This window comes from Gopherus evgoodei, chromosome 9 (genome assembly GCF_007399415.2).
Source record: "Gopherus evgoodei ecotype Sinaloan lineage chromosome 9, rGopEvg1_v1.p, whole genome shotgun sequence".
NCBI classification, from domain to species: Eukaryota; Metazoa; Chordata; order Testudines; family Testudinidae; genus Gopherus; species Gopherus evgoodei.
Window position 1 is genome coordinate 44,165,378 of NC_044330.1, and position 71,791 is coordinate 44,237,168.

The 71,791-nt window shown below is 44.3% G+C and overlaps 3 protein-coding genes across 4 annotated transcripts; all 3 read right to left on the bottom strand.

Moving 5' to 3' along the window:
* Nucleotides 1-12,694: 12,694 nt before the first annotated feature.
* Nucleotides 12,695-42,884, bottom strand: LOC115657773 (G-protein coupled receptor 35-like). 2 transcript variants are annotated; one of them, XM_030575984.1, is made up of 2 exons: nucleotides 42,246-42,884; nucleotides 12,695-13,702 (listed from the first exon to the last, which is right to left on the bottom strand). In XM_030575984.1, the coding sequence occupies exon 2, from the start codon at nucleotides 13,673-13,675 to the stop codon at nucleotides 12,761-12,763; it is 915 nt and encodes a 304-aa protein (XP_030431844.1). In that variant the 5' UTR covers nucleotides 13,676-13,702; nucleotides 42,246-42,884; the 3' UTR covers nucleotides 12,695-12,760. The 2 variants fall into 2 exon arrangements, with proteins under 2 accessions (XP_030431844.1, XP_030431845.1); XM_030575985.1 differs by lacking the exon at nucleotides 42,246-42,884 and adding an exon at nucleotides 14,907-15,091.
* On the bottom strand, nucleotides 36,104-42,961 carry LOC115657775 (G-protein coupled receptor 35-like). Its single transcript, XM_030575986.1, has 2 exons — nucleotides 42,878-42,961; nucleotides 36,104-38,402 (listed from the first exon to the last, which is right to left on the bottom strand). Exon 2 carries the CDS (start codon nucleotides 38,385-38,387, stop codon nucleotides 37,476-37,478), a length of 912 nt encoding a protein of 303 aa, XP_030431846.1. The 5' UTR covers nucleotides 38,388-38,402; nucleotides 42,878-42,961; the 3' UTR covers nucleotides 36,104-37,475.
* A 3,874-nt stretch (nucleotides 42,962-46,835) lies between these two features.
* Nucleotides 46,836-52,156, bottom strand: GPR35 (G protein-coupled receptor 35). Its single transcript, XM_030575503.1, has 2 exons — nucleotides 52,004-52,156; nucleotides 46,836-48,053 (listed from the first exon to the last, which is right to left on the bottom strand). The coding sequence occupies exon 2, from the start codon at nucleotides 48,013-48,015 to the stop codon at nucleotides 47,098-47,100; it is 918 nt and encodes a 305-aa protein (XP_030431363.1). The 5' UTR covers nucleotides 48,016-48,053; nucleotides 52,004-52,156; the 3' UTR covers nucleotides 46,836-47,097.
* Between the last annotated feature and the right edge of the window lie 19,635 nt (nucleotides 52,157-71,791).

Sequence of the window (71,791 nt, forward strand, 5' to 3'; positions counted from 1 at the left end):
GGAGTCGGTCTAGGACTTGTTTAACCTGGGACATGTGGTCCTCCCAGGTCTGGCTGAAGACGCAGATGTCGTCAATATACGCCACGGCAAAACTCTCCATCCCCCTCAGTAGCTGATCCACCAGGCGCTGGAAGGTGGCCGGCGCTCCCTTGAGGCCAAAGGGCAGGGTCAGAAACTCATAGAGCCCCAGAGGGGTGATAAAGGCCGATTTCAGCCTGGCATCTGCGTCCAGCGGTACTTGCCAGTAGCCTTTGGTAAGATCCATAGTGGTGAGGTACCGAGCACCTCCCAGCTTGTCTAGGAGCTCGTCAGGCCTGGGCATAGGGTAGGCATCAGATACGGTGATGGCATTGAGCTTTCGATAGTCCACACAGAACCGGATTGACCCATCCTTCTTGGGGACTAGCACCACTGGCGAGGCCCAAGGGCTGGAAGACGGCTGGATCACCCCCAAAGCCAGCATGTCCCTGACCTCTCTTTCAAGATCCTGGGCAGTTTTCCCAGTGACCCGAAAAGGGGAGAATCTTATAGGGGGATGTGACCCGGTCTCCACCCGGTGGACAGTCAAATTAGTGCGTCCAGGCTGGTTGGAAAACAGCTGTCGGTACAGATGCAGCACCCCTCTGATCTCAGCGTGCTGGCCTGGGGTCAGTTGCTCAGAGAGGGGAATCGCCTCCAGGGGGGAACCAGCTTTTGTCTCAGGGAATAGATCCACTAAGGGGTCATCTCCCTGCCCCTCCCAATGTCCACACACGGCCAACACCACATTCCCCCTGTCATAGTATGGTTTCATCATGTTCACATGGTACACCCGACGGTGATGTGCCCGGTTTGACAGCTCCACCACATAGTTTACCTCATTCAGTTGCTTGATAACCTTGAAGGGCCCTTCCCAGGCAGCCTGGAGTTTGTTTCTCCTCACGGGGATAAGAACCATCACCTGATCCCCGGTGGCGAAGGCACGGGCTCGTGCTGTGCGGTCATACCAGACCTTCTGCCTCCTCTGGGCTCGGGCCAGATTCTCCTTGGCCAGGCCCATGAGCTCGGCCAGTCTTTCCCGGAAGGTCAGGACATACTCCACCACTGACTCTCCCTCGGGAGTGGCCTTCCCCTCCCATTCGTCCCTCATCAGGTCTAGGGGCCCCCTCACCCGCCTTCCATACAACAGTTCGAAAGGTGAAAACCCGGTAGATTCCTGGGGTACCTCCCTGTAGGCAAACAGCAGGTGAGGTAAGTACTTGTCCCAATCTTGCGGATGCTGGTTCATAAATGTTTTTAGCATCATCTTCAGTGTCCCGTTGAACCTTTCTACCAGCCCGTTGGACTGGGGGTGATACGCTGAGGCCCAGTTGTGCTGGACCCCACATTTCTGCCATAAGGACCGGAGCAGGGCCGACATGAAGTTGGACCCCTGGTCCGTTAAGACCTCCTTGGGGAACCCCACCCGGCTGAAAATTGTCAGCAGCGCATCTGCCACTGTGTCTGCTTCGATAGAGGACAAGGCCACCGCCTCGGGGTAGCGACTGGCAAAATCCACCACCACCAGGATGTATTTCTTCCCTGACCAGGTCGTCTTGCTGAGGGGTCTCACTATGTCCATGGCCACCTTCTGGAAAGGTTCTTCTATGATGGGTAAAGGCCTCAAAGCCGCTTTCCCCTTGTCCCGGGCCTTCCCCACCCTCTGGCAGGGGTCACAGGATTGGCAGTACTGTCGGACATGGGTAAAGACCCCAGGCCAGTAAAAGTTCTGTAGCAGCCTCTGCCTGGTGCGCCGGATTCCCTGGTGCCCTGCGAGAGGGATGTCATGGGCCAGGTACAACAGCTTGTGACGGAACTTCTGGGGAACCACCAGCTGCCTCTTGATCCCCCATGACTCTACTTCCCCTGGGGGAGCCCATTCTCGGTACAGGAACCCCTTCTCCCACAGGAACCTCTCCTTGCAACCTCTCCTCATGGTCTGTACCGCACTAAGGTCAGCCCGGTCCCTGTGCTTCCGCAAGGAGGGATCTTTCTGCAACTCGGCCTGGAACTCAGCAGCTGGGACAGGAATGGGGACCGGCTCTTTCTTGCTGGCTGGGTCTGAGGCCGCAGCCTCTCTGACCCGTGCCCCTGGGCGTTCCCCGCTCCCTGAGTTAGGGTCCTGCACCTCAGGTCGAGTACCTTCCCCGTTGTCGGGGAGCAGTGCCATTTGCCGACTCTGACTACGAGTCACGACCAGGGCACTCTGGGTGTTACTAGGCCAGTCCTCAAGGTCCCCTCCCATTAACACGTCAGTGGGCAAATATTGGTGTACCCCCACATCCTTGGGGCCCTCCTTGGCCCCCCATTTCAGGTGTACCCTTGCCACGGGTACCTTGAATGGGGTCCTGCCCACGCCCATCAGGGTCAGGTAGGTGTCGGGCACCATCCGATCTGAGGCCACCACCTCGGGCCGGGCCAGCGTCACCTCTGCGCCCGTGTCCCAGTACCTAGTGACCTTCCTCCCATCCACTTCCAGGGAAATAATGCACTCTTTCCGGAGGGGCAGTCCCGCGCCCACCCGGTAAACCAAAAACCCGGAACCTGGAGCATCCACAGGTGGTATGTTGCCAACCCCCCTTTCCTGGGAATGTAGCCCCTCCTCCGATTGGTTTTTTACCCAGTCCACCCTCTGCGGGTTGGGTCTGCTTGGTCTGTCCCTGAGCTTGGGGCACTGGGCCCGTATGTGACCTCGTTGGCCACAGCGATAGCAGCCCATATCTCGTGGGTCCCCTTGAGTGGGTCGGAGGGACCTGCCGCTGGATGTTCCCCTTTTGGGGGGGTTCTCCATAGGGCCCTGCTGGGAGGTCCCATGATGACTCTCTCTCTGCGTTGAGGCAAGCCTGCTCCTTCGAGACTCCTCCCTGCCATCCCCTGCCCGACTGTCCACAAATTGGTCGGCCAGCTGGCCTGCATGCTGCCGGTTCTCCGGCTTCTGGTCCATCAACCACAGCCTCAGGTCGGACGGGCACTGCTCGTACAGGTGCTCCAGTATGAATAGGTCAAGCAGGTCCTCTTTAGTTTGGGCCCCAGCTGTCCACTTGCGGGCATACCCCTGCGCCCGGTTGACCAGTTGTAGGTATGTGACCTCACGGGTTTTACGCTGGCTCCGGAACTTTTTCCGATACATCTCAGGAGTCAGCCCAAACTCGCGGAGCAGGGCCTGTTTGAACAGTTCGTAGTCCCCTGCCTCCGCCCCTTTCAGTCGGCTGTACACCTCCACGGCTGTGGAGTCCAGTAAGTGGGTGAGAACTGCGATCCTGTCTGCAGGGTCAACCCTGTGCAGCTCGCAGGCATTCTCAAAGGCTGTCAGGAAGGTATCTATGTCCTCCCCCTCCTTATGCCGGGGCAGCAAGTGCTTATCAAAGCTCTTTGTAGGCCTGGGTCCCCCCTCACTCACCACAGCCGGAGCCTCACTGCTCCTCAGCCGGGCCAGGTCCAGCTCATGTTTACGCTGTTTCTCCTTCTCCTCCCACTCACGCTGGCGCTGGTTCTCCTCATGTTTACGCTGGTTCTCCTCATGTTTACGCTGGTTCTCCTCATGTTCACGCTGTTTCGCCTTCTCCTCCAGCTCTCGCCTCTTTAACTCGAGCTCTTCCCGTCTCAGCTCCCTTTCATATTCCAGCCGCCTCCGCTCCACAGATGCCGAGCGTTGCCGGGAGGATCCCCTGCTGGGGGGTGAGCTTCGCCGTGAGGCTTCCCTGCTCTCCGGGGGTGTCACGGTGCCCTCAGTATACACTGGGCTCCTCCCCGTCCTTCCCCTACGCCTAGGAAGGGGGGGTCTCGGGAAGCCCTCGTCTGCCGGCTGACCACTCCCAGCGGGGACAGACACTGGTGCCTGCGCTGCATCTGCCCGGCTGCTTCCCTCAGAGACAGGGCTCCGTTCATTCATGCGGTCTCCCTGCTCCAGCTGGGCAATCAGCTGGTCCTTGGTGCGTCTCCCCGGGCGCAACCCCCTCTGCTTGCACAGCTCCAGCAGGTCACACTTGCGCCGCTTGGCATACATCTTCCTGCTGGCCACTCACAGGCCGGGGTGCTCGCCGCTCCCCACGGTTTCCAGGGGGACCCCTAGTGCACCAGCCCTTCGTGAGGTCACCACCTCTCTGCCAGGGTCGAGCTGCAGACTCCTCCGCCCCTGGGACCGCTCGCTGCAATCCCCCGGGGGACCCTGTTACTGCAAAGTCCTTCTCACTGGGCACACACTCCCAGGGGTTAATCACCCCTTCGTTTTACTGCTCCCCAATCACTTACTGCAGGAAGCACCGTCCACGGGGTGCAGTATGTCCCGCCGCTGCCACCAGTTGTCACGGAGCATGGGGGAGTCCGGCCCTGCACCCCTCTTCCTGAGACCCACAGTGACTCTTAGCCAGCCAGTAAAACAGATGGTTTATTGGACAACAGGAACACAGGTTACAGCAGAGCTTGCAGGCACAGTCAGGACCCCTCCACCGAGTCCTTCTGGGCTTTCAGGGTGCTTGGATCCTAGCTAGGATATCCTGAATTCCGCCCACACAGCCCCAAGCCCAAACTCAAACTGCTTCCCTCCTGCCGCTCCCTTCCTTTGTTCCCCTTCCCGGGCAAAGGTGTTGACCTTTCCCCTCCCTTACCTAGCTCAGATTACAGGCCCTGGCATCGTCCATCCCCTAAAGTCCTCCCCTGCTCTCCCACTCCCCACACAGACAGTCCCTACTGCATCACAGGCATGTCTACACTTAGCATTTAAAGTGGAAAAAGTCCCTTTTTTGTGCAAAAACCACGGGAGCATCTACACTTGCCAATGATGAGAGGCATACAACCCTTACCAGTGGTGCTTTTGTGGTGATGTGCAAGTGAAGACGTGTTCTTCCTGTTTACACAGCTTTTAGCCTCCGAAGGATACCCCACAGTGCCTACGGGACCACCGTAGACAGCAGTTCTGCTGCTTTGTTGCCTGGTAAACAGACATTCACCTCTCCCACTATAAAGCCCAAGGAACTTTGAAACTCCCCTTCTTCTTTTCTTGGCAAGTGCTCACTTATCTGGGCAGGTGACAATGCCTGCTCCAACAATCCCCTGCTTGGAGCAATGCTGAGCTACTGGAACCTATCAGTGTTTGGGGAGAGGAGGCTGTGCAGGGACCCAGAATGCCCCATGATCACTTCCTCCCTGCCCACAAGACCCATCCTCAAACTGGAGAGAGCTGCATTGTGGGACAGCTGCCCTAGAGCATTGCTCTCATCAAGGGATGGAAGTGCTGCTAATGTAAACACTCTCTGACACCTTAGGAATTAAGTGTGAACACAAACCAGTGCTTTACTTTCACTGGTTCCCTATCACTGGTGAAACTTACAGTGCAAAACCTCTGAAAGTGTATACATACACTAAGTGCGTACATTGTGGTAGGAGCAGGGTGGGAATGCTACCTATTTACAGGCACTTAGTTAGCACTCTAATTTTCAAAGGGAACTGAGAACCTGCAGCTCCTATTGATTTCATTTTAATCAATGGGAGTTGTGTGTGCTCAGTATTTGAAAATCAAACCATATAAGTAGGTGCTAATATATACATATGTGTACTTAACTTTAGGCACCTACATTTTGTAAAAAATTGGCTTAAGTGACTTGCTTAAGACCATACAGTGAATCAGTTGCAGAGCCAATTTGTATGGATTCTCATCAGTGCCATTTGTGAGGGTGGTGATTCTTTGCAGTGGGGCTACCTTTTCATTTGGAACCGGGTCTCCATTTTAATAAAAGAGAAGATATAATTACCTACAAGTGCTTTACATTACACTATTGATTTTTTTTTATCTGAGCTCTTTTATATTGGTCTCCATTGGGATGTTTTCTCATTTTCAGAATATTTAACTCTTGTTTTTGTCTTCTAAACTTGAAGGCTACTTCATTGGATTGCAGATTGTAGACAGCTGGGGCACATGTCACTCAAAAGGAAGTTGGGTGCTTTGAAAAGGTAGGATGCAGGTCACAGTGCTGGGTTTACCAAGCCCAGTATAAAATGTTTCCTACATGTGGAATGAAAGGTGATAGGAGCAAATGACCCATGCAGACTCATTCTGTGAATATTGTTGACTCAAATTACAGCATTGCAAGATTTCTGGAAATTGGTGGACTTTGACTATAAATTTACTAATTTATGTTCTGGATATTGTTTCTGACTACGCCAAAAAGCTGCCAGTCTCTAGCCTATCCCAACATCTCTCTCTATGCCTGATTATCCTCACTTTGTTTTTATATCTCCATTGACACCAGTAGAGCAGCTACTTATTTATTTTGGAGTAAGAGGAGAATCGGGCTTTGGGTAAGTCGACACTGAAGAAAATAAATCTGTGGCAGTGAGTCTCAGAGAGCAGGTCTACAGATGTGGGCTTGTGCTATGGCGCTAAAAAAAAAATCACTAGATATTTCTGCTTGAGCTCGGAGATCCACCCCCCTTGCTGGGTTTCAGAGCTGAAGACCCAGCCTGAGAGGAAGTGTCTACAGGGCTCTTTTTAGCACCAGAGCAGAGCTGGGCTTTTATACTCATTACTGCAGGTTTGGGCTTTTGCTTTTTTTTGTGGTGCGTCCACAACCATTGACTGTCTAGTCCTTTAAATGAGATTTTAGCTCTTAAGGTTCAGATGAACAAAGCTATTTTAGTCTCAATGGAAGTCAGAAGACTAAATACCTCTGTGGAGCTAGGCATAAATACCTAAATCACTTTTAAAAATAAGATTGAGGCTCGGGTACTTTTGCAAACATTGCCATTAGCCTAATAAAGACGTAGAAGCTTTTCATACCAAGCTGCAGATAAGCACCACTCTGATCTCTCACTGATACTCTTTTGCAGTGTAAACATTTCAAAGTTATCTTAAGCGACTACAAAAATGCTTTCAGGGCAGGCTGTGCCACACATTTTCTCTTTGACATCCCACTGAACTCTTATCTCTAGCCTTCTGTCCTGCATAAGCCTCATTCACAAGCAATGCCTGCACTAAGAGCTAGGGGGTGTGATTCCCCCCACCCTGCTTCACATACACACATGCATGCTGCTTTTCCTCAAGCTAACATGAGTATAAATAGCAATGTAGCCACAGCAGCAACGGTAGCAGCAGCAGAGCCATGGCTCAAGTGTGCTGAGTCCAATATGTAAGCTGAACTGTGTTTCCACTGCTGCTACCCGTCCTATTATGGCTACATTGCAATTTATGCTTGTGGTAGCTTGATGAGAACTAGCACAGGTATGGGTGCATGAGCGGAGAACAATCCCACCGCTAGCTCATAGTGTATGCCTAGCCATACTTGCAACAAAAAAACAGGAAGCCCCCACCTAAGAAAGCTAATAACAGTCACTCTACAGATCTACATCCTTGTGGTATGTAGGTTTTATGACATCAGCCTGAGTATCCTTAGAGAAACCTAATATTGCTGATACCTTTTTCAGTTGTCTATTGTCACTGGAGAATTTTGCATCCCAGCCACTTGCTTTTGTAATTACTCATTTTATAAAAAGGGCGCTTAGTGGCTGTGGGTAGTGAGCTCCTCTATTAGTTCACAGGATGAATGCAGTGCAGGCAGTGACAATGCAAAGTTCTCTCTTCCTCCTACTAATAATATGCCTGAACCTTGCTTTGGAGGGAGCTCCTTTGATGAAAGCGTTGTTCGGCACATTGTCCATTCAAATCCTTGGTCTTTCTGGTGAGACTACCAGAGACTGTTTGTGTGGTGAACACAGGGAGTGGGATAGGAGTTGTTTCAGAAGCAGACAAAGGCTATCAGCTCACTTTACTCAGTGGCTTCCACATGGAGATAGTCACAATTTCAGGATTAACTGCACCTTTGAACCACCTTGTGATTTTCCTTGAGGGCACTCTCTTAAGGTTTCTGGCTCCCAGCCATTACCTCTCCTGGGCTGAGACCTCCACTTTTCTCTCCTTCCAGACTAGTGGTTTAAGCTTTACTCCTCACAGGCATTTCCCCAACACTCTGATGGTGATGCAACACCTATAGTTAACCTTTCTCCAGGGGCTGTAATAGTGCACACCACTCACTAACCTTCTTTCACAATGCATACTGGATTAGTTTTTAAAATAAAAGCACAGATATTACAGGGGATTGCAATAATTGTCACAACTTTCTCTCTCTGTGAAGCTCACCCACATTTGAAGTGGCCACCTACATGTGAAAACATCTGATTAACAAATCCTCAGGTCAGCCAGTTTTCTCCCATGGTCATGCTGCCAAGCACAGTGTAGTGTTGAGTCTTTGTGATAAGATTGTCTTTTGATTTTGTCCAAATGCAATTGGTGAATTTAGCTTGATATGTTGTGAAAGTAAAATGAAGTCAAGATAAGAACTCTCACTCTCCAAGCCCAGATGGTTTCAGGGAAAAAAAAATCCTTCCCAGGGCTACAGATAATGGTGGGAGTCAGGCTATTAACCTCTAGACTTTCTAAGTCATGACTAGGGCCTCATGTACACTGCAATTTCTCAGCACCAGTATGATCAAGTCACTCCACTTATTTACAGTTTCTCCTCTCTTTTCCCCCTTCTTGTGGGGTTGGAACATAATCTACTCTCACCCTTTTCGAGGTGAAACACCCTGTAGCAGGGTGGTCACCCCGCTCCTGCCTGGAGGGGTTAAAAACAGCCCTGGAGAGGGCTGTAGCTGGGGAAAGGCTGATTGGGGAAGCAGCCTCAGCTGGGGCCATGCCTCAGTTAGGGCCCAACTGGCCCTTATAAGAGGGCAGTGGGCCAGGAGGAGAGAGTCTCTCTCTAGCTTGCTGAGAGAGGAGAGCCTGGCTACTGGGAGCTGAGCAGGGCACCTGAGTGGAGCAGTGCTGGGGAAAGGCTAGGGGAGCTGGGAAGCTCTAGCCTGGAAACTTCCCAGGCTGCAGGCCTTGATAAAGGCTGGAAAGGTACTGGGATTGCAGAGGGGCAGCCCAAGGTAGGCAAAGGCAGCAGGTCCCAACCCCCCTTGCCTATGATGAGTGGCTTTTACACTGTAGTCCGCCCCAGTGAGCGGGGTCTAGATGGTGACTTGCAGTAGCCCAAGACTGAGGCAAGGTGAGGATAGAGGGTTGGGGGTTGCCCTGGGAGGGGAGACCCTGAGAGCTGAAGGGGTACTGCCAGGGTGCAGCATCCAAGGGAAAGGGGCACCGGGGTTTGGGAGGGACACGGGGCCAGCGACAGGCGAGACTCAGGCCTATAGAGGGCGCTCCGGAGGCTGGAAGAGCTAATTCCTTGGATGACCAGCAGGAGGCACCACAGGATAAATCATTGACCCATTTCACTGACTTGTTCTGCTGGCTGGTGTGTAGATGTTGAGATGAATCCAAGTTTCCATTTACTCTGTGTCCCTCCTTGGTCACTGTTTTGCAGGGGTGGAGCAGGCCCTCATTCTCTTGTCATGCTTCGAGCTGCAGGGTCCTATGTGGTGCTGCAGGGAGAGGAGGCCATGTAGAATCAGGTAACAAACCTGTAATGAATAGTGTTCAGCAAGCTAGTCATCTAATAAAGAGAATTAGTCATTGTATAAATTATCGGTCAGCATTCTCCTAATATTGTAATCAATGACTAGTATTCATCATAGTAACTTTGGCACATATTCTCCACCTTTACTCATGCTGAGAAGTACTTAACTCTGCAAGCAGTTGCATCAGTTTCACTGGTACTATTGCTATGATAAGATGCTCTTGAAGAAAAGCACTACTCTTGGCGAGGAAGGGTGGGAGATTATAGGTGACTATTTTCAAGAACTTGACTTCTCTAAATTGACTAGAGTCATGATGGATGTTTCTGAAGGATATAAGAATTGATTATGCTGCCTCTAAACTAACTCCTCTTTTGTTCAACACTCGCTCCCATGAGTATTCTTTGATGTCAGAGAGTAGTGGTACAGAACAAGTGGATTCACACTGGGCTAATGCCCACTTCAAACTGCTGTTTGTTAAAGTACAAAAAACAAAAAGTGGGGCAGATTGAAAGGCAAGTTTATTCTTGGGGCAAACACAACAACAGTCTAAGTGAATAGCAACAAGAGGAGTATACACGTTACAGAAGCAAGTACAATCCAGGAAAACTGCTTCAAAATACTCTTTAATAAAAACAGTAGATTACTTGTCCTTATTTAGGCTTGCTCTATGCATTATTTACCAAGAGACTCACAATCCCTCAGTCTCCCATGGAGTAGCCCCTACAAGATATTCACCTACATAGGCAAATCCCCAATGACTGTCCATTTCTTCTCTGATAAAAGGATTCCAGCCTTTTCAAAGGGTGTTCATGGAGTCCAAGGCTCTTTTTCAGCCGCCATCCATTACCCAATGAATTAGGCCCAGATCATGCACTCAGTGAAGCCAGTGGTAAAACTCTGAAGGGGCAGGATGGGATCGTTAGAGCGTGCTTTCTCCTAAACTCGGTTAACTTCTCTCTGATCATTTGAAGTGAGTCTGATGCATTTGGCATAAGAAAACAAGACACCTGCATCTTGTTTCCTCCAGCGATGGTATCAGATCATCTTTCCAGCTCAAATGCACACACACAGAGCCCTATGTGGAGTATGATATATCATTATTTACATAATTTTTTGAATACTATGATTTGGTGCTTCTTGGTGGACACTATATGCCTATGGCAAAAGCTCTCTATCCCACTATTATGGCATGGTACTCGCTGCTGTTGTACTGCCTGCAGTGATTCAGCCAGTTAAGCACAAGTCTATTTGCAGTTTATCATGTAAATAACAAACCCCTCAGGTCAGCTCCGGTTTCCATACAAGAAGATCCAACTCTCATTTTCCACAGATGATGAAAGCAACAACTCACAATATGCTTCATAGCTAAAGATAGTCAAGGGCTGTGAAGAGCCATTTAATGGAGGGGGAAGAGGGTATATATGAATGGTGCTGGGACCCTGTGAGCTATGTTTCAATGCCACTCGCTCATTGCATGGGCTGCATTTTCTGCCCACAAGAAATAGCAAGACCCAGTGGATGGCTGAGCCAAACCTGAGTGGAGCTGTGACCCTAAGCTTAATAGTGGCCAGACCAGGGCTTGCGTGGCCACCACCTATCTCTGTAGCATATGGCTTCAGGGATTTCTCTTTCAACCTTAAGACACCTGTGTTCGGTACAAAAAATATGTGTGCAGTTGTGCAATTATCACACTTGTGAATGTAAATCTCAGTTAGACAAGCATTTAACTAGCTATTTTTGCTTGTAATTTCCAGTCTGAACATGCAGTAATTGTGTATCCTGGGCAGGGGTGAAAGTCACTTACAGGACTTACCGGTACTGCCGGAGTCCTGAGGGGGGCGTGCCCTCAACCGGAAGAGGCGGTGCCTCTCAAGATTTAAAGGCCCTGGGGCCTGGCTCTGGCTCAGAGCCCCAGGGCCTTTAAATCAACCCAGGGCTCCCAGCTGCAGAGGTGGCTGGGAGCCCCCAGGGCTCAGGGGCAAATTAAAGGGCTCAGGGCTCCAGCATCAGTGGGGGGATTTAAAGGGCTCTGGGCTGCCCACTGCGGCGGGGAGCCCAGAGTCCTTTAAATCCCCGCCGCGGAAGCCAGTGCGGTCTGGCACGGTGTACTGGCTCTTGCCGGTACGCCCTACCAGTCCATGCCAGCTTACTTTCACCTCTGATCCTGGGCTTCTTAGAGTTTGAAAATCTAATCTTCAATATGCACCATCAAGAAACTCTCACACATTCATTCAAGATTAGTATGAGCAGATGTGATAGGGAGGACCAACTATCCTGCTTTTTTATATTGCCCTCCCTGGGGAAAGGAAAGCAGTGAGCTAGGTCACATATATATTACCTAAATTTTATATCAGAGGGGTATCCGTGTTAGTCTGGATTTGTAAAAAGCAACAAAGAGTCCTGTGGCAACTTATAGACTGACAGATGTATTGGAGCGTAAGCTTTCGTGGGTGAATACCCACTTCGTCAGACGCATGTAATGGAAATTTCCAGAGGCAGGTATAAATATGCAGGCCAGAATCAGTCTGAAGATAACAAGGTTAGTTCAAAGAGGGAGGATGAGGCCTTCTTCTAGCAGTTGAGGTGTGAACACCAAGTGAGGAGAAACTGCTTTTGTAGTTGGCTAGCCATTCACAGTCTTTGTTTAATCCTGAGCTGATGGTGTCAAATTTGCAGATGAACTGAAGCTCAGCAGTTTCTCTTTGAAGTCTGGTCCTGAAGATTTTTTGCTGCAGGATGGCTACCTTAAAATCTGCTATTGTGTGGCCAGGAAGGTTGAAGTGTTCTCCTACAGGTTTTTGTATATTGCCATTCCTAATATCTAACTTGTGTCCATTTATCCTTTTACGTAGGGACTGTCCAGTTTGGCTGATGTACATAGCAGAGGGGCATTGCTGGCACGTGATGGCGTATATAACATTGGTGGACGTGCAGGTGAATGAACTGGTGATGTTGTAGCTGATCTGGTTAGGTCCTGTGATGATGATGCTGGTGTAGATATGTGAGCAAAGTTGGCATTGAGGTTTATTGCATGGATTGGTTCCTGAGTTAGAGTTGCTATGGTGCGGTGTGTGGTTGCTGGTGAAAATATGCTTAATGCTGGTGAGTTGTCTGTGAGCGAGGACTGAACTGCCTCCCAAGGTCTGTGAAAGTGAGGGATCATTGTCCAGGATGGGTTGTAGATCACTGTTGATGTGTTGGAGAGGTTTAAGCTGAGGATTGTAGGTGATGGCCAGTGGACTTCTGTTTTATATTATTTTATATTATCCAGTGGCATATGGAGAGATGAACCTTAGCTGTGATTAGACATTGACTTCACAGATTTTGTCTTTGGTAACATGGACGATGCTTCCTGAAATTCCCGGTTTACAAAGTAATAACAAATGGCGTCTAAGCAGCAGTTAGTGTTTGCTATGATTGAGGCCATGTGCAAGAATACATTACCATTGTATATTACTGAGCAGCTGGTGCTGGTGGAATCCACTATAAACCGAACAATGTGCCCAATATTAACAGGCAAAAAGCATATTATGAACACAGCCATGTTTGCAGAAACAATGTAGATCGCTTTCTGGATTAGTTTTTCCTCATATGGATTTGTTTTCTTCTTTCTCACAAGCTTCTTAATTATTTGAATTGAACAAAAGCTCAGGATGATTAATGGTATAAAAAATCCCCCAATACTAAAGGCTAATGTCGCTTTGGATGGCTCAATGGAAAACTTTTCAAAGCAAATCCCGCGGTTTCCTTGCTCTTCCAATACTTGAGCTAAGCAAACAAAACTTATCACTAGTAGCCATAGAAATCCACTGGCGACAGCTGCCTTGAACGGGGACCTCAGAGTCATTGATTTTAGGGGGTACATTATTGCAATGTATCGATCGACAGCTGTGATAGTGATAATATAGATGCTTGCGTACCGGTTTATAAAATATGTAGCTTCTAGAGCCAAGCACTTGTTATCTCGGGGCAGCGCATGGTTGTGGGAAAATGCTTTGAAGGGCAAAGTGAAGAGCAAGCAACAATCGGCAATCATTAAGTTGATCATGTACACTCTGGTTTCTGTCCATTTAGACAGTTTATAGCAAAACACCCAGAAAGCCAGAGCATTCAATAGGATTCCAGAAAGGAAAACTGGGATGTACACTATCAGCTGAATGAGATGAAAAGTTTCGGGCACTTTGATGCTGCTGTTGCTGCAGTTCATTTCTGGGTTTGTTCTGATGCACAGTTACTGGAAAAGAAGATTTTAAATTAGAGAGATGAAATAGAGCAAAATCACGATGATTTCTTCATTTATTTCTACAGCACATTGATGGTGCTGGTGCTTCGGAGAGCTAAAATGAAGTTGAAGTTTGACTGGTTTTTAGATTGTAAACTCTTTCTCCTAACATATGAACTTAAATCTTAAATACTCAAGGCGAGATTGTGTGGAAGTTTGCTGCTTCTCCGCCCAGGCTCTCTCTCTCTCATAGTCATCTTCTTAATTAGTAAGTTCCTTGCTTATTTGGTGGAGGCACCGAGAGGTCCCACTCACGGTCCTTTGCTGCTAAGCTCTGTACCTACATGGAATGATAATAAAGGCTTTTTTGCCTTCTATTTCATGCAGTGGGACTTGCCAGGATAATCTAATTTAGTCTCTGCCTCAGAAACGGCACAACAATCTGCCAAATAACAAGCACTTAGAGGATTCTTGTGGGTCTGTCAGTTGATAGTACGTGGAGCTGGACTCCTCTGTGTCACTGGGCACCCACTCCTGAAGAAATACTGCTCTATGGAGCGAAAAGCTATGAGAAGCTCTCAAAGCAGAGGTTTCCTAAGGAATAGAGTTCCCCCTACTGAATGAGCAGTGGCTCTACCCACAACTTCTATGGCTCTCCTAGGATCTCCAGGGGCCAGAACGCTCCTGGCAGTGGACTATTTTAAATCCTCTGTTCCAAATACAGCCCTTAAGCAGCCATTAGAGCCACAGGGCTAGGGAAGCTCAATCTGTCTTTGGTCCCAGAGAACCTCTTTCCAGGGGTGTTCCCAAAAAGGGGAGATGGCATGCAAAACTTATCTAGAGCTTGATTTCCCATAAGATGGGGGTGGGCCCTAGAGAGAGGAGATGTATAATTCCCTACCCAAGTCCCACTTACAGTCCAGAAGAAATAAGCACAGATCAAAATGAAAGGCAGACTAAGAAAAAACTGAACTGACACCCAAACCAACCCACAAAATGAGTGAAAATCGAACAAGCACAGCAGCTAGTCTGAACGTTGCCTAGTCATTGTACAGAATCCAGAAAACTTTCAGAATGAGCAGGCTCAAGTCTGCTTTGAATCTTTTCCCCTCTAGCTATTTCCTGATATCACTGAGGACAGCAAAAGTCATTATAACACAGAGCTAGTGAAATGGGGAAGATCAAGCCAAAACAACGATAAAGAATTAAAAGTTACCTGTTTGTTTGTCATCCACTAAATGATTAATAAATCGCAAGAGAGGCTTGAAGGCTTCAGGATGTACTTGAGTCAGATGTTCTAAGGTCTGTGCCACAGCACACACAACACAGAGACAGTACTGTGGCAACTACTCTGTATGGTTGATGTGAACAAAAACAGCCCGACACTACTCCATTAGTAACACTTCCTCCTCCTCTTTCATGAATTTTCTGTGCGTGTTATACATCAACCGTCCTGCCCAGATACGGTGAGTCTGTTACTGCCCTCTATTGTGTACCCAGCATGACACTTTCCAGCTCTAATTATACTTCAACTCAGAGCTGAAATGTTCTGTTCAGTAATTAAACAAAAGCAGTTTTTATGGTTACATTTGATGCCGTTAACTTATTTTGTAATTTCCCCCCCCTAAAAAAAAAATAAAAATTGTATAGTTCCAAGTTGTTGCTGCTAATGGCTCTTCTGCAATTGGGTGTATGCAACTGTGCCTGGCCCATACACAGGCTGTATAACTTGCAAGGGTACTTTTATGTCCGTGCCATCTACAAACCCATGAAAGAGCAAGGCACAGTCTGGTGCCTTTTTACATCTGTACGTAGCAGAGTTGGTTTAAAAAAAAAGCCAGTTATTTTTCCTTGGATATTTTGAAAATATTTTGTTTTATTGATTTTTGAAAAAAGTGTGGTGTTTTTTTTTTCAATTTTGAAATACTGCTTTTGGTTAAAAAAAATGAAAGTTTCAGTAAAAAAATTTCACTTTTTGTAAGGAAAAAACAAAAACAAAACTAACCTTTTTATCTATACTGAAAAGATTTTTGATTTTCAGGTTCTGATTTTTCATTAAAAAAAAAGCAGCAGCAGAAAACATCCTGGAAAGTGTCAACTGTATTAAAAATTTCTTGTTTAGGTCAACAATCAATCCTTTTTCAGTTGGAAAAAAAAATAGATGGGGGGCAAAAAAAAAAGGCTGTCCAGCGCTAGTGTTTAACTGCATAATAATACTACAGTAGACCTTCAGAGTTATGAACACCAGAATTACAAACTGACCAGTCAGTTACCTCATTTGGAAAAGCAAGTACACAGTCAGGCAGCAGCAGAGCCAAAATACCACACCCCAAACCAAATACAGTACAGTACTGTGTTAAATGTAAACTACTAAACAAATAAAGGTCAAGCAGCATTTTTCTTCTGCATAGTAAAATTTCAAAACTGTAGTAAGTCCATATTCAGGTGTAAACCTTCGAAAGAACAATTATGCTGGTTTGTTCAGTTACGAATATTTAATTTACAAACAACCTCCATGTCCAAGGTGTTTGTAACTCTGAAGTTCTAGTGTATAGGGTAGATCAGCCTCTCTGCTTTTTATTCTAGAGGCAGTGAAAAGCTTGGAAAAGGCTGGATATGGGTGGGTGGCACAGGAAACTCAGCTAGAGGATCTTTCTGCAAACCTGAGTAGCAGTACCCACATAACATAAATCTGAACTTATTTGACTAGACATAGGCTACTGCCATGTACACCAGCACCCTCCCGCCCACGAGGTTGGTGTAGCTGACAGAAGAGGGCACACAGAATCACAGTTCCTGAGGAAACTCTGCTGTTATGGGAGCAACACAGGTTAGGTTTGCTCTGTTTGCTCTGACATGGGTGAAGATGAGAGAGTCACTAGAGACACTGTCAGAGCCAGCCAGGCTGCTGCATCCATGTGCCTTTTTATGAGCTAGCTGCATGTGGGTGTGCAGCCACAATTAGCATGTTGGGAGCCTGTCAGTACATGCTAATTAACTATCATCTATTAATGTGTCAGGGCTACTGCTAAATGGGGTTTGAGGGGAGGTGTATCAGTACCACGTTACCAGGTGCAGGTGCAAAAAGTAGTCACCAGTTTATTGAGTCCTTTGGTGGTCCTAAAACATTATTGCTGTTTGTGAAAAGTTGTAGGTTTTTTTTTTCACATTGAAACATGAAGTTTTGTAATGTCCTGTGGTTTGATGCAAAAATTGCTATTTACAGGACTAACGTGAGAATTTTGAAGCTGAATGAAATACTCCTATTTCTGAATTGAAAACCCATGAAATGTCAGGGTTCTGGTGGCCAATTTGTAGCAGTTGCACACTATGCAAAATTCCAATTTTTGAGTTATTCTTTCCCCCAATTTTATTGTTTCCCAAAGCCCTAGTACTGCCAAATGAACTAAAGTATGTTTGAAGGTTGGTTATTTCTGCTAAAAAGAGCAACAATGAAATATTTCACACTGTTGATATTTAAACTGTAATTGCTCATTATATTTCAAAGATAGCACAGCTGGACTATTTTCCCTGTCACTGTTTGCAGACACCCTGAGATTGTGTGGCAAAACTCTGACTTCAGAGCGAATTTTGCTTTAGTAGGGACTTAATAAACACTACATAGTTATATAATATCCCTGTTCCAACAGCCTAGGAGTCTGTTTCTCAGCTTATTAAAAGAGGATGTGATGGTTTTGCAGGCTCAGAAAACCTAGAATTATTGCATCAACAGCTGAGTCACACAGTTGTGTAACTCAACAGTTTTATGAAGTCTACTCTGATTATGTACTTGTGACCCACTGTTTAGCTCCTTCTCACTCAAGAGACAGTTGGCAGAGATCTGAGAGAATCTTTAGCAGTGGAAAATTGGTGTGGAGGGTGGATTTGTAGTGTGAAAATTGTGGAATTATGTAGCTATCTAGCTCTAAAGTAGTCTGAAAAAACTTGCAACTAGATTCATGGGTTCAAATATTTTGAGCACTGGAAACACACGAGACACTGAAGGATTATTTCACCACCTAATGGCTGGGATTTTACAGAGGAGACTGTAACTAGATATATATGAAAATTTAGTACTGCAATGTATGTAGGAGGACCTGAACCATAACCTCAGAGCTGAACAATCCTGAGTGTTTGAGGGAGTATGTGCTTGTAAGCAAAACCCAGACACAGATCCAAATTTCACAGCTGGACCCTGTTAAAAAATACACTGCACATTTCGTGTGTTTAGACTCTGACTCCCACTTTTGCATTCTGAGCCTCTTTCTAGTGGCTTATAGTGTCACATTAGTACACTGGTACCTTTTGAGGAATTAATCAGCGAAGTGTGTTATCACTAAGGTAAGAAGAAAATACACTCATCAGAGTTTAGGTCAGTACTGACTTATTGGATATACTGCTCTATGTTAAACATAACACTGGGGCACCACTTCTACTCTAAGGCCTGGTCTACACTACATGTTTAAACCGAATTTAGCAGCGTTAAACCGATTTAACCCTGCACCCGTCCACACAACAAGGCCCTTTATATCGATATAAAGGGCTCTTTAAACCGATTTCTGTACTCCTCCCTGACGAGAGGAGTAGTGCTGAAATCGGTATTGCCATGTCGGATTAGGGTTAGTGTGGCCGCAAATCGACAGTATTGGCCTCTGGGCAGTATCCCACAGTGCACCATTGTGACCACTCTGGAAAGCAACCTGAACTCGGATGCACTGGCCAGGTAGGCAGGAAAAGCTCTGCAAACTTTTGAATTACATTTCCTGTTTGCCCAGTGTGGAGCTCTGATCAGCACGAGTGGCCGTGCAGTCCCAAATCCAAAAAGAGCTCCAGCATGGACCATATGGGAGATACTGGATCTGATCGCTGTACGGGGAGACAAATCTGTTCTATCAGAGCTCAATTACAGAAGACGAAATGACAAAGCATTTGAAAAAATCTCCAGGCTATGATACAGTCCATAGCACAGTGATGTGACACAAGCGTAACGGAAAGCCAAAGAATCAAATGGACACTCATGGAGGGAGGGAGGGGGGACGGAGGACTCCAGCTATCCCACAGTCCCCGCAGTCTCCGAAAAGCATTTGCATTCTTGGCTGAGCTCCCAATGCCTGTAGGGTCAAAAACATTGTCTGGGGTGGTTCAGGGTATATCTCGTCAATTTAGCCCCCCCTCACCCCCCAAGAAAGAAAAAGGAAAAAAATCGTTTCTTGCCATTTTTCAATGTCACCGTATGTCTACTGCATGCTGCTGGTAGACACGGTGCTGAGGCACTGAACAGCAGCATCCCCTTCCCTTCCATTCCTGATGGCAGACGGTACAAAATGGTGGAAAACCGTCATCATCCTGTGAGTGCTCCTGGCTGGCCTTGGTGAGGTCAGCCGGGGGCGCCTGGGTAGAAATGGGAATGACTCCCTGTCATTCCTGGCAGATGGTACAAAATGCTTGGTAACCGTCATCATAGCAGCTGGAGCCTGAGCTCCATCAGCCCCCCCCCCCACTTTCATGTCTAAAGAAAAGATTCTGTACTCCCTCGACTATCATAGCAGTGGGAGGCTGCACTCCTCTCCCCACCACCCTTTAATGTCCTGCCTGGACTATCATAGCAGCTGGAGGCTGCCTCCTCCTCATTTTATCTCGCTAAAAAGTCAGTGTTTCTTATTCCTGCATTCTTTATTACTTCATCACACAAATGGGGGGACATTGCAATGGTAGCCCAGGAGGGTTGGGGGAGGAGGGAAGCAACGGGTGGGGTTGTTGCAGGGGCACCCTCTAGAATGGCATGCAGCTCATAATTTCTGCGGGATCTCTGAGGCTCTGACCCGGAGCGGCTGTGCTCTCTGGCTCTCTAGTAGACTTGCCCCATATTCTAGGCAGGACTGACTCTATTTTTAGACAAAACATAAAGAAGGGAGTGACTTGGGGAGTCATTTCCATTTTTGTCCATGTGCCCCCGGCCAACCTCATCGAGGCCAGCCAGGAGCACCCATGACAGCAACAGATGGTACAAAATGATTGATAACCGTCATAGCCAATTTCTAATTGCAAACGGTACAAAATTATTGATAACCGTCATCTCGCCAATTTACAATGGCAGACAGTGCAATAGGGATGGTAACCATCTCTGCTACCTTGCAAAGGCAAATGAATGCTGCTGTGTAATTGCTGAAGATCTGACTTAACCTACCACACAGCCACCCTCAGCTGGGACAAGGGGCCTGTCTCTGAATGAGACTGTCATAATAGCTGAGAAGCAATAACACTGTCTGACTGCATTCCCACCATGGGAATCATGGAAGCAACATTCCTTTTTGATAATCATGTGAAACAACTGTAAGAATCCTCCTCCATTTCTGCATACCCTGTAAGATGTTCAGGGGTTTGGAGAAATCTTCTGTGGTCTCATTCATTCACTCAGTCTCACCCTCTTCACCATTCAGATACACGAATATCCAGATGTATAGGGATGGAGCTTCACAGAAACTCATTCAGTGGCATGGTTTCTGTGTCCTCCAATCCCGATATTATCTGACTACCAACACTTAATTCTGAGCTGGTTATTAACACCCTCACTCACCGGGAGTAGAGCCTTGTAGCTTAGTATTGCTGAGCATGAGTAAACTTGCATACATCTTGATTTGAGAGCAACGTTAACTTGTAAACAAGGATGTGGCAGTTTGTGTGCGGGAGCAGATGTTCTTGGGCTAGCTGAGCTAAATAGGAATGCCCTGAACTGGTAAGCTTGAAATGTGGTTAAAGTGAGATGCAAGCAATTGAGCCTTACATGATCTGCAAAGGGATTGGTCCTTACATGATCCATACGATGTCCAAACCAATTAATTCAAGAAGTAGATATGTTGGTAGGAAAAAATGTATATAAACAGTGTATGGTGGGAGGAAGAAGTCAGGGGGAGGTCTGTGTGTGTTAGATTACTAGCCTAATTTTGCATTCCCTCTGGGGAAGAGGAAAGTGCTTTTGTTTCCAGGATTGGAATTACAGAGGGTGGACTCCTTCTGCTTAGATTCACGGAGGTTGCTTCTGTGTATCTCTCCAGGAGCACCTGGAGGGGGGAAGGGAAAAAGGATTATTTCCCTTTGTTGTGAGACTCAAGGGATTTGGGTCTTGGGGTCCCCAGGGAAGGTTTTTCAGGGGGACCAGAGTGCCCCAAAACACTCTAATTTTTTGGGTGGTGGCAGCAAGTACCAGGTCCAAGCTGGTAACTAAGCTTGGAGGTTTTCATGCTAACCCCCATATTTTGGACGCTAAGGTCCAAATCTGGGACTAAGGTTATATGACAGCATCACGTGATTTGGAATTGCGGTCTCACCCTCTACCTAAAGCCCTGGCTCTGGCCAGGGCCAGTGAGGGCATAGAGCTGTTACATGCCTGAGTGATGAGCTGCTGTCAAACTGAGTTTTTGGAACCCAGGTAAATGGATGAAGTGTTCTTCCTGAACTGGCTGAGGTGCTCTGGATAAGCTAAGTGAAGAAGGTCTCAGAGAGAATCCCAACATACCTCACCTTACAAGTAATTTCATTTCAATATGATCATCACTAAGTAAGGGATCATTCAATGTGGACAAAGGAAGGGCCACAGATGTTGGTGCTGTATTACAGTTTCTCATCTAAAACAACATGTAATTCTCACAAATGCAGTCCATGCACCCTCATTAAGCTCTTTAATTCATGCTAGTTTCTTGCACAACTTTTAATTGCAGTAAAGAAGCCGCACAAACAGCATATCACAGTGTCTGAGACCAATTCTCATACTCCTAATATATGACTAGAGTTTTGCAACTGGCTATATTGACCCTGATATGCAATCACATATTTGTTTGAAGGTATATTTCAGGGCAGACCTAATTTCCTCTCTCCTTTTGTGCATGAAAGAATATTACCCCCCCACACACACACAATTTCTGTAGCGTGCAGCACAAACTATGCAAAATATTTCTCATCAATAGCAGAAATTGTTAAAGATACCACTAATTTTCAGTTCACAAAAACAGCAACATTTAAAAATTGTTTTCATTTCTAACTTGAATTGTGGAAAGATTGTTTTTTGCATCTTAAACTGTTTCTCATTTGACTACCCATAAAGCAACACTTGACAGTGTCACACATCTCTATGCATGGTAAGCTTGGTTACTACTAACAATGTTAGTTGAAAATAATATATTACAGCTACTTTAGATAAGCATTCAGGGTTGGCCTTACCATGAGGTGAACTGAGGTGACCGCCTCAGGTGCCAGACTTGGGAGGGGCGGGCGCCACTAGGACCCAGAGTGTAGAAAATTGTGTCTGCTGCTGGTGCATATGTATTCTCTCTGCTCTAGATGCACAGAGATGGTGGAGTGCTGTGCTGCAGGAAGGGGGGCACAAGAGACATAACAGGCAGGCAGAAGAAAAGGTGAGAGGGAATAATAAAAAGCAGCAGGAGCTGCAGGGAGAGAGAGGAGGAGGAGCCTCTTATGTACTTCTCTTGCACCCCCAAGAGCCTGGAATGATTAACACCAGCTTCTCAGGGAGCTTCCTGTTTCCTGCTGCTTCCCTGAACCCACTTGAGGAGAACAGGCAGTTAACTGAAGTAGGAGGAGCCAGTTAGGCCCTTAAGGTGCTGATATCTTCCCTCACTCAGGCCTTGCTACCAGCCTGCTTATTTGTCCCCTTCAATTGAGTGTTGAGAGCCACTATGGCTGGCATAGAACAGCAGTCATGAGTGAAAGAAGAAAATGTCCCTCTGGGGCAGCATTCAGAAAAAGAAAGAAAGCAAAGGGAGCTTTTCTGTCTAAGCAGGAAGGAGCTCTCCTGAGATACATAGACATAAATGTTCATGGTTGACCTTCCGGCCCCAGTGAGTGATGAGGAGATACCTGATCTTCCAGTCAGAGTGCAGGTGACCTGGCAGTGACTGCAGCATCCAAATCTCCATCTCAAATGGATGTAACCATGCACATTCCTGAAGAAAAGTGTAGATGAGAGAAGAGTGTGGTTGAGGCGCAAGAAACAGCTGCTGCTGAGTTTAGTTCCTTCAGTCTAGATGATCCAGGACTCTGGACCCACTTGGGCAGTAGCCTGAGGGACTTCCATGTACTGCGTGGGCCACAGCAAGTGAAAAAATTCATATTCCCCAAAGACAATGAAAATAGAAGTTTCTATCCAACACATTACTGGCATGAAATCCCCAATGGTGACAAAGTGGAGAAGCCATGGCTTATGTACTCAAAAACCCAGAATGCTGCATAGTGTTTTTGTTGCAAACTCTTCCAGTCCAATGTTCCAGCTATGTTGGGTTCTACAGGAACAAAGGACTGGAAAAATTTGGCTAGAAATCTGGCATGCTATGAGAAGGCAGCAAATCACCGGAGAGCATTCCATAGGTGGAAAGAGCTTGAGATGAGACTAAGATTAAAGGCCACCATAGTTGATCAGCATCAAGAGAAGATTGCCTCAGAGTCTCTTTACTAGCAAAACGTTCTGAAAAGGCTCATTGCCATTCTGAGAATGCTTGCTACCTAAAATCTAGCACTGTGTGGCACTTCCAATCAGCTGTGTGTGCCAAACAATGGAAACTTCCTTAAAATTGTGGAGCTGATGGCTGAGTTTGATGCTGTACTCCAGGAGCATCTAAGAAGAGTCACCACCCAAGAAATGTATACACAGCACTACCTTGGAAAAACAATTCAAAATGAGATCATACGGTTACTGGCAACAAAAGTCAAACAGAAGATTGTGGCAGATCTGAAGTCAGCAAGATACTACTCTGTTATGCTGGATTGCACACCTGACATCAGCCATACGGAACAAATGACTAATGGTGCATTTTGTAACAACAGAATCTAGTGGAAAATATCCCTGCAATGGTGACTGTCAGAGAGCATTTTCTAGAATTTATTGACATTGATGATACTACAGGAGCTGATATGACAAATGTGCTTCTTAAAAGCTGGAAGATATGGGATTTGCGATAGCTGACATGAGAGGTCAGGGCTACGATAATGGTACCAACATGAGAGGAAAGAACAGAGGAGTGCAGACACAGATCTAAGAGTTAAACCCTCGAGCTTTTTTTGTCCCATGCAGTTCTCATTAATTGAACTTGGTGGTCAGTGATACAGCGTCAGCTTCCAGTGAGGCTGCTGAAGTTTTTAACGTAATTGAAAGCATTTATGTATTTTCCTTTGCATCAACTCATCAATGGCAAATTTTGAAGCAACATCTGGGAGCATCCTCACTGACACAGAAACCACTGAGTGCCACATGATGGGAAAGTCAGGTGGACGTGATAAAGCCTATCAAACACCAAATTGGGAAGATAGATGATGCCCATAGTTGCCATTATGGAGGATAATGCTATGACAGGAACTGTTCGTGGGAGAATAGTGGCAGAGGGAAATGGAATCACCAGAAACATACATAGCTTCAAATTTCTGTGCGGCTTAGTGTTGTGGCATGTGTCATAACTTTAGTCCCAGATTTGGACCTTAGCGTCCAAAATATGGGGGTTAGCATGAAAACCTCCAAGCTTAGTTACCAGCTTGGACCTGGTACTTGCTGCCACCACCCAAAAAATTAGAGTGTTTTGGGGCACTCTGGTCCCCCTGAAAAACCTTCCCTGGGGACCCCACGACCCAAATCCCTTGAGTCTCACACAACAAAGGGAAATAATCCTTTTTCCCTTCCCCTCTCCAGGTGCTCCTGGAGAGATACACAGACACAAGCTCTGTGAATCTAAACAGAGGGACTCCCCCTCCCCGTTTTCCAGTCCTGGAGAACAGAATTACAGAGAGTTAATCTCTCTTTCCCCCCTCACCCAGAGGGAATGCAAAATCAGGCAAATAAATCTAACACACACAGATCTCCCTCTGACTTCCTCCCACCAATTCCCTGGTGAGTACAGACTCAATTCCCCCGAAGTTTCCCAGTAAAGAAAACTCCAACAGGTCTTAAAAGAAAGCTTTATATAAAAGAAAGAAAATTACATACAAATGGTCTCTCTGTATTAAGGTGACAAATACAGGGTCGATTTCTTAAAAGAAATATGAATAAACAGCCTTATTCAAAAAGAATACAAATCAAAGCACTCCAGCACTTATATTCATGCAAATACCAAAGAAAAGAAACCATATAACTTACTATCTGATCTCTTTGTCCTTACACTTAGAAACAGAAGATTAGAAAGCAGAAACGACTTCTCCAAAGCTCAGAGAAAACAGGCAGACAGAAAATAAAGACCTCAGACACAAAATTCCCTCCACCCAAAGTTGAAAAAATCCGGTTTCCTGATTGGTCCTCTGGTCAGGTGCTTCAGGTGAAAGAGACATTAACCCTTAGCTATCTGTTTATGACAGCATGACATACTGTTTGAAATAAATGTTGTAAGTAATAGACTCCAAAGTGTTGACCTTGATATATCTGGAGCAATGGAACAACTGGACAAAGCCAAGTCATACCTACAGTCTTACCAGTCAGATAAGGGATTTCAAAACATTCTGAAGAGTGCACAGAAGTTGACAGAGGAACTTCACACTGAAGCTATTTTCCCACCCATTCAAGAATACAAGAGTCACCAAAGAAGAAGACATTTTGATTACGAGGCATGGGATAATCCCATAAGGGACTCTAAACAACAATTCAAAGTTGAATTCTTTAACCAGGTGCTAGATTGTGCAATATAGTCAGTTGAAGACCATTTCATGCAGCTCAGGGAACACAGCAGTATATTTGGGATGTTGTATGATATTCCAAAACTCCTCACTGTACTTGAAGACGACCTACATCAGCAATGCAGGGCACTAGAGACAGTGTTGACACATGACGACGTACGCGATATTGATGAGATTTAGGTGATGAACTGAAAGCCCTTTCAAGATACATTTCAGCAGGATTAACTCCAATGGCCGTTCTGGAATATATGCACACAAACAAGATGACCACCCTCTTTCCAAATGCTTTTGTTGCTCTGCACATACTTCTCACACTTTCTGTAGCATTTGCCAGTGGAGAACAAAGCTTCTCCAAGCTGAAGTTAATAGAAACACATCTAGGCTCCACAATGACACAGGAGAAGTTGGTCGGCCTGGCAACCATCTCAATAGAGCATGAGCTAGCCTAGATTATGGACCTTCAGGAAGCAGTTCAAATCTTTGCAACCAAGGAGGCACATAAAGCACCACTTTGATTATTCAAACAGATAAAAATGCCAGTGTTTACTATGCAGACAAGAAAGGTAACATTTGTTGTTTAGGTGTTTGAAAGTTATGTGTTACTTAAAATTTTTGAGCAAGGCATTTTAGTTAGTTCTCCTTTATTGGGGTAGGTAGCAGAGCAGTACCATGAGAGGAATAGAACAGGAAGAAAGCAGAATTGAGACCTTTTGAAGTTTTGTCCCAAGCGAGGGGACATGGGGGGCATCATTTGAGCTCACCACCGCAGGTGTCAAAATCTTGTGGGCTGGCCCTGCTATAATTTAGTGCATGCATAATAGGATTTCTTGGCCTTGAGCTGTCCTTGCCTTCAAAAACGTGTAACATAAATTAAGTGTCCTGAAATCCTGTGGTTACGAAGTAATAACAAATGGCATCCAAGCAGCAGTTAATGTTTGCTCTGAATGAGGTCAGATGCATAAAAGTTGTAACATTTTCTATTACAGAGCAACCCAAACAAAATGATCTTTATTAACAGGAAGCAAACATACCCTAAACTTGATCATGTTTGCAGAAAAAATGCAAGCAGCTTCTTGGATTAACTTTTTCTCACACACACGGATCTGTTTTTTTCCTTTTTTTAAAAGTGTCTTAATGATCTGTACAGAACAAAAGCTTTATTTTGTTTTTAACCACATCTCTATGCAGGGTCAGCAACTTCTATAGCCTTCTTCCAAAACTCATGACTGTCCGCCTGACTGTTGTGCAATGTGGTCTCTCTCTAAGATCTGTGGATGCATGGTCCCTGTACAGGCAGTCTTCGACTTTACAATGTTCGAGTTATGACGAATGGCACGACACTTCTACATTCACACCCTGATTTGACTTACGACTATAGGTTTAGAGTTTACAATGCTTGGTCTCACAATGGAGTAGATTGCAGTTGCAAGTTCCAGTTTACAATGCAATTGAAAGGAACCAGTTGTGTCATAAGTCCAAGGACTGCCTGTACTGCATCTCCAGTCTCCCTGTTGGTCATCTTCCATCCACGATCATTGGAAGGGCCATCCTATTAATATAACTCTTTAGTGTCTAAAACTAAAGTTTTTATTAGAAAGAAAGAAAGAGAATGAGAAGAGAGATGCTAAATGATAAAGCAATGAAATACATACAGAGCCTTCAAAGTCCATACATCAGGTTCTTAGCAGTATTGGTGAGTTTGCTGGCTTGAAAGTCCCTCTGGAATACATCCAAAGCTTGACTGGGTCAATCAGTCCTTTGTTCAGAGCTTCATTTTGTAGAAAAATCACTCCAGAGGTAAGAAGCAGGAATGAAGACAAAATGGAGATGATGCAGCTGCCTTTTATATTCCTTTTGCCATGTGGCTTGTATATTGTCTGTCCCTGCTGCCTCAGCACATGGCATGGAAATGGCTTAGAGTTCTCTGTCCTCAGGCATACCACATGCTTGCTGACTCATAAGGTGTATCCCCTAATTCCTTTCAATGGGTTCATTTTACAGTTGATGACCCTTGATGGGCCACTGAACAGGCTAGGCACTGCTGATACCAATCTGTCTGTACAAGCACAAGTTTTGAAATACAGATATACCATACATATCGATAATTCAGAATACAAAGGTGATACAAACATAAATATCATACTTGGCAAATTATAACATTTTCGTAGTTGCTTTACATGGCATATCTGGTCAGATTCCTTGCAAATTTAGAATATTGTTATCAACAATACCATAAAGTCTCTCCAATATGCCATACAGCATCATGGACACTATTGGATTTTTTTTTTGGTGACCTGAAGAAGAGTGTTGTGTAAGCTTGAAAGCTTCTCTCTTGCGCTCTCTCGCTCCCTCTCTCTCTCATCAACAGATGTTGGCCCAACCTCACCCACCATATCTAGAATCAACAACACTGCATGGAATATCTAAAAGTGGCACTTTCTCTTCAGTGTGCCTGCTCTCTCTCTGTATATGTAATGTAAATCAGTGATTGGTTCAGCTTGTGTTTAATTTTGGCAAGACTCCATTTAGCATGTGTTGATTTTCCAGTGCTGAACTGCAATCTACTTAGTGGTATTCCTTTATGTTTTAGATTTACTGTAGATAGAAATATGGGATATTTTACATTTTTATGTTTTCCATTGTCCCTTATATTTTAAATCTAAAATATTATCCTATTATTTATTAGAATTATAGTAGTATCTAGGGGCTACAACTGAGAGCAGTGTCTTGTGGTGTTTTAAGCAAGGTACAAACACACAGTCCCTGCCCATAAGAGCTGAGAATTTCTTTCTCTTCCATTTCACCTTTAAATCATTCCAGTCTTGATTCTAGACACCAGATGCCAACTGTTAGCAGAAAAACCACTTCGCTTCTCTCAGTGGCTACATCTGCCATTCTCAAGGTTCTGTTGCAGCACTCCTGGAATGTGGTAGCCTTATGCCTGATGCTTCCTCTGGCCCTGAAGGGCCAATATAGCCCCATTTGAAGGAACCTTAATACACTAAATATGAAAATGAATAATGCAATACGTGCAGTGGCCTCTGCTTTATATGTCAATAAATTCTATTATTTTAGACCATCCCCTCATTTTTGATATGCCTGATATTTTTGCATTGACCACATGGACCTATGTTGTAGAAATTGTCAGAGGGGAAGAGGGAAGCTTGTTCAGCAAGCTAGTGCTTTCCTTTAAACTGAGGGGTGGACAATCATATATGGGTCCAATGGTTCAAACAAATTAGAGTGCTATTGTAACAACTGGGCCTACACATTTACCCTACTTGTAAGCTCATGGTAAGAAGTGAATGAAAGTTCATAGAATGTCACAATAAATAACCTGTAACATATGTTGATGCCAAAAGGTTTGAAAGGGGGACAGACTGAATTAGTCCAAACAAAAAGACCTACTGATATAATTCAAGGACTGGGTTTAAAATCATGTCCTGGGCTGGGGGGGGTGGGGGAGCGTGAGCACAAAAATTAATGAACCAAACTTGAGCTGTTGGAAACTAGCCCTAATTAGAGAAAAAATAACGTGTGGGCTATTCCACTCATCATTCAATTCAACTTTATTAGATTCCACATGATACGTCTTTTATGAATACAAGCAGCAAACATATACAATCCACCAGAAAAAGAAACTTCCATATGATACTTAAAATACTAAAAACTTTCTTCTTCAGCAATGTTCTAAACAACCAAAAATTGCCACTGATTTAATTAATACTGGAGCTTGAGAGACTATTAAAAACATTCACTTTTGAAATGGCGATAAATCTGCCTTTTTAAAAAAAAACAACAACCGCAGTGTGCTCTCAGAAGCTGGAAAATTCTACGATCCAGAAGACAGTGAGGGAGATTTTCCAGTGCTTCAGATGTACATGGGCAAAAAGGAAGATGTGAAGAGACTCTTCCACATCTGCCATGTGAGTACAACAGTTTCCATAGTATAGAATCTTAGCTGAGTAAATGAGGGTTTGCAGACTCAGGCAAGAATGGTTCAAACCCATGAGCTGTCTTCAAAGTAGAAAACCAGAAGGGAAACTTAGAATCATACTCATAGCTAGCTCTTCTTCTTGGATAATGTCTGTCACTCTCTTTTGAGCAGTAGATTAAGACATTGACAATTGGTGAGTAATAGAAAACCCCAATGGGGTTATAATAAATTGAAGGGTATTTTGCCATGGAAATGAGGAACACAGGTTGTTCATCCACCTCCTGAAGATCAGGCACATCTTATCATTTTCTTTAGGCAACCTTAAACGAGAAGACTTTAGGGGGAAAAATTAGCAGGAGAAGAAACTGACAGCCAACCAGCACTGGAGTGAATTTCACCATTCCCTCCTTGCCCACATGCAGTAAGGAACTGCCCACGGTCTCTCCAGGCTTCCCCTGCTCCCCGCCTAAAACTAGGACTGGCTGACAGGCACGAACAGTCTGGGTGCTATCTGTGAGCAGGGCACTAAATGGGATCAGAACTCCCTTGAGCCTAGCAGATCGTACAGGTGTACTGATACATTGGTCAGGGTTATGGTCAGTGCGGGTCGGGGGGTGCTCACACACTACTCTTTACTTGTGGAATCAGCCATTCCTTACGTATGCATTCACCTATTGCAGTGGTCACCAACCAGTCGATCGCGATCAGCTGTTCAATCCTGGGCGATCTCCCAGTCAATCATGATCTCCAGCTGCACAGCAGGGCTGTCCAGGCCCCAGGCCGCTCCTGGGGACGGGGGGCAGGGGTCTCCCTCTGCACACTGCTCCTGCCTGCAAGCACTGCCCCCGTAGATCCCATTGGCCAGGAATAGGGAGCTGTGGCCAATGGGAGCTGCGGGGGGCGGTGCTAGCAGAGAGAGAGGCAGCACTTGGAGCCATGTGCTACCCACACTCTCCTATTGGGCCACAGGGGCATGCTGGCCCCTTCTGGGAGTGGCGTGGGGCCGGGGTAGGCAGGAAGGCTGTCTTCACTTTGCTGCACCACCAACTGGGAGCTGCCAGAGGTAAGTGCTGCCCAATGGGAGGCCACACCCCAACCTTCAGCCCTGAGCCCCGCCTCCCAGAGCCAGCACCCTGTACTACCTCCTGCACCCCAACACTTGCCGCAGCCTGGCGGTCCCTTCTGCACCCAAATGTCCTCCCAGAGCTTGCATCCCTGACCACTTCCTGCACCCCAACTCCCTGCCCCAGGCTCAGCCCAGAGCCCCCTCCCACACTGTGAACCCCTTGGCCCAAGCCCAGAGCCCACACCACCTCCCAAACCCCACTACCCTGTCCCAGCCTATTGAAAGATGGTGGGGGACAGCGAGTGATGGGGGGATGGGAGGGAATGAAATGAGTGGGGTGGGCTTTGGGGAGGGAGCAGGGCCTCTGGGGAGGGGCAGGGCATATCCTGAGTTGCCCTTAAATTCAAAAAGTGATCCTGGGCATTAAAAGGTTGGAGACAACTGACCTATTGTATCTTTTCGGCATTAAATTTTGATAATGTACGTATGAACTGACATTGTTTCCCTTGCTTTATTTCTTCCATCTTTTGCCATTTGGGGTTCCTTCTCTCCTGTCCTTTTATTTCCAGGATGTGGCTGAATCTTTTCCCCTACTTCTTTCAATGTCAGTTTTCTATCTCATTTTTACCCGTCTACCCTTTATTCTCCCCCCACCCTTCCCTGCCCCTTCTTCTGTTCTGTCATCCTCACTGGCCTCTTCCCTCTTCTGTGGAAAGGGAAAAGCAGATGCTGAAAAATGATTGATTGGCGGAGGAGAAGCATAAGAATTGGGAAAAAGAGCAGCTGAGGAGAAACAAACAGATGCAAAATTCCTCGCTTTCTATCCCTACTGCAGACCTGGGCCTCACTGGAGCCCTAGATTTGTAACCAGCTGCTATTTGCTTGTTTTCCTTGGTATCACACAAACTAGTTTTACTTTTCAGTCATTTTTTGTTCTTTGCAGGTCACCTCTGAAAACCAGAACATTTGATATTATGAACCAGGCTTTGTGAAAAATGAAAGGTTCCCACAGTAAAGAGCGGTCTGCTGTTTTGAACGGAGAATACCATTTAGCCACACAAAGTGCTGTAAAGCAGAATGTCAGGGGCTTTTAGTGCTGAAGGTATAAATGTACGCAGACAGGCAACACAACTCGGAATCGTGGCACTAAATCTTTGCTGGCAATATTGCCATATTAGAATTATTTTTCTGTCAATATGAAAGGAAAATGACCAGAAAACAGCGGCGGAAATAAGCATGTAAAAATGGCCTGATTTTCAAAGGTGCTGAGCACCTAGAAAACACAGTGAAATTCAGACCTAAAACTAGATTTACTCTCCTGTAAGGAGGTGCAAATTCTACCTGTTTATATTACCATGGCCTGCTCCACAGAGGGACGAGTCACTCAAGGGACAGTAGAGGGCAAAGGTAATATTACACCAGGTGCGATCAGCTTTTATCTGTGTCAAGGATCCTTAGTGAAACAGGCAATGACTCAGCAACCTCTTCTTTCTCCTGCCCCATTGTAACTTTGCTTCCATCCTGTCCAGTGTGCTTTATTTTTGGTGCAACGTGGGCTGGCTGTGGGCTCTTACACAAAACTGAAGTTACAGGTACGTTGGGCTATCATAACCCATGCCCTGTGGATGTGGAAGGGTGTTTAGATCCAAGCCTGAGTCAGTGAAAACCAGTGCTGTCTAAGGTGTATAAAAAACATGCAACAAACCCAGAAGGTGCCTTTTATATATTGCATCACTCACACAAACTACATCAAATTAATTCTCATGCCCCCTTCATGCCCTTAAAAGAAAGGAAACAAACTGCACTGCAGCGCAGTAGTCAAAAGGTGAAAATAAGACAAGACTCAAGATAAAAAATGTAAAAGTTACCTGCAGTGCACAAAACTACTGCAAGAAAAGCCTCCACACAACAATAAAGGGGCCTTGCTCCAACAGATGTTGCCCAGTGTTCTGTACACAGAATCAATTGCCAGTTACTCTGACGTTAGAAAAAAGAAAAAAACCCACACAATCACTAACTTCACAGCATTTTTACTGTGTGTTAAAGTTACTTCCTGCCCAATGGCACCGCTGTCTCTGAAGCTCTCACCTGACTCCGTTGCACTAATGCCCAGTATTATATTTTTGGCCCAAACTTTTCAATAGGATATTTGTTGCGAATCATCAAGCAAGAGAAAAGTTTACAAAGGCTGACTTGCATCACTCAATTATTTTGTTGATTTTGCAAACATATATAAAGCTTAAATTTACAGTTTACCTATGCATAGAGGGCTAGGGTGTGCTTCTAGCCCTGATTAAGTGATAAACAGCACCTCCGAAGACGAGCCCCCTTCCCCCCCTGAGACATTGTGACTCAGACACATCCTGCACAATGGGCAATAAGGATACTGTGTTGCTTATGTGCCAATGCCTCTCCTGTGTTTCCCTCTTCCTCCTAGAGCAGGTGGGTGGGCAAACTTTTTGGCCTGAGGGCCATATTTGGGTATAGAAATTGTATGGAGAATCATGAATGCTCACACAGCTGGGGTAGGGGTGAAGGAGGAGGTGAGGGATCTGGCTAGGGGGTGTGGGCTCCAGGGTGGGGCAAAAAAATGAGGAGTTCAGGGTGCAGGAGGGGGCTCCAGGCTGGGGTGGGTAGGGTGGAGTGTGCGAGGGAGGAGAGGAAAGGGCTCCACCTGGGGGTGCAGGCTTCGGGATGGGGATGAGGAGTTTGGGGTGTAGGTCGGTGCTCCGGGCTGGGACCAAGGGGTTTGGAGGGCAGGAGGAGGAATCAGGGCTGAGGCAGGGGGTTGGGGCATGAGGGGGGGTCTTGGGGTGCAGGTTCTGGGCAGCGCTTACCTCAAGCAGCTCCCAGAAGCAGTGGCATGTCCCCTTTCCAGCTTCTGTGTGGAGGTGCGGCCAGGCAGCTCTGCTGCATGCTGCTTCATCCGCAGGCACTACTCCTGCAGCTCCAATTGGCTGCGGTTCCTGGCCAATGAGAGCTGTGGTGGTGGTGCTTGGGTAAGGGGCAGCATGCAGAGTGGAGCTCCCTGGCTGCCCCTCCATGTAGGAGCTGGAGTGGGGGCCATGACGCTGCTTCCCAGAGCTGTACAGAGCAGCCCCCCCTGACCTTGCTCCCTGCTGGAGCGCTGGAGTGAGGCAAGCCTGAGATCCCACTCCCCTGCAGGAGCTCAAGGATTGGATTAAAAAGGCTGGTGGGCTGGATCCAGCCTCACGGGCCGTAGTTTGCCCACCCTGCCCTACATTGTGTCTTTCCAGTTTGAGGAATGCACTAACCATTGGCCACTAATCAATGAAAAGGCAGTGAGGCAGATAGCCTCTTGGACTGGGTTGAAAACTTGGCTGATAACTGCCTGCTGCAAGTGACTAAATACCATCTGTTAGCTCTTAGGGGGTGGTGGGGAGGTGCAGGGAATAACTGATTTAAAAAAAATTGATGCGGTTGGCCTCATGTTAAATGTAAGTCACTACCTTGATCACATTCATCCTCTTAGAGACGTAGGTCAAGCTATTTATAACTGTCTATTTTTATGCAATATGTTTATGACTTGGTGTGGCAATAGCTGTCTGTTAAATAATGGGCTGAAGGAAAGGCGCAGACAGATTGGTGAAGAGAGGCTCCAAACAAAAATGGGCTGTAACTCAGCCTTTGGAAGCATTCAGCTCTGTATCTGGACTTTGCCCACCTCTAATGTAGGGTCAGATTATGTCTGGCCTTGCATGGATGCTACAGAGAGAGGAGACGGCGCATGAGACATAGGAAATAGCATACTGGTGAGGCTGGTAGGCCATCTAGTACAGTATCCTATCTATGATAATGGCTCATACCAGATTTTGCAGTGAAAGGGCAAGAAACCCAGTAGCAAACAATGCTAGAATAATCTGCTCATAGGGGACATTTCTCCCAAATTCCAATTGGTCAGTGTGGTGTCTTATTTCCTTAAAGCATGAGAGTTTAGAGCCTTATTTTTTAATCTTATTGAATGGCAATGTGGATGCTGCAATGATATGATTACGGAAAAGGTGCTAGTGTCTTTAACATAGGATGACATGCCTCCTGAGAGGTCATTCAGGGTATTCTGAGAGGTTAAAGGTAAGGGGATTGTGCCAATGAAGGTCTGTGTTCTTTTGTATGCCTCCCAAATGCATTTCTTTGTCAAGCCTTCCCAGGCCCAGTCCAGCAAAGCATTTAAGCACAGGTGCAGTCCCACTGAAGGCAATAGGACGTTTCACAGGCGTAAATGCTTTGCCTCACTCATTGTTATATAGATGAGCTCAGGTATGCACAGGGTTATATCAGCAGCTCCCCCTGTTGGTTCTTATGACTGGTGAGCCACAATGCCTCTTGATCATCTACTGAGGCTGCACCGTAGAAGTAGCTTGCTAGCGCCAGCATTACTGTTTGGAAATAGACTTGGGAGTGTTTCACTGCAATAGGCTGCTGTACTCATTTCAAGCATATGAGCCTGACTTTTATCGTCACTGACTGAGCCCATTCAGCATATCATTTTCCATTCAAATGCTATGTAACATGCATAATGCAATCAATTCTAGGCTCCCACACAGCAAGAGGAGTCAAGTTTTCCTTCACCAAATGATGGAAGCATAGAAGCCCCAATAATAATTTACAATGCCCCATCTACACACGCTCACATCCACTGCGCCATTAATTCTCAAATAGAAATTAGACATCAGTTTGAACCACAACTTCATAGGGGCCCACACTTGACATTTGGTGAAGTTGGAAGCAGCTCCTAACTTTGCAGCTGGGGTAAAATGCACTTTCATTTGCACACCATGCTCAGTCAGCCAACTGCTAATTCATCATCACTTTTCTCCTCCATCAGTGTCTTAGGTCTGAATTCTGTCACCCTCACGTTGACTTAGTGCCTCATTCCAGAGGTAGTGCTAGCATGATTAATGGAACTACTCATGCAGCAAAGTACTATTAGTCAACATAAGGGTGGCAGAATATGACCCTCCTCCAGAGGGTGGCTAGAATTTGCATAGATTATAAAGCCAGAGGGACCATTGTGATCATCTAGGCTAACCTCCTGTATAACACTGCCAATAGGACTTCACTAAATAAATTCCTTCTACAAGTGACCCTTCTATGAGGCACTAACAGCAGCAACAGTAGCTTGGTTTAAATATCTAGGTGCTCCTCTTAAAACTAACATGCACCATTGGCTTCAGCATCCAACCAGAAACCTGGGAAAACGAAATATCTTACCTTGGAACCCCTGAACATCATTCCCACTGGTATAATCCCAGGCACATCATCTTTCACAATGCTATCATCATTTACTGTGGAGGAAGGGCAAATGGCATTTAGAACCCTTGAGCAGAGTCCACACCATCAAGGATTCCTTCCTTCCTACAAAATAGAACCCCTTTCTATTCTCTCCAGCTCAGCCACATTCCGCTTCACAGGGGTACATAACTGAGGTTGTGGTTTTGGTGAGCCCCTAACTCAGGGTGTATTAAGTACAATTTAGCTACCTTTTAATCACACAATACAATAAGAGAAATATTTCATTACCCTAACATCCAAAACTGAAATGAATAACCAAAAATTGTTCAAAGGAACACACTGGCATAGTGAATGCCACTGAAGTACTTTCATATTAGCTCTGCTCCCAGATCATGAGATGATGGCAGCAGACAGCACCTTCCTCTCTCACTGTAAGACTACCCTTGTAAGGCTGTTACTGAACTCTGTAGAAATTAATTCAGTGAGATCATAGCCTCATTTCTTCACATTTTATTGTTGCTATTTCACTTCATATAATTTTCCATGTCACACAACACACAATACTTTGTACATCTCCCTCATCTCATAGAATATTAGACCCTTTAATTATTATTACAAACAGGAGAAAAACCTCCATAATTGTAACAATGCACCAGATTAAAAGAAAACTTCCACAGAAATTGAGCCTTGTTCTTATATCACCAGTGTAGGCCCCTTTACTAGACGGACCTCTGAACTTTGTTGGGACTGTCCCAACTGGGAAGATCCTGTGTGCTGCAATTTAGCCTTAGAGACCACAACTCCCAAGATGCCTTGGGGAAAAAGTGAGACACTTCCTCTTCCAGGGAGTACAGGGAGAGAGGCGGTGGACTCCATTTTGGGGAAAGGGCGAGATTGCTGGTGTGGGGCTCTGTCCATACCAGGAGCTGCTGCTAGGAAGTCAGGAGGTGCTGCTGAGAGCCTGTAGGGGCTTTGACTTAGGCACATGCCACATTATTATTATTATTAGAATAGGTTTATTCCTGGAGGTTCCCAGGGCACACCATTGAGTGTGTACAGGGGCCAGTATGCGGAGGCACTGCCAAATTTAAATTCCTTTAGGAGTAAAGGGACTGCAGCAGAGGGGTGGATAGAGGATTCCCACCTATCCAACATCATCACTGGGCTACTCAGGATCTCCTTTAATGTCAACAACATCAGGCATACAGATGAGTGTTGCCTGCTCCCGAGTCACCCAGGGAGGAAAGGGGGGTTACACCAGTAGTTTACTAGTGTTGGTGATAATTCTGCTAATTGAGATAAGCTAAATTCCAATGGCAGCTTCATTCTTCAAATGTATACTGTTTGGCTGAAAGCAGCAGGAAGGAAAATAACATATTGTAAATTATGCAAACCCAATATAATGTGAAAGATACACATCTCAGTATTTACATTCTGATACTGCATCGGTTTTATTACAAACACATTCACAGCAGTACAAGAAACTAACTGACCCTTGTACTGTTGCGTGAAAGCCGCCTGTAGTTAGCTGGTTAATGCTGTATATGCAAAGGAAAGCATGTCAGTAATAAAATACGCATATGCATAGCTTCAAAGAGAAACATTGATCCTGACTGGAATCTCAGTTACATTGGTATAAATCAGAAGTAACTTGGTTGAAATCACTCGAGTCAGAATGCTGTAAGACGAGTATAAGTGAGATCAGAATCAGGTACACTTTGACGAAGTTTTTGTGACTATTACCCATGATAATAACAGACTTTATGGCAAGTCAGTGGAGCTATGACAATTTATATGTGCTTTGGATCTGCCCTTGTATCACACATTTTTTTGTGATCACTTAGCACATTTGTGGTTGTGATTTAGCTTTCATTTGATCTAGACTTCAGAGATTTAAAAGGGGGTAACAGAGAAGAAGCTTCCTGAAATTCCTTGGCTACAAAGTAATAACAAAGAGTATCCAAGCAGCAGTTAGAATTTGCTACCCATGCAGCCACACGAATGAAAAGGCTTGCATTGTTGCGTAAAGAGCAGGCAGCTCCAGTTGCGTCCATTGCATACCTAACAAGTAGCCCGACGTTAAAAGGTAAAAAACATATGATAAATACACTCAGGTTCATAGAAACAATCCAGAGAGCCTTCTGGATTGATGTTTCCTCAGGTGGACTCATGTTGTTCTTCATCTTCAGACATCGGATGACTTGAATAGAACAAAAACTCAGTATTACTAGTGGTATAAAAAAACCCAAAATACTTGACAACAGTATAGTTTCTGCAGGGTCATCAGAAGTTTTCCGAAAGCAAGTTTTTGCACTTTTCTCAGTAAATCGTGGATTGAAGTATGCATAAATTATTATTATTATCCAAAGAAATCCGCAGCTAACAGCTGCCTTCAATGGGGACCTGAAATTCTTTGCTTTCAGGGGGTACTTTATTGCAATGAATCGGTCGACGGCTATAAGGGTGATGATATAGATGCTTACAGGCATGTTTGTAAAATATATAGTCTGTATGACATAGCACAGTTTATCTATGGGATGTCCAGTCCTGTGAAAATGCGCAATGAAAGGCAAGGTGAAGACAAGAAAACAGTCTGCAATGACCAAGTTGATCATGTACACTCTGGTTTCTGTCCATTTTTTCAGCTTGCAGCAGAATACCCAGAAGGCAATGATATTAAATATAACTCCAAAAAAGACAAGTGGGATGTAAATAATCAGTTGTAAAAGGTTAAGATTTTCTTGCACTGTGCCGCTGGTGGTGTTGCAGTTCATCCTGATAAGCAGTTACTGCAATGGAAGAATTAAGAGCTATGAAATACAACAGAACACACTGGTGATTAATTTACAACTTATTTATTCTTCTAATATTCACATTTAGTGGTCCAGAGGTTTCCTCTGGTGTTCCCAGCCCTCTGACACTACAGTGCAGTGATTCCACCTTCTACTGTTTCATACAAAATCATATTGCAAAGGTTTTTTTCATTTCCCAAGGACCAAAAATGCCAGAAGCTTATTTAAACAGTACCTGAACTTCCAAAGGTACTGGGTACTCAACTCCAAGTGGCATAGATATACAACCCTCTCACCCTGCTCTCTTTGAGAATTTCATACAACGCTTTCTTCTGAACTCCTGAAACTCTCAATAGACCCACACAGCCCCCTTTTTTTCCTGTCTTCACCAATATGCCTCTTCACACCCAATCTCTTGGTGACATCCAGTCAGCCCATATCCTATCCCTAAGCAGCAATTTGTGAATGACCAACCCACTTATTCCCTTCCTCACTTCAGAATAGGGCCCCATCTCTCTACTCTTAGGCCCAGATCCTCACTGGTATTTAGTTTCCTAAGGCCACCATTTAGGCGCCATTGACATTTTCAAAACCACGTTCAATTACCATCTAACCTTGTAGGGGCCTAAATCCCTTAGGCATCTAAGTTTCTGCCACTAAGGTGCCTCAGCCCCGACACCACTGCACAGCTAACACGCTGCTTGAAGGCCTTGAAGCAGGATGTTCAAACTAGGCAGGGGAACATGCCTGTCTTGTCTGCAGGGCCCAATCCTGTAGGTGTGCTTTGCATGCTTGAGCCTGGATACCTGGCAGACCCATCAGGAGGAGGGCCAGAGATGCAGGCTACCAATAGGTGTATGGGCAGGCAGAAATGAAGGACAGCACAGCAATCACACAAAACAACAGCCGGGGGCACAGGGAAATGCAGGTCATGTATGAGAGAGGTAATGAGTATTACCAGGAGGCAGACAGTGAGAGAGACAATGTCAGCTGCTGGGCGTAGGTGCCTAACTCCAGATGAGCATCTGTGACTGAGGATCCTGAGTGGCAAGAGATGCCTATCTCTGGCTTGTCAGGCATGTGCACCATGTCAGCCGCTTAGGCCCCTCTTCCTGTCCCTTTCCTCAGCATTTCACTCCTGGCTGGCTTTTAGGCAGCTCACTGCTCAGCTTGGTGGCTTCTAAGGTTCCCTTTCTTAGGTGCCTAGCTCCGCTGACCAGACATGGTCTGGACTGCCTGAACACCTAGCTTGGGGCTGAGGATTCCACTAGGCAGTAGGCCACCTAGGGGTTATGTGTTGCAATACTGAGAGGAGCAATGCCTTAATTCCTTTGAGCATCTGGGCCTTAATACTTCCTGCATCGTACAGCTGTGACTGGAGAACCCCAGTGTGCATAAAAGTGGAATGGAGACAGGGGTGAAAGTAACTTACAGGATTTACTGGTACTGCTGGAGTCCTGTGGGGGGCGTGGCCTCATCCGGAAGAGGCGTGGCCTCTCAAGATTTAAAGGCCTTGAGGCACCACTGTGGCTGGGAGACCCAGGGCATTAAAATAAACAAGGGGCTCCCAGCTGAAGAGGTGGCTGAGAGCCCCCTGGGGCCAGGGGCAAATTAAAGGGCCCAGGGCTCTGGCCGCCAGGGGGAACCCCAACCTTTGTGGGGCTAGGGCAGGGATTTAAAGAGCCCGGAGCTCCTGCCACTGAGGGGAGCTCTGAGCCCTTTAAATTTCAGCCACGGCTGGGATTCAAAGGGCTCTGGGCTGCCCGCAGCGGCAGAGAGCTCTGAGCCCTTTAAATCTCAGCCGCAGCCGGGATTTAAAGGACTCTGGGCTGCCCGCAGCCATGGGGAGCTTTGAGCCCTTTCAGTCCCGGCCGTGGAAGCTGGTGCGGTCCAGCATGGCATACTGGCTCTTGCTGGTATGCCAGACTGGACCGGACTGGCTTACTTTCACCTCTGAATGGAGAAGTTGCTGTGGTGGTCCTAGCACAGAGGAGTGATGTCCTCTGGCCCTTCCAGGGGATTATACAACCTGTGTGGGTGTTTCAGACCAACAGTGGGATAGTGCAGAGGGCAGGTCATAGAGAAGAAGAGTGATGGAGGGATCCAGAGAGAATTAGTAATTTAGATTGCAGTCAAGTCAATTGCATTGCTACAGTATTTATATGATACCAGCACTCCAAAGCCAGTGCTTTGTATCATGGCCTATAAAAATTAAGGACCAAATCTCCTTACAGCTTTCATTCATTTCCCAGGTAAAACTCTTAACTACACTCAATGGGTTTGATTCTCAGTTATGCTGAGGCTCCTTTACGGTGACTGGTAGTGTAAAGGGCCTTAATACTAATGCAAATGTAATTTGGTGCCCACTTTGAGCCCCTTTACACTGCCAGAGTGGTACAAAGGGGCCTTAGTGTAAATGAGACTCAGGCTCAAGTATTTTTCTACTTAGGTGTCTGGTGAAAGCGGAGAGGAGCATGTCATTATCTGTACCCAATAAGTCATTTAAAAAAACCAGAAAAAGTGCAACAATCTGCACTGTGTTAGCCAGATGCTTGGTATGATCCAATAAATCTCTCTGCCTTTCATATACACACTGTCCATAGTGGTGGTGATGTGAAATTTGGAATATTCCCCTCTTCAGAAAAATAGACTGAGAGCAGACAACAATCAGTTGCCTTGAGGAAACAGGAGAGAAACTATGTAGTGCAGTTCCCAGCCCGGCGAGGGGGTCGGGTCTCAGAGCCTGGACTCTAGCCTGAGTGGGAATGTCTACACTCCTATTTCTAGCCCTGCAGCCCTAGCCCTGCCAGCCCAAGGCAGTTGACCTGGGTTCTGAGACTTGGCGCTGTGGGTCTTTTATTGCATTTGAGGCGTAACCTAAGATCACTAAAATTATCCATTGCAAGTCAGTAAGAACTTAATTTTACCTGAGCAGATGTTGAGTAAAGACATTGGGATGTGGCCATAAATGTTCAAGGGCCAGCTTCTGCCACCCGCACTCACATCAAAGGGTACCTGACTCGGGGAATACTTCTCTTCAGTGGAGTAAAGGACTGCTCAGTGTGAGGGGGGGGGGGCAATCTTGCCCTATCTGCATACACTTGCTAAGGGGTGGATTGTACAACCTTCACACACAGTGGTGAGCATTTTCATTGACCTAAGTGGCATTCCTCAGCTAAGTGCTCACTGACGAATAATTACTCAATCTAGCCCCTATGTGAATTGGTAAACAAAAGCAAACTGTTCAGTAAACATTACTATAAATGGTGGATGAAACTGAATTTGAAAAAAAGAAAAATATACAGGGAAAGAACTTGCATGCTAACAGAAAATAATCCCTCTTGTGTTTTGAACCTTCCATAACAAGGAACATGACATAGGAGAAATTCCAGTCTGAGAATTAGAATAATTTATTGTTGTCTTTAAAAATATCTTAACTGCTATGCTAGCTAGCTATGCTAGCTCATATCGGACTCAATTTGTGGTCCATTCGAAAGTATTTACAGTAATCTAGGAAAAGAAAGATATCTGCCTTCCGTGTATTAGTCTATACACATTACTTTAAAGTTAACAGCTGTTAAGCATTAATAATTAAGCCACCTGACCACAACAGTTGAGACAAGACCCGCAGAAAGACAGCGCATTTGAAAAAGTGCCATCAAGGATATATGAAAGCAAAATTTTAAAGTGCTGACCTAACTGCTGATTAAGAGCCATTTTAACCTGGAAAATAAAAATGAGTAACCTGCTTACTAATGATTGAGAAACCTCATTGTGGCCCAAGTCTACATTCATTAATGAAAATTGCATAAGAATGATGATGAAAGAATTAAAAGTTACCTGCTTCTTTGTAGCTCACTGTGCAATTAACTAACTCCACAAGAAAAGCTTTGGTTCAGCACAGATTAGTTTATCTGAATGCGATGGAGTACATTTAATAGACTCAGATTCTGTTCCACTGCTTATTGTTCAGGGCACAAGTCCAAAGTTTCTTTTATCACCAGTTCTGAAGACAAAAGGCACAATGCACAAACCTCCGCCTGTTCCTCCAGACTGACTGGTATGTTTCATCATGAAGCTTCCTTTTTAGTGACAGATGTTTCTCTGGTGCCTCCTACCGATTCCATTATTTCAGTTCAACCCTCTGCAGTATGGTTTTCCCCCGGCAAGGAACTGATACTGAATATTCACAGGCATCAACTCAAAGGGAAGTTTACTAATTTGTGGAAGGAAAACTATAATGTTTTGCAGCAGCAGCAAGCCTTACACTGATAGCAGTGGAAAACAAAACCTTTTATTTAGCAGTTCAATGCCAACTAACATTCCTGAGCTGAATTATTATTGGCTGGGCACTTCAGAAACCCAGAAGCAAGGGCAGCAGAACGAGGTTGCACACGGGGGAAGCAATGGCCTATTTATCCCTGGTCTGGCTGTTGTCAGTAAGGGTGTCTGTGATGGGGTGCATAACTCACCATTAGTCTGGTGCCTCCTCCTGCCTGCTCTGGGGATTAGCTCATCAGATCGATGCTCATTCCCACTGTTGCATGCTGCCACTCCATCTCTTTCTGGTCTGCAGCCCCTCTTTCATTCCAGGAACCGCTACACCCTCTTCATGACCTTCCAGCCAGGTCACTCAGTGTTCCCGCCTTCCAGGGTATATCAAAGTCTTTCCTTCAGCAGTCCTAGGCAGGCTTCCCATTCACTGGCTCAGGTGCCACTCCTCCAGTAGCTGGTAGGGGAACCCAAGCCCACCCTCTACTCCGGGGTCCAGTTCCAGGACCCTCAACCCAGCAGTTCTGGGCTTCTTCCCCTCTTCTGCCCTCACGTCTCCTTCCCTGGACTGCTTCTTACAGCTCCTGGCTTCCCTCCTCCCTCTTCCGAGGGAGTGACTTCAGTCTATACCTCTCTGCAGCCTCCAAAGACGCCTCCCCTCCCTCTTCCCAGGGAGTGTCCGCCCTTTCCCAGCAGCAGCCCCGGTCTGGTGCCAGCTTCCTGGTTTTAGTCTGTCTATTCCTGCACTGCTGAAACTGAAATAAATTCTCTGGCTCTTCCTCCAGGTACAGCCTGTGGAATTAATAGGCCTGGCCACTTTAACCCCTTCCAGTCCTGTGTGGGGTGGACACTCCTTCACAGTGTCAATTATGATAGTGCAACTTTTCCTCTGCTAAATGGACTGAAACTACCAACTCTTTCTATGCAGGACAATGAAAAGCCAACAGATGGTATGTTATGGTCACTACCCACTTGAGGTGGTATGGAGCCAATGACACAAAGGTGAAGGCTGTATCTCAGTTACATCTGAGCTATCTAGTTCCCTATACATCTTCTTAAAATGTTCCCAAGTATCTGTTTATATTCTTTGTGGTGCTCATCTGAAGGGATCCTGGTTAGGATTTTATTTTAGGTTCTCTGCCTTGGAGAGTTGGGCAGATCCAACCAAGGAATCATAATTACTCATCAGTTTTGGAATTGCATTCACAAATCAGTGAAACAAGCCCAGATTTGCACACCTACAGCTTTAACAGTCAGATCCTTAGCTGGCATAAACTTGTATTACACCGGTAAAGTCAAGAGAGCTTTGCTGAAGACTTGGCCCTAAAAGTGTAAGGTTCTGATCAATCCCTGGAAGGACTCTCATTGACTTCAATGGGCATTGGGTTGGGCCCAAATATTTTAGGTGTGTAAATGAACTGAAAGATTTTTAGCCCCTGTATCAATTGGTCTTTACGCTGTCAAAATGTGAGCCATCACGTTGCTGGCATTTATTTATTTATGTGGATTTATACCTCCAGTCTATGTAATTGACATTTTATAACTGCCACCTTTCTCTTGCTTGTTGTACGTTGGCTTAAATTCAATTGTCAGAGTTTTGGGTCAGGACTGTGACTTCCTCTGCAGTTGGTCAGTGCCCAGGGTAACTGGGGACTGTGTGCACTACCATAATTAATAAATAATAATTGTCAACAGTAATAATTATAGTTATAAATTGTTATTACTAAGTTCCAACAAGTATTAACCATAATTCATGGCTTGGATCCATACAATCACTTCACCACCAGTAAATCTGGCATGTCTGAATTGCACAATTTGATATTCATAAAACGAGCTCCTCAGATTTATCTGGTATGTTTCAGCTTAAAACTTCCTCTTTGGTGTCATGTTTCTGTGGTGCGCGCTACTTGATCTATTACATCAGTGCAATCTTTTGCATTATGTTTTGGTTCCACTCTGCATTTCAGCAAGGAAAGAAGCTATGAACCTTGGTTATGGCCAAAGTGCACAGAACACAAGTGAGGAAGATTGCTGTAAGGATGGCTTGTAACTCACCCTTGCAGTCCTCAGGGCTGATTAATGCAGGGGCTTTAGGGACTGCCGCCCAGGGCCTCGGGCTAATTAGGGGCCCCGCAGGCCTTCAGCGGCTCGCTGCTTCTTTTCATCCGGCCAGCGTCAAGTCTCTGCACCGCCGGCCGGACACTGGTCCCTGAGCCTCCTGCACCCTGAACCTCCCGCTGCACCCCAACCCCCTGTCCCATCCCTGGTCCCACTCATCCAGCTGGAGCTGCACCCTCTCCCACACTCCAATCGCCTGCCCCAGCCCTGAGCCCACTCCCACAATCCAAAGCCCCAGGGGTCCCACAAAAATCTAATAGCCCTGGGCCCACAGGAGAGTTAATCTGGCCCTGGCAGTCCTGTGATCTTAATGCTTCTCTGTGCAGTGCTGGACCCTCTGTGACATATTAGAGCAGCCTTGCTGATCGCTCTAATGTACTGGGCTGCTGCAACCACAGGGTACCAAAAAACAGCCAAAGGCCAGGGTGGTATTAAGTTGGCCACATCCCTTTTCTCTGTCCTCTCTTCCTTTTCTCTTCTGTGCTAGGGATGGGGAATGACACAAGTCCTATGCTGACTATGTCAGCATTGGCAGATCAATCTAACAATGGGCTAATCCTCCCTAGCCAGTTAAATCATCATTTTGGCCAGATTATGCCAGTGGTGTGGTGTAAAGAATCTGCACCAGGCTGAAAATTCTAGCCCTAGATGTAACATATTCCGACTTCAAAGGTAGAGGCAAAAGTTTTGTAATTAGTATAAATACATTTTAAACTGAGGCAACAGGAGGTTAAGTGATTTGTCTAATGTTACATAGGAAGCTTGTACCACGACTGAGAACGGAACTCTGATCTTACGCCCAGGCCCAATGTCATGCAGGTACTTCGTAGCAGAACAGAATTCTGATCTCTCAATCCTTGGGCCCAGAAAGTTTATATTAGGGCTGGGAAGAGAACTCTGCTCTGCCATGGGGTGCACCACAAACTGCTTGTGTGGTGCCTCCTCTTGGTCATTCTGGGGATTGCATGCTATCACACTGTCTCTGCAGCTCCTCTCTCATCCCAGGAATTGCAGTGTCCTCTTCATGACTCAGCCCTCAGGCTAGGTCACTCAGCGTTGCTCCCCTTTTGGGTACCGTCCTTCAAATCCTCTCTTACTCCCACAGTGACTCAGGCAGTTTCCCCGTTCATTGCTCTGCCAGTTCCACTTCCCCAATGACAGGTAGGGGAACCTGGGCCCGTCTACTATCCTGGGTTCCAGTCCAGGGACCTTCAACCCAGCAGTTTGGGGCTTTCCTCTCCCAGCCCTCACTGCTCCTTCCCTGGACTGCTTCCTAGAACTCCTGATTCCCCTCCTTCCCCTGGGTGTACCAGGTCTACACCTTACAGAAGGTTTATAGAGCTGAGTTAGATGGAAGAAGAGCATGAGTCTGACCATGAGGTTGGAAGATGAAATTTTCTGGGATTTAAGAAGCCTAAATCCTCTCATACTGACTCTTGTGAGAGAAAGAAGACTTAAAAGGAACTTAAGGATACTTAAAAGGAACTGTTCAAGATGGAAGTCCATTTTATACACCACTATGGTTACATCATAGCCATGTGAATCTGTTCCTGATGCTGCTCGTTTAAGCTCAGTGTCAACCTGGTTTTCCTACAGGCACAAGAGCTCAGATCAGGGGTGGGCAAACTTTTTGGCTTGAGGGCCACATCAGGGAATAGAAATTGTGTGGGGGGGCCATGAATGCTCACAAATTTGGGGTTAGGGCGTGGAAGGGGAGAGGGCTCTGGTTGGGGGTGTGGGATTTGGGGTGGGGCTGGAGATGAGGAGTTTGGGGTGTAGGAGGGTGCTCTGGGCTGGGACCGAGGGGTTCAGAGGGAGATCAGGGCTGGGGCAGGGGTGCAAGTTCCAGCTGGAGGTGCAAGTACATAATGCTTGCTAATACTCTTCTCCCATATCTATAGCATTAATGAGCTCTGAATTTCTCTCAAAATTTCAACAAAAGAAAATGTATCTGTATTCCTCTCTCAACTTAATACAATTCCGTTAAATGAAACTGACAGAAGGAAGCTGAATTCTTTTTATTTATATTCAGGACAGAAAGATAGCAAATAGAAGATGTCAACCTGGAAAAGTTCATGCATCAATGTTTGCACTACAGTACAGTCACAGCACTTACTTGTTTAATGCTGTGTATATACAGGAAGCCACGTTAAAATTAACAACAGCGTAGTATGTGGTGATTTTATCTTCAGAGATGAAACATAGCTGTGAATATACCACGTGTGATAAGTCTATTGCTTCTCTTGTTACTTCTGGCTTTGGTGTTGCAACATTTTTATACCAGCATTTAGAATATCCTCAACTAAGAGCTGTGGGTTTGATTTGTCTTAGAGTGATGAGATTTGGGCTTACAAAAGGAAGATGCTTCTTGAAATTCCTTGGCCACAAAATAGTAGCAAATGGCATCCATGCAGCAGTTAGAATTTGCTATACATGCGGTCACATTAATAAAGGTTCTAATCTTCTGGATTGCAAGGCAGTTAACTCCATTTTTTTCCATCACAAATCTAGCAAGCATCCCAATTTGGGCAGGTGAAAAGCACACTATAAATACAATCATATTTGCAGAAACAATATAGATAGCTTTCTCTATTAGCTTATTTTCCTGTGGATTTGTGAGCATCCTTTTTTTAAGACTGCTGATGATGTGCATGGAACAAAAACTCAATATTATTAGTGGAATTAAAAAAATGAAGATGAAGAAAAATAGAACACTGGTTGATGGTTTCGTGGAAAGCTTTTGAAAGCACAAAGGTTCACTTGTCTCTTGTTTTATGTTCACACCAGTTATCGTTGATACCCAAAGAAGCCCACAGATAAGAGCTGCCTTCAATGGTGACCTTAAACTCTTTGCCTTAAGAGGATACTTTATGGCAATGTATCGATCGATTGAGATGACAGTGATAATGTAGATGCTCATGGACATATTTATTAAATATATAGACTGTATAGTTAAGCACAGTGTGTCACGATGCCAGTCATTCCAGATGAAATAAATTGTGAAAGGCAAAGAGCAAACTACGGAACAGTCTGCAATGATCAAGTTGATCATGTACACCCTGGTTTCTGTCCATTTTTTCAGTTTGCAGCAGAACACCCACAAGGCAAGGACATTAAATATGGCTCCAAAAGGGAAAATCGTGGCATAAATAATGACTTGAATGAGTCGAACATTGTAATTCAATTTTAGACTGTTGTTGCAGTTTGTTGAGTTTGTCATTACGATGCACCTCTGCTACAGAATGAGGTTTCAGACACCTGAAATATAACAACACATGAGTCTTTTCATTAAAAACAAAAGCTCATCTCCTAGTTGACTCACTGCACCCCCTCTGCCAACTAGCCTGATAAACATTCCGTACAAGTTTTCCCCTCCCAATAAGGCAGAAATAACCTCCCTCCATTGCCATGGTCCCTCAAAAGCACCGTGACTCTGAATCATAGTGCAAAAAAATCAATGATTAAAAAAGTTGGATTCTTTTTTAAAATATTAAGTTTAAATTGTATGTTTTCTTTTTTAAAATAAAGTATTTAAAATTAAATTTAAAATTATGGGAATTTATGCTAAGGCCTACATTTAGTATAATTTTATACTGTACAATAGTAAATTTAAATTAGTATATTTTTATATTTTAAATTTAGTATAATTTTATATTATACAATAGTAAATTTAATTTAAATAAAAAATGATTCAAGTAGCACATGTTTGATGCTGAAGTTTTAAAGAAAATGAAAGCACAAATTGGTGGATTAAGCCCCGTTGAAAAAAAAACAGGAACTCTTGTTTTCCTCCTCTAATCTATAAATAAAAATGAGGCATGAGAGGATGAGATCTACTCATTTTGAAACCTTGAAGGATGTAGTGACCAGAAACAATCCATTTAAAATTCACTGACTGCAGATAATTCTTCCTTTGTTTAATAAATCAGTGAGTTTTAAATGCAAAACATGTTTGGGCAAACAATTTTTTTCTTATATCTCCAGCACACTTAAGGTAGTTTTATGTAACTAGTAAAAACAAATTTTGAAATGCTGGTTTTGTTCAATTTGAATTGATTTCCAATTTACTCCCAAATGTAGCTTGACACAAATCACAAATAAAAAAGTTGATCATCTAGTCAATAAGAAATGAATCATTCACCATTTTTAAAACATAAAAAAGTAACAATAAAACTCAGAATTATGCTAAACTATATAACTGCTTAAATAAATGTGCATAAATACAGTATTTTCACCTTTTTAGCAAAACAAAGTACCAAATTGTGTCAACAATGAGAATCAAGCTTTCTTTAGGAGGGTAACTCAGTATAAATGCAAAACAAGATTAAAAATTGATTATTTAAATCAAGGTTTTCTGTTTGCTGACTTAAATCATGTTTAAAATCAGTGATCTAAATCACTGATTTGAATCAAACCATCCTGCTCCTAATACCTTGGATATTGGCAGAACTCTATTGCGAATTTAGCATATGGTCCCTCTCTTTCACTGAAATTTTGCTTTTGTGCTTTTCTGGAGGAGGTCCCCTAATGCAAAGCAAGTGTTTTTAGAGCTATTTGTCTGATAACATCATGATGGTTACTATACATCTGCAGTGACATAATGCAGTAGAACCTCACTGATTTGCATTATATAATACTAGACCCCTTGCAAATTAACAAGTAATGAATGTTGAGGGGAGGAAGTCAGTACATATGACATGCTTCCTCCTAATTTCACAAATAATGACTTTACTCTTGAAGCAGAGCATCTGAGGTTTTTGGCCCCCCCCCACCTGGAGTCATTGCAGAGAAGAGGAAGGTAGTAAGAGTTGTTTACACTGCAAAGAAAAACACACTGCAAAGTTCTAGCACCTGGGCTCCAGCCTGAGCCTGGAAGTCTACATAGCACTGAAACAGCCCCACAGTCCAAGCCCTGTGAGCCCGAGTTGGCTGGCATGGGCTAGCTGCGGAGTTTGCTTTGCTGTGTAGACATACTCTGAGTGGCTTCAGACTAGGCCATGTAGTGCAAACATGACAGGCCTTAACCTTGCTAAATTTCTCTTTAACACATGGTTATTAGTGAAGCCAACACTTCCTGTGGGTCTCTGGGGTTGGGCTAAATGCTGATGGTCTGGAGGGGTCTAATAGGCATAACTGCTATGTTGCTGTTGGAGAGTAAGATATCCAAGAGAAGGTAGATTTATCTGTACTAGATGCTACCACCGCCACCCTCCTGCATGATCGCTTGCCTCCAGGGCCGGTGCTACCATTTAGGCCAACTAGGCAGTTGCCTAGGGTGCCAAGATTTGAGTGTGATAGCGCCAGTGTATGATCATTGAGTTTATGTTAGTGCTGCAGCAATAACTAGGCCCCAGAGACTGACTAGGGGAAAATGGATGTGACAGATGGAAAGAGCAAACCTGCCACATAGAATGAGTGTGAAGGGATCTATGAGAAGAGCCAGGGAAGAGAAAGGGAGCAGACAGTGGCAAGTGGGAGGGGAGAGAAGAAAGAAAAAGAGAAGACAAAAGCATAGAAAATATGATTGAGAAATGGGCACCAATTTTTCACCTTCTGGTGGCCCCTTCCTCTTCCGTGCAGCCCAATACCTTCCATTCATATCTCCCTAACCTCCACTAACAGAGCCCTAATCCATGAGACAAACATTCTTTTTTTCACACCTGGTCACCCTGTAAATAAGCACATTTCATTTGTAAATAGAAAGACCGTCTCAAATGACCATCACCATTTCAAGAGCTGCTTGAGTTTGAGTTGCTGCAAAAGTCTGATCATTTGAAATGGTCTTTATATTTCACTCAGGGTTTGGAATATGATTTGTCAAAAGAGAAATTCTGGTTAAAGCAGGAGACAATCTTATACCTGACTAAAACTCTGGGAGGTTAGACACTGTATACCAGGTTCAGTTGGGAGCAGTTTATGGAGCATTTACAGGCTGACCATGAGTGCATAAATATAAGATGCACAGGAATTTGACAATCTAAGTGACAGCACACCAGTGATGTTCAAAGAACTATGCTGAACATTTTTGACAAAATTATTATTCGTAGCCCCAAATCCTCTCTCTTCCAGATGAAGTTATTTTCAGAATAAAATAGCAATTTGACCTGAAACAAGCTAGTTTAACACTGGCAGAATTATAGTTGAGTGAATAATTTCATCAACAAGTGTCACTTCTTTATTTTGTTCCTAAAATGTCCACCAGCAGCCTGACATGTTCTCCACCTGTATTCATAATTCAATATTATCTGACACATGATTCATTAATTTTTTTACTGTCTTGGTTGCTATTAAAAAATGAAATTCCAAATTTGAAGTATGTTGCAGTGCTATGATTGGTCACATACTATTGCTTTGCTCCCGCATTGCATAAGTGTAAATCTTGCAGTCAGGTTATGGGCTGCATGCTCAGAAAGTGAATATAAAATGTATACTTCATGAATATTTCCGTGTTTTACTTTCTACTAGTAAAACTGGATTGCTGGAATAGTCCAGGTAAGCAAACATAAAAGGGGAGCAAACATGGCTGAAGTCTATTCAACTAAAAATGCTATTGAGAGAAACCTGGTGGAAAATGATTTTCTTTTGAGATTTTTGAACTTTTTAAAAATATTTTGTTTCAATTTTGACCTTTTAAAAATTGTTTAACCTTTTTTCTTATGTATAAATCAACTTAGATTTTGAAATGTAAAGTAATGTGGAATAAACAAAATGAAATTTTCCATTTCAAAACACATTTTGTCAGAAAATCCGCAACCAGCTGTACTATTGAATACTGATAGTAAATTGTGTGTGTATTCTCCCAGTCATCACATCTGGAAAACACTTGAGACTAAAAGCACATAGAACAGAATTACAGGAAGAAACAAAAGCAGCAAGGAATCCTATGGCACCTTATAGGCTAACAGACGTTTTGGAGCATGAGCTTTCGTGGGTGAATACCCACTTCGTCAGATGCAGCAAAGGAAGAAACAAAGTACATTAAGTCAAAACTCCCAAGGTGTCTTACCAGTGTAATATAATTCAAAGAGTTAGTTGATTGCTGCCTATTAATTACACTGATTACACAAAGCTCTCAAAAACAAGTTGTATCTACTCTCCTTTGTATCTTGTTCCTGATATTGATGAGAAGCAAGGAAATAAACTGCAGTGCAAAAATACAGTCTCCAGTGAAAATGAAGTAAAAATAAGCATGAGAGAATGAAAGTTACCTGTTGGCTTAAATTCCACAAAACAATTATCAATTCACTCCACAATAAAAACTTCAACACAACAATTAATAGATGCAGACTTTGTTCCAGCTGACATCACCTGGTATTCAGAGCACCGAAAAAGATCTCTCGGTTGCTCAATGGCTCTGTCCTCTATGGAGTGAGAAAGCCTCACTGCTTGCTCAGTATTTCTAAGAGCTTTGCCTCTTCCTCGAGAACACCACCTCTGTATTTGAATTTGAATCTTCCTGTTCATCTTTGTAGAGTGGCCTCTGCTGATGGCATAGCAGTAATTCCTCTTATGATTCAACTTGACTTATTGGACAAGGAAGCAGTGAATGGATAGAGTTTTAAAAAGCATCTCAGTGACTTAGAAAAGCTTTTTAGAAAAAGAGTCCAATCACTATGTTTTAAAACAATATGGGAAGTTGTGGGTAGAGAAGAATTAACATATTTACAATTTTAGAAAATATGAGAAATAATAGACAGAAACATAGAGGGCAGACAGATACTTGATATTTGAATACCTTTTATTCAGTACCCTAAGTACAGTTAAAAACATTTTTATCCAGCAAGTTGAGGGAATAGGGGATGCCAGTAAGTGAAAAATTCCAGTTAACTAAGATGGAGGGAGTTTGGGTGTGGGAGGAGGTGCAGGGCTGGGTGTTGGGGCACAGGAGGGGGCATGAGGCACAGGCTCTGGGAGGGAGTTTGGGTGCAGGATGGGGTGGGGCAGGGGCGTAGGAGGGGTTTTGGGGTTCCAGATCCATGGGGCGCTCACCTCAGGTGGCTTCCTGCAAGCGGTGACCTGTCCCTGTTGCTCCTAATCCAAGGCACCGCAGGCGGCTCTGCACGCTGCACCTGCCTCTCCCTGAGCGCTGGCTCCGCAGCTTCCATTGGCCAGGAACTGCTGGGGCGGCGCCTGCGGGAGGAAGCAGCGTGCAGTCGCCTGCTGCACCTCCACTGCATAGAACCAGCAGGGACAGGTCGTCACTTGCAGCGAGCCACCCGAGGTGAGCACCCCCTGGACCTAGCACCCTGAAACCTGTCCAACACCCCAACCCCCTGCACCGAACCCCCTCCTGCACCCAAACAGCCTTCCAGAGCCCATGCCCACACCCTCTCCCAGGTCCCAACCCCCAGCGCTGCACTCCTTCCCACACTCCGAACCCCTCACAGCCATTCCTCCACCTAGGAACAGCAGGGACATGTCGCCATTTCCGGGGTGCCACACAGAGCCAGGTAGGGAGCCTGCCTGCCCTGCACCAATCAGCCTATAAACCAGACTTTCTATGAAGACTAGAAATGCCGGTATATAGAGCTTTCCTTTTGGTACAGGGCTCGGTAACACAATTTTTACTGTACATTCATCTGCAAAACAAACAAATACAGCACACCTGTTCATTTTTATTATTATTAACATTTGATAGCCATACCTGGTCTGTTAAGTATGTGCATACAAAGATTGACTCAATTTAATAAAATCACTAGAAACAACATGAGTGTTACCACATTGCAGAGTGAGCATCATTACATCTTTGTTAAATAGGAAGATCTGCAGACCATATTGCTATAAAATCGCTCTTTAAACAAAAACTAACTGTTGTCATGATTGCTTTGTTTCTGATATTTGCATGGTAAGGATTTGTAAACTTGTTAAAACTTCCCCAAGAAAAGAAAGAAAGAAAGAAAAATGGTTTTCAATTGGATTTATGCTCCTGATTCACTTCCTGGTGTTTGAAAAATCCTACCCTGTATCTAGCCTCAATTAAAGTATTGAAATGCATTGATTTTTTTTTTAAAAGCAGACTCAGTGCTGGATCCATAAAGGGCCTTAGGCATTTTAATTACCGCTTTAGGTGCTACTGAGATCCTCAAAACTCCTGCTCAGCTGAGACCTAACCCTGGAAGCCTAAATTCTCCTAGGCACCGAAGTTTCCAATGGTGGGCTTGCACCAAAAAGCCTAAACCTTGATGATACCAAGCTGCTTGGTGCCATAGCTCCTGCCTAAGCCTCAGTGGGATTCTTCAACTAGGCGTTTCCCCACCTGTCTCACCTGCAGGGTCTGAACACGTCTAATCTGCACAAACGACAGTCACAGAAGACCAGAGCAGGAATTTTTGGGAGTGGAGCATCATATGTGTTCCTCAGAAAACCCAATATCAAGGGGTTAGGGCACGTAACTTCAGATGTGGGAGGTTCAAATCCCCACTCTGCCTACCTTACACCAGGGATTTGAATGCAGGTCTCTCATGGGCGTGCCCTCACCACTGGGCTGTAGGATATTCTGGGGTTGGTTTCTCCTGTTGAAGCTGTTCCACTTTGTACGAATGATGAAATGTTCATTGAGGCAAAGATATTGACCCTACAGCCTGCTGCTATAGTACTCACCTGGGATACAGGAGACCCAAGTTTAAGCCCCTTCTCCAAGTCAGGCTGAACAAAGATTTCAAAAATAGGTCTCCCATATACCAGGGCCTACCAATTAACTTGTCTCAGTGAATTCCACTGGATAGCAGATCACCTACAAATTTAAGAATTGCAACATCTCAGTCTCCTGGTGGAATGCCCAATAGCGTAAAAGGCCTCATAACATAGCCCCTCTAAGGAACTGCCACCCTTCCCCCCGTTGAGACACAATGAACATTTAAAATTTTTAAACACATTGGTACATTTTTCTTACCATTAATAGTCTCTGCCCCTTCCTCATGTTATCTGAGAACTAAGTAAGGATAGTCGAACAATTACATTCCTGGAATGCTGAAAAGTATCAATATCGTGGCCATCAACAGCAAAGTTATGTTATCTGGGGAGATTTCTTGGGTTCTTCCAAAGGCAAAAAAATAATTTTACTCTTCTCTTAGAGTTGGCAGAACCTTTGGCATCTGAGAGGGGAACCATGCCACGAGGAGGACAGGAGCAGCATCTCAGAGATGGTAGAGGCAGATGAAGAAGGACCTGGAAGAGCTGCTTATAGGGATGGACTGGAGAAATGAGGAGCAGTTTGAATTTCTCAGGGTACTGGAAGATTAAGCTCTTCAGCTGGAAGATACATTGATAAACCGGTTCCTGGAGCAGGAGCAAAGCCATAGGGAACAGGAGCATTCTGTAATGGAGACGTTCATTGAACTGGTGGCCAAATGAGTTCAGGGTCTACCTGCTGCTGAGGCCACTGAACCTGCCCATGAAATGCTACCTCCCCTTCTAGCTGCTGCCCAGAGTGCTACTGAGCTAAAAGAGCCTCTTTCAAAGACTCCCCCCCGCCCCAACGCCAGAGTGACTGGGAGGAGAGCAGGGATCTTGGGACCGCACCCTCCACCAGCATCCAAAATCCCTGGCAGGAGGACTCCCCTGAGCATCCAAGGAGGGGACTGATGAGTCTATGAGAGGCCTGGAACCCCCCAAGTTCCCACCCTCCCAAACCCCTTGCAGAAGACATACCCAGCTTTCACCAAGAGTGATTTCCCCCCATCACATGCCCTGTCAGGGGAAGGGCAAGGAGACAGGTGCAGAGACAGAAATATTTGCCCTGTGTTCCCAGTTGCATTCCCTTCCGTTTTTAAAGGTTTTTGGTTGATTTTTCTTTAGAAAAATATTTAAATGTCATGCTTCATCTAGTACTTTTAATAAACATTACACTTTCCTTGACGTGTGTGTGTGGTTCTCCTTCCTAAATATGATGAACTAAAGATGTTTTGATGTTTGGGATTGGGCCCCATCATTCTCAGCCAATGAAATTGAATGGTGTGTAACTGTCTGGAAGGGATGGAGAAAGTGCAGCTAACATTACATGTTTATAGAAGGCACTACTAGTTTTCAATGCAGCAGAAGTCTGCATTGCAGTGCAGAAAAGGGGCAGATAGACCTCTTTATGGCTTAATTAACATGCAGAAAATCAACCCCCAATTCCAGTAATAATTCAGAAAGTGACATCCGTTACCATGCTGTGTATAAATGGCTTCTTCTCCCCTCAAATCTTAATCAGTTTCAACTAGAGTAGGGTTTAGTGCTGTATGACAGCTGCTAAATGCAGTTAGCACCATTGACAATGAACAATTAAAAAAAGAATGGCTACATAGCCTTCTCTTGCTGCCCACGCCTCAGCAAATTTGAGTCACTGAGAGAGACTGAATACTCCCAGTAACAGGTTTTAAGCAGGTGTAAATAGTGAAGACAAAAATATTGAACAATGGCTACATGACAGCTCGGCTGCCAACACACAAATCCAGTGGAAGTTGTCCTGAGCCCACATGAGATGGATGCACTTCTCTGTACCCTCACAAACATAAAGGAGCATGGAGCAGGTGATGATTATATGAAAGGTGTTTGCCACATTGCGCAGGCAGCACCAGTGAGGGTTTGGTTTAACAAATGTACACTTCATGCCCAGTCTATAGCTACAGAGCTTGAAACTGAATTGCTTTTTCCCAAAGTCATTGATGTCAGTGTCAGGTTGCATATGCAAAGTTAGGGGCAGGTATGTGGGTCCCCCAAAATTACACTTAGCAGAGACAAACCATATGGAGCAATATTATTTCTGGGGTCAGTCCTAGGACCAATCCTATTCAACTTATTCCTAAATGATCTGGAGAAAGGGGTAAAAAGTGAGGTGGGAAAGTTTGCAGATGATACTAAACTGCTCAAGATAGTTAAGACCAAAGCAGACTGTGAAGAACTTCAAAAAGATCTCACAAAACTAAGAGATTGAGCAACAGAATGGCAAATGAAATATAATGTGGATAAATGTAAAGTAATGCACACTGGAAAAAATAACCTCAACTATACATACAATCTGATGGGGGCTAATTTAGCTACAACTAATCAGGGAAGCGATCTTGGAGTCATCATGGATAGTTCTCTGAAGATGTCCACACAGTGTGCGGCAGCAGTCAAAAAGCAAATAGGCTGTTAGGAATCATTAAAAAAGGGATAGAAAATAAGACAGAGAATATCTTATTGCTCTTAAATAAATCCATGGTATGCCCACATCTTGAATACTGCGTACAGATGTGGTCTCCTCATCTCAAAAAATATATTTTGGCATTAGAAAAGGTTCAGAGAAGGGCAACTAAAATGATTAGGGGGTTGGAACTGGTCCCATATGAGGAGCGATTAAAGAGACTAGGACTTTTCAGCTTGGAAAAGAGGAGACTAAGGAGGGATATGATAGAGGTATATAAAATCATGAGTAGTGTGGGGAAAGTGAATAAGGAAAAGTTATTTACTTGTTCCCGTAATATAAAAACTAGGGGCCACCAAATGAAATTAATGGGCAACAGGTTTAAAACAAATAAAAGGAAGTTCTTCACACACCACGTAGTCAACTTGTGGAACTCCTTGCCTGAGGAAGTTGTGAAGGCTAGGACTATAACAGGGTTTAAAAGAGAACTGGATAAATTAATGGCGGTTAAGTCCATTAATGGCTATTAGCCAGGATGGGTAAGGAATGGTGTCCCTAGCTTCTGTTTGTCAGAGGATGGAAATGGATGGCAGAAGATCACTGGATCATTACTTGTTAGGTTCACTCCCTCTGGAACACCTGGCACTGGTCACTGTTGGTAGACAGGATACTGGGCTGGCCATTCTTATGTTATGTTCTTATGTTCTGGGGAATAAAGTCCCTTCTTCCTCCTTCAAGTATAACCCTAATCTCTTAAGGACCATGAACTTTTCCAGTGTTTCTCAGGTTTATATTCATGAATCTGCCTCGAAGGTCCACTAAGCCTTCCAGAACGAGTGAAAAGTAACCTTTTTTGGTTCACATACTCACTTGTCCCTCGTGGTGGGCAAAGTATTAGGATACGGGTGCCATGCATGCGGAAACCCCATCCTCCGAAATCTAGCTATTATTTTTGGAACTTTTTTATGGTAGCCCCTGTGGATAAATGACAGTGTTAACTGCTTCACCAACATGCACAACCATGCCCCTGGTAGTGGACTTTACAGTCTTAAAGTGATTTGCAGCAGGCCTATAGTGGTCTGGTGTAGTCAGCTTCCATAGGGCAATAGCAAGTCACTTCTGAACCAGTACGGCTTCCCTGAATCGAGTGTTTTGGTGCTGGAGTTTTGCTGCAAGCTCCTCACATAGCTCCATGAAGGCCTGTTTTCTCACTTCTGAAGCCACAGCTGGTCAGCCTAGGCTTCCAAAACAATGTGTTCCCACCCCAGCATGCTGGTGCTCCTGCACTAGAAATGACAGTCCGCCCAAAGGCAGATCTTAATCCCATTGTTCCATGTCTTCCACCCAGTTTGGAAGGGAATAATAGCGAGGGGGACAACATGATCAGAAACTGCCATTGGCAAATATGTGAAGCGGGGGGAGGGGGAAACGATACCAACACCACACAGCAAAGCAGTCCCTAAAGCGTCTCCTTGTTTGCACAGAACTCTGGGATACCGCCCCTGCTGTAGTGCTAACCTCATGCAACAACAGCAATGGTGTGGACATGGGTATAGGCATGTACACAGCATTATACTAGTCTCCAGCACAGCATAATGTGGACACTTGGAATGGGTGTTGGGAGCATTCACGAGCCTATGCAGAGTCCTGCATTTGAGTATGTGCACCAGTGTAGACAGCCTTATCCTCGCAAGAAGTGGCTTAGGGGCCGGAGACCTGTAGAATGGTTCCCGTTCATGGATCTATAGCTGAGATAAGTGCCTCCCTACTGTAAGGTCTTAGGCACCTATAGCTGGGAGAGGTGTAGGGCTTAGCACAGGCGTCTCTAGCCAGCATCCCCCATTGGCTAGCTTAGGTAGCTTCCTGCTACTGTGCTGGTGTTTGTGAAACTCAGTCTAAGGCATCTATCTTTCCCTTCAGGCATGCAGGAGTGAAATCAGGAAGGCAAAATCACAATTGTTGTTGCAGCTAGCAAGGGATGTTAAGAGTAACAAGAAGGGTTTCTACATGTATGCAACAAGAAGGTCAGGGAAAGTGTGAGCCCCTTCCTGAATGAGGGAGGCAACCTAGTGACAGAGGATGTGGAAAAAGCTAATGCACTCAATGCTTTTTTTGCCTCTGTCTTCATAAACAAGGTCAGCTCCCAGACTACTGCACTGGGCAATACAGCATGGGGCAGAGGTGACCATCCCTCTGTGGAGGAAGAAGTGATTCGGGACTACTTAGAAAAGCTGGATGAGCACAAGTCCATGGGGCCAGATGCGCTGCATCTGAGGGTGCTAAAGGAGTTGACAGATGTGATTGCAGAGCCATTGGCCATTATCTTTGAAAACTCATGGTGATCAGGGGAGGTCCTGGATGACTGGGAAAAGGCTAATGTAGTGCCTATCTTTAAAAAAGGGAAGGAGGAGGATCTGGGAAACTACAGCCTCACCTTAGTCCCTGAAAAATCATGAAGCAGATCCTCAAGGAATCAATTTGGAAGCACTTCAAGGAGAAGAAAGTGATCAGGAACAGTCAGCATGGATTCACCAAGCGCAAGTCATGTCTGACTAATCTAACTGCCTTCTATAATGAGATAACTCTGTGGATGAGGGGAAAGCAGTGGATGTATTATTCCTTGACTTTAGCAAAGCTTTTGATATGGTCTCCCACAGTATTCTTGCCAGCAAATTAAAGAAGCATCAGCTGGATAAATGAACTATAAAGGTGGACAGAAAGCTGGCTAGATCATTGGGCTCAATGGGTAGTGATCAATGGCTCCATGTCTTGTTGGCAGCCGGTATCAAGCAGAGTGCCCCAAGAGTCGATCCTGGGGCCGGTTTTGTTCAATATCATTAATGATCTGGAGGATGGTGTGGATTGGACTCTCAGCAAGTTTGCAGATGACACTAAACTGGGAGGAGTGGTAGATACACTGAAGGGTAGAGAAAGGATACAGAGGGACCTAGACAAAGTAGAGGATTGGGCCAAAAGAAATCTGATGAAGTTCAACAAGTGCAGAGTCCTGCACTTAGGACAGAAGGATCCCATGCACTGCTACAGACTAGAGACCAGGTGGCTAGGCAGCAGTTCTGCAGAAAAGGACCTAGGGGTTACAGTGGATGAGAAGCTGGATATGAGTCAATGGTGTACCCTTGTTGCCAAGAAGGCTAATGGCATTTTGGACTATATAAGTAGGAGCATTGCCAGCAGATCACAGGATGTGATCATTCACCTCTATTCGGCATTGATGAGGCCTCATCTGGAGAACTGTGTCCAATTTTGGGCCCTGCACTACAAGAAGGATGTGGAAAATTTGGAAAGAGTCCAGCAGAGGGCAACAAAACAGATTAGGGGGCTGGCGCACATGACTTATGAGGAGAGGCTGTGGAAACGGGATTATTTAGTCTGCAGAAGAGAAGAATGAGGGGGGGATTTGATAGCTGCTTTCAACTACCTGAAATGGGTTCCAAAGACAATGAATCTAGACTGTTCTCAGTGGTGGCAGATGACAGAACAAGGAGTAAGGTCTCAAGTTGCAGTGGGGGAGGTTTAGGTTGGATATTAGGGAAAAACTTTTTCACTAGGTGGGTGGTGAAGCACTGGAATGGGTTATTTAGGGAGGTGGTGGAATCTCCTTCCTTAGAGGTTTTTAAGGTCAGGCTTGACAAAGCCCTGGCTGGGATCATTTAGTTGGGGATTAGTCCTGCTTTGAGCAGGGGGTTGGACTAGATGACCTCTGGAGGTCCCTTCCAACCTTGATAGTCTATGATTCTATAATTCATTCATTGTATATGGAAGCTAGGCACCTATTTCAGGCTTTGAGAGTCACAGTGTGTTCCTGTGATTTTCTAGGCACCTACAAGTAAGATGCTGCAATGCTCAGGGTCCCTGCCAAAGATTCTAGTGCTTCAGATCTAGCATCCCTTGAAATCAATGGAAAGAATGGCACTGACTTCAGTGGGAGTTGGACAAGAGCAGCTGGATACTGTTTGTCAGTCATGTAGTTGATGAATAATGTATTATTTATTAAATAAATTTTACAATTCACTTGCTTTGCATTTTCACCTTACTCTATAGTCAGTCAGATAACACTCATCAGTTCACATTCCTTGACTAATGTGCTATTTGGTGAATAATAATATCTTGTATTCTATCAGCTCATATAAAGAACATGAGCAAATTAGGCAGTGATATATATTAGAAGTACAAATATCAGACTTCATGAAGAACTGAGTAAGTTTAAAATTAGATCTTCAGAACTGATCTTATGGCTATACACATGGCAATGGAAAGGAAACGAGTGCTAAAATCTCTCCAGCTGATAACGTACTCTCAGGGGACTGAAAATTTGAGATTAAAACAAGATAATATTTCTCACGATAGATGTCTGAGGGCACATTCTCTGCTATGCCAATTTCTGCTGTGCGTGGGCATGGAGCAAGGGAGCTGATGTGGGGTCCTTGATCCAAAGCCAGTTCTACACCAGTCTTGCTGTCCATAGAGATTAGAGCAGCCAAGGGCACCACTTTTGAAAACAGAGATGCCCCCAGTCTGCTCTGATCTATTCCCACTGGCTACAACTCTCTGTCAGGTGGAGACTGCCAGACACAGTGTGCTCCAGCTCCACCCCCTCCATTTTGTTCTGCGCCCCCAACACATACTAAAAGATGAGAGCAAGTGGGTAGTATCAGAACCCTAAGATGGCTGTACACATGTTGGGTAGTTACCTATGCTGGGGAAATCACAAGTCCTTGCCAATTTCTGGCATCTTTGGGGTGCTATAACAGACCAAAGGGCACAGGGTAAGTCAAAGAATCATTGATTTTGATCCAATACGTTTCTCACATTAAATTCTCTCCACCAAAAAATTAAATGAAAATTACAGAAAGCGTCGCTGGGCCATATAAATATAGCAGAGACAGCTATGGAATGAGAAGTGTTAGGGAAGGGTTAAGTCACTGCTTCAGAGTCACTGAAATATGCCAAGGAATCCTATTTTCAAAGCTCACCAGCTAAATTCTACATGTAGCTCCCCCAGCTTCACACCCAAATACATGCTCAACGGTGCAATTATGTTTTGAGTCCCCAGAAATGCATATGAATGCTCATAGTGGCTTGCTGCCTTGTCAGCTGAAAGCCCACGTCCTTTCTTATGTCCTGCTACCATAGTTGGGTCAGCAGAGGTCTGGAACTGAATCCTCACTGGTTCTAATGGGAGGAAGCTGCTGGCAAGGCAGCTGGCAACACCCTAACCCACTTCAAATGGTTGAAAAATACAGGAGCAGGACTGTACAAAATAAATCAAGAAAAATGGGGAGGAAATGTCTTCCAAATTTTCTGTGGAAAATTTCAACTTTTTACCAAAAAAACAAAAACAAAAAATGTGGTGTTTGGCAGAAACATTTTTCGATTGGGGGTGGGGGAAGAGGTTTGACAAAAAGTCAAAAAATTCCACAAAAAGCAGACAGCTTCCACAAAACAACATTTGATTGAAAACTCAATTTTCTGGCTAAAAGTGGTTGTGCCAGAACTTTTTCAGCCAGCCTGACTCACTTTCCTCATAGGTCCACCAGAGCCCTCTGGACACACTGCAAAGGGAATGGCTTCAGAAGGTAATGGTTCTGATACCTCTCCTATTTCCCCTGAAGTGGTGCAGTGTGCATGGGCCAGTACCCAACAGGCAAGCCTGTGCTTGTGCAAAGCCTAAAATGCAGTAAAAATAAAGTTTAAAAACCCCAGAGAAATATTGTAAAAATAACAAAGTAAGTTGAGAAAGGGATTAAAAATGCATTTACAAAGTTGGAACTTTTGGGGTAGTTTCTGTATTGCCTTTAAATTATTTATGTCAATTTAAGAAAGCACATTAGTGCAGGTAAATGTTATATTAAAGTGCTTGAGCCTACATGACTGACTATGCTTTGAAAAACTACCAAGTCTTGGTGGAAATGACCTTTGAAAAAACTTGTTTACAGTTTGTGGGCAGAAAGAAGTACGTACCAAGTAAGAACTAAGATCATTATCAAACACCAGTTCTCTTTCTTTCCCATCAGCAACCACAAAGCCTCAAACCTAGAGGCTATTTTAATGCATTTTTAGGGAGGCTGGTGTCACTTTTTCCTTTCTCCTTATTGCAGTGACGTGGCTAAGAGGTCTTTCTGGTAACCTTGAAATATCAGATGTGGGGTGGCAGACAGCATGGGGTACTGTCTGGATATTTCAGAACTACACTGTGGTTTTGCCACTACCCCCTCATAGGTGTTCACGCAACTTTTGCATGGGAGCAGTTGGAGTTGAAGAAGGAAGAATGATGCACCTGCCACGCTGGTATGTGCTGCTGGCTGTGGGTGGACATACGGTATATGGCCCATTGCATAGCTGAGACTCTTAAGTATCCCTCCTTAAGATTCAGTGCATATCTGCTGAGCAGGCCCTACTCTCTTGTAGGCAAGCCTATTAAAGAGGAAGATGAGGATAACAGTGATAAGAAGCACATGGTTACACAGAGTGGCTATGGTAGATTGTGCTCACACATTATAGAAAAACCTAACAAGTTCCTCTTAGTATTGTCTGTTAGTTTATTAATAAAGCAGTATCTAGAACAGTTGGGGTCTGTTTTTTTTTTTTGGGCAGGGGGGTGGAGGGGTCAGAGCTGTTAATCCTAGAGTTCTAGACAAATTTTAAAGGCAGTCCTTGGAGTCCCAGATTTTGGTAATTACACCTGGTCTGCCTAAATTCTCCTGAAGTTTCAACTGAATATTGTACACTTTTCTACCTCACTTATTAAATTGGTGTGTAGTTCTGCTGTATACTGTTATAAGCTGCTGTGTTCCATGTCAGAGGTGGTTGCATTTCAATGATGGGAGAAGTGGTCCTTATATCTCCTTGACTTAACTGAGTTTCTCTGAGATTAAGTAGTTAACTACACCATGTAAAGTGCTTGGAGACCCTAAGTATTAAGAATTTTGTATTAATAATGATAATACAATGGAGAGGTCCCTAAGCTTGTGGAATATGGGAGCTGTTGGTAGATCAACGTCCTTCTCCTTGGTATTTTAAAATACATATTTAAAAGACATCTGTCACAGGTAGATAAGAATTTGGCTTTACAGTGTCCTGTAATTGATTAATACAAGTATATTTGAAGTTCTATTCCAATGTGCTCTAGTGTTGAAGTCTGATGCTTTTCTACACAGGTCATTTCATTGTATATAACCCAAATTTTGATAAACAATAATTATAAAGATGTTAGAATTATTGAAATTTCACTTTGCGTAGCAGGCTCAATGCTGCGGAAACCTCACAGCGTTGCAAAACCAGACAATGACCACAGGGTAAAAACTATCATGAAAAAAATCCTGCTTGCTTTGAATATAGTTGCTAACAGAATTCTCCCATCTCTGTTAAATATTTAAACAAGTATATATTTGTTTTACTTTAGAAGGGCATTCTGTCTCCTGAGTAACTCTGCTTAATGTTTTCCCTTTAAAATAAGTTTAATATATATTTCCTTAAACTTGAAGGCTTCTTTAAATACACGAGCCTGTATTCTACTCCAGATATTACAAATTATTATTTGTCTGGCAGTAGTGCCTCGGAGTCCTAGTCATGAACCCATTGTGTGCCGCGCTGTGCAAACGTAGAACAAAAAGATGGTCCCTGCCACCAAAACCCTGGGTTTTAAAAAATAGGAGCCTAAAGATAGATCCTTGGATCTAATGTTTAGACAGCTGCCTGATTCTTAAATGTGCTGAGTATCCAACAGCTCCCATTCAAAACAGTGGGAGAAGCTGGGTGCTGAGCAGTTTAGAAGATCTAGTCTCTTTATTTAGATGCCTGTTGGGTGTTGAGCTCCTTTGCAAATGTGGCGCCTGTATTTGAAAAACTGAACTCTTAATCTGTACATCCTGAAATGTAAAACCCTACCCCTGTGCGAGCCCCTTTCATATAAATGGGGAGTTCACATGTCTCTTAATGCTATGTTTCGGATTGTCAGATATCAGACTCATGTCAACAATGCATTGGTTTGAACAGTGAGTGTTATTTTTGCAATCAGAATTTTTGTGGGAAGAGCTGGTTGAAAATGGAGATTAATCAAACCTGAAATGTTTCACCCAAAAGATCTGGGTTTGACAACCCCTCTGCTAATCCGCAGCAGGGTTCCCATGGTGACCTCAGTGCTTTCAGGACCTGAGGCTCCAGGACAGACATACCAGGGGACTGCTCCAGAGCCAGGAACTTGGTGCTTCAGGATCCTTGGCGCAAGGTAAAAATGGTCAAATTCTTCTCACTATCAGGGATGAGGCTGTTGCAAAGGAGACAGGATCATTTGTGCAGAAACCATGGCCTGTCTTTTTTTAAACATTTCCAGCAGTATTTCCATTGACATAAATCATTATCAAAAGTCAAAGCAAGCCCCAAGGATTGATATTCATATGTCAGGAAGCATTATTTAATTCAAAAGCACAACTAAGCTGGGAAATCCATTGCCATAAGACAGCACGGAGTTCAAGAGCTCAGTATGATTTTAAAAAGGATTAGATGTTTGTATGGTCAGTGAGAACATTGAAATCTATGATAGCAAGGATTTTAAAAAAATGAAGCGCTTTGGAAGTGATATGTTAAGCTGAAAGGTGCTAATGCCTGCCAGCAAGTGGGTCTTGGATCCAAAGATAATCAAAAACTTGGTTAAAGCCAACAGGAATGCCAAGCCCTCTTTTTCAGGCTCAACAGAAGGAGAAATCAAGCCCGTTCTATCCAGGACAGAGGTATGTCTACACTGCACAAAAAAACCCATGGCACTGAGTCTCAGAGCCCAGGTCAATTGACTTGGGCTTACGGGACTCAGGCTGCAGGGCTGAAGGTATCAGTGTAGACATTCTTGCTTGAGCTAGAGCCCGGGCTCTAAAACCCAGGGAGGGAAGAGGATCTTGTAGCCCAGATCCATCCTCAGAAGGAATGCCTACATGGCTGTTTTTAGCCACACACTGCAAGCCCCATGAGCTTCAGTCAATTGACCCAGCTCTGAGATAGTTATGTGGGTTTTTCTTTGCAGTGTAGACATATCCCAAGGCACAACTAGCCCTGGTGGATTACTCAGGGTTTCCCTGATTGCAAATGCAGTGGCCAGGATATTAGTTGCAGCCTGTGTGTGTTGGAGGCAAGAAAACCAGGAGTTATGAACATGACAGAACGTCTTGGGCACAGAACTGGCTGGAGGGGAGGCTGCTCAAGGAAGCTGCCTCTTGCTGTTTGTTTCTACTGTATTCAGGGAAAGAGGCCTTAGTGCACATTTGCCTGAGGGAATAAGCCAACCTCTCACTGATGAGACAGGAACAAACTTACCCTGGGGATAGGCTATTCCATAAGTGCCTACTGCACAGTTCCCTGCACTTTCCACTGAAGCAGTTGATGCTAGGAACTGCCAGAGAACAGGACACTGGCCTGGATGGACCATTGGTTTGAGCCTCCAGTATGGTAGAAAAACCTTCATAGTACAAAAATGTATTCCGGTACAACAGTCTTCACAGAGAATTGACTTCTTTTCTGCTTCACACCAAACCAGATATCCTGAGCACTTGGTTAAAGGAAGGAGGACATACCTTACCATATTTTCATCAGCAGTTCTTTATGTTCTCTGTGCTTCTACTGAGATCTTTGGAAAATACCCGTGGGAATTGATCTGATGTGTTTGGCAGCGAGGTTCATCATGAGTATGCATTCTAACAAAGTCAATGATGTTTTCTGCTCCAAAATGTCTTGGCAATCGAGGCAGCTAATTGCATCTCAAGATTTAGTATCTGTACTTGAGGACCTTGGGAATTACCTGCAGGATCCTACCACTGTGTAAATAATAGTGGCAATCACTTCACAAGCAAGGCAATCTGGTCAGAGGGTGATTTTCCAAGAGATGCGAGGCTCTCACTGCTTAAGTTTTTTCTTACAGTCTGTTGCTGAGATGAAGCCATATTTAACACTAATGTATCATTGGTGTGAGGAGACAGCTTTGGAGAAATAAAATATATATGACACTAATGGAGGTTTTTTGTTAGGCTTTCATCACCCAGAAGCATTTTAATTCTCAGCCATTGAACTATTTTCACATCTATTAGGGAGCTAGTCATTTCTTTCTCGCTCTCTCTCTGACCTGTCTCCTTCATTAATCTTTGAGGCAATAGGTAATTCCAGAAACCAGTTCAGCTGACCATTAGTCTAATCAGAAAAACAATTTTCATGTTTTAGTTAATTCTAATTGTTGTGACCACAAGTTGATTCCCAATAGAAAATTAACTCAGAACATGCATAGCACTCAGGCCATAAGTTTGATCTTTCTGCTTGTGCTCTGTCGGAGAAAGATGCCTTTCAATGGTTGGTTGGAAGTGATGGTCTTCAACACTTGCACTGATGGCATCCTTCTAAATATCTTGCCTTGTTTCATGAGCAGAGAGGGGTCTGAGACTTGGTGTTCAGTTCTGAACCTCCATCTGAACTTAAAGTTACAGGGGGCAAATCCGGTGTTTCAGCTTGGATGCATTTTTATTCTTGAAGTCTTCTCTATACTATATTCAGTATGTGGGAGCTACATCTGTTTAGAAGGGAATTGTGTCTACTTTTTATAGCATTTTTTAAAAACTTGTGCTGTACCACCCTGAAGTTTACATTCTCCAGTACAGCTCAACAGCACCAAAAGACTTTGCCCTCTGTATTCTCCCTATCTCTACTAATAGATTTCAAGTTATAGGATCTGCTGCTCAAACTGAGAAATACCTTACTCTGCATTGACTATAATGGGAATACTTATAGAATAAACTACTACACAGCTTGAGTAAGGTTGGCAGAATTTAGCCCATAGGATCTAGTACTACAGCAGTGAGACTGCTGACATGCCTTGAGATGACAGCTACATACAATTTACCCATTTACACTTTTCAAAATATTTTGAGGTGTATTTACGACTTACAAGGGTGTTGGATAGCCATATGTTACAGCTCTGTTCAGAATCACTAGCCATAATCCCTGATGTAGCTATGATGAGAGTCTCTAATGCCAACCAGGGCACATGTAAGCCCAGCCACTTTTCATAACGTTTAGTATCCTTTGAGAGTTTAGCTTCCCTCTTCTTGGTGCATCATGACTGCCTAGGTTTGTGCTTATGCATGGCAGGCTGCTGAAAAAGTGGTGAGATCTCAGTTAAATCAGGGACTTAGAATATTTTTTCCTAGTGAGTAAGAATCAGAGCATAGAGAGGCGGAAGGTGTCATAATGTTGGAGTGAATGAGAGATGTAGTAAGGGAAGCAACAAAAGAAATGGAGCTGGGTCTCCAATGACCAGGAGTTGCAGACTACTTGTACTATGTAAACATGGTTTGAGTTGAGTATTTCTATCTTGTAATGAAATCACACACATCTAGTGCAAATGAACATTTCCTCCACCCCCCACACTAGTAAAAATGCTTAAATAGATTTGCCCTAGTGGTTTAATTGCATCACCATGAGGTGCAATTGAGTTGGATTCTAGAGGTTGGTGTCTCACTTCCAGGTAGGGTGATCAGATGTCCCAATTTTATAGGGATAGTGCCAATATTTGGGGCTTTGTCTTATGTAGGCACCTATTACCCCCACCCCATCCTGATTTTTCACACTTGATGTCTGGTCACACTACTTCCAGGAGAGAAACTGCTCAGTAGAAGCCCTGCAGATTGCCTACACCCCAGTCCCTACAGTATCCTAGCACAGCATGTCAGACTGTACCACAGCATGCAATTTTCCTGTTGGTTTCCATCCCCAACATTTTTTATGTTGTTTCACCCTTGACTGTGCATACTTGAGTTAGAGATTTGTGTGACATTGCACCCCATAATGCTTTATGGGAATATGCTTATGAATGTATATATGACATAACTGGAATATGTTTTATGCTACATAGGCCATGTAACATATCTCTGTAAAGGTTATGATCTACTGAATATATTCATCCTATTTGTATGCATGTGTCATTTTTGTACTCGAAGTTAGGAATATTGGCTGTGTACTTGCTTGATTTTAAGTAGCCTTAGTAAAGCATTTGGTCAGCTTCTTGAGAAAGGGATGTGTAACTTAAATGCCCAATCAAGAAACACTTGATGAACAATGAATCTTGGAAGACTCCAATCCACATAAGAAGTCTTCCTGGAGAGATTCAAGATAGAATGTGGATTGACTGATAAGGAACTCAGTCATGCATGGACATGTGACTTGCCCATGTGACTCCAAAAATCCATTTTGTAGCTGGATTCTACATGGGGGGAGGGAGGAGTGTCCACCCACAAGAGAAGGTCTATTTAAACTCCAGGAAGAACCCTCCATTTTGTCTTCAGTTGGCTCAAGAGATAGCCTCTCCACCCCCAAAGGATACCTGAAGGAAACTGGAACAAAGGACAGTAATCACAGGGGTGTGAGTGATTGCTGGATGCAGACTAGAAGAAGGCTAGTCTGTAAAAGGAAACTTAATGGAACACATCTGAGGATGAGGTTTTATCTGTATTCAGCTTTCCTACTGTATTAGGCATAGACTTGTGTGTTTTATTTTATTTTATTTGGTAATTTACTTTGTTCTGTCTGTTATTACTTGGAACCACTTAAAACCTCCTTTTTGTATTTAATAAAATCACTTTTTACTTATTAATTAACCCAGAGTCAGTATTAATACCTGGGGGGGCAAACAGTTGCACATATCTCTCTATCAGTGTTATAGAGGGCGAACTATTTATGAGTTTACCTGCATAAGCTTTATACAGGGTAAAATGGATTTATTTGGGGTTTGGACCCCATTGAGAGTTGGGCATCTGAGTGTTAAAGGCAGGAATACTTCTTAAGCTGCTTTCAGTTAAGCCTGCAGTTTGTGGGATGTGCTTCGAACCTGGGTCTGGGTTTATAGCTGACAAGCATGTCTGGCACAACCAGGCAGGGCTCTGGAGTCCCAAATTGGAGTCCCAAAAGCAGGGGAAGAAGTAGTCTTGGCACATCAGTTGGCAGCTCCAAGGGGGTTTCTGTGATCCAACCCATCACAATTTGTATCAGCAGCAGATGGGTTTAATAAAAGGACATAGTTTTAAAGACTGCCTGTTAAGCTCTGGAGCTATGATACAACCTGTGTTTTGTTCTCACTAAGTCTTTACAGCTTGGCTGGCAGAGCTCTCTCATCTTTTAGAACCTTATAATAGCTAAAAACCAGTTTCAATCACACTTGAAAAAGTTTGGGTAAAAGATGGGAAAACTATAGCAAAGTTACAGGTTAATGAAGCTTCTAAATCAAAGCATTCTTCCCAATATGGAATTACACCTGAAAAGACAAGGAAGATAGATACAAGAGAGAACTCCATTACTGCTAGGAGATTGTCTTTCCTCTGAAGAGCTTTCAAATTCCCAAGGATGTAAAAGTAAAGTGAATGTTCTTAATGATTTTTTGTCATGTAAATGTGGAGAAGTTCTGTAATACCAGCAAAGCCACCTCTTCTTCCTTGCTTAACAGGCAATTAACAGCATGGAGAGAAAATTAACTGGTTTTATCCAGTGAAAGACTCAGAGCGAAATTCTGTGCAACCCAGCTGATGTCAGTTGGGCACATTCAATTAAGTGTCTGATGTCAATGGGCTTTGGACTGAACCCTCAGCTCTTAGCATGCAAAATGTCAAACATACAGAAATCTGCAGCATGCAGGAAAACCTTATATAGCACTTTTCATCAGTAGATCTCAAAGCACTTCATAAAGATGTCCGCATCATTATCCCCAGATGGAGTAATTGTTCTAAAAATGATTTTACATCAAAACCTTCACTCTTTTCTTCAAATAATTTTAGCTCTATAAAGACTTCATAGCCCATCCCACACCAAGCTCTTCCACTTATCAGATAAGGTACAGGAGCCTTTTTTATACATAGCAGACCTATTAGGCAAACAAATGAGGCTATCATAAAACTGAAATAACATTAGCCCAAGCAAACCCAAAATATACTGAATTCTAAAAACTAAAATCCTAACCACAGAACCTCAAACACCTTGAGCATTCGCTGACGCTTTTCACACTCAATTGGTGACATGTTGCAATCAGTACAATATTCTCATGAGCTGGTGGTGAAGATTGGGTGGGAAATTTAAAATAGTTTTTCTGTGAATTCTTTTATGTGAATTCAGCAGAAAACCACCTTAGGAAGGTATGACAGGTAGCAGTGAGAAAAATCAGCAGACAAACATGCTAGCATTTTTCAATGATTGGTTATAATTATGTGTTTATTTATTTCCAGTAGTGTATATAATGTGCAATACACTGAAGAAATACAAAATAAATACACCCCTGCTCTGCAGAGATTTACAGTTATTCTACATGTAGGACACCAGTAGTTTTGTGCAAACTTTGAGGGACAATATGACCTTGGGTTTTTTCACAGCAAAGGTGTGGGTGAGTGAGTATTTTAGAGTTTTTGTCTGGGTATTGAAATTGTGCTGTATGTATCTGAAAAGAGATATCTTTGTGCTTTCTGTATATTGCGTCTTTATATGGCAAAGGCAGCTGATTTTGTCATTTGGTTTAGATTAGACTGTGATGTGTCCTCTCAGATCAGCTGATTATATAAACGAACCACTACTAGTGGCTGGTGCTGGATCAAGTGTGTGTTGAAAGGTAGAGAATTGTTACATTTTAGTGTCTTTATAGTTTTACATCTAGTTGACTAAGGAATTATTTATGTGTGTGAATTCCTCATTATTATCTTCATATGATAGCTATAAGAGGTGACTGGTTGGTTGGTTGGTTTGTTGAGACCTAGCTTGGCCGTCATCATTGGCTTTCGTAGTCTATAGGCCCAGATTCAAGGTGAAAATTTGTGAGGACAATCTTGTACAGTGAGTTTTGTGAGGACACACATTT

What these genes read in the sequence shown, in the direction of transcription:
- LOC115657775 (XM_030575986.1), bottom strand. Translation starts at nt 38,387, where the DNA reads ATGAACTGCAACACCACCAGCGGCACAGTGCAAGAAAATCTTAACCTT.
- LOC115657773 (XM_030575984.1), bottom strand. Translation starts at nt 13,675, where the DNA reads ATGAACTGCAGCAACAGCAGCATCAAAGTGCCCGAAACTTTTCATCTC.
- GPR35 (XM_030575503.1), bottom strand. Translation starts at nt 48,015, where the DNA reads ATGACAAACTCAACAAACTGCAACAACAGTCTAAAATTGAATTACAAT.